Here is a 60,969-nt window from a genome sequence, read left to right on the forward strand (position 1 = left end):
CAAGTCTGTAAACTGCACAGACCAGGCTCGGTATTAACTTCCATAAAATACAAAGAACATTTGTGTTTCCCGAAAGAAGTGCACATAGAATATTATTCTGCTGAAAAAACAGTTCAGAAATACTAAGAGCTAGATGCAGTCCAGATTGGATTTGGATTGATGTGTCTTAATGGGGAAACTCTGGGACAAGGACCACAGTGGAGAGGAGAGGAGAGGAGGTTCATCTGGACACAGGTTTGGTGACCCCAAGCTCGGCTGTTAAAAGCTTACAGACTGAGGGAGGTCTGGGGTGCCACAGTCTGGAGTTCCTAGGAAAGAAGTAATTAGAGCCAGGCTGTTCAGGAGTGAAATCAGGAAGCACTTATATTCACATAAAGGGTAGTAGAAATCTGGAGTCCTCCCCCCACAAAAGCCTGTGGATGCTGGGGGCCAAGGCTGAGATCAATAGATTTTTGTTAAGTAAGGGAATCGAGGGATAATGAGCAACAGCAGGTAAATGGAATTCAGATACAGATTAGCCAACATCTAATTAAACGATGGAACAGGATCCAGGGGCTGAATGGCCTCCTCCTATTCCTATAAGGAGATGTGATGAGTTTTGATTTCAATGCAATGAGGGTATAGGAGGAGGAAGAGCGTAGAATAATGTATCTGGAGTTTAGGAAGAAAATACAAGCCCAAAAACCAACCAGGTAATTCTGTAGTTCACTTCCTGACCTGTAATACACAGGGCTGTTGATCGAGGTGGAAATCAGAGGACAATTTACAGTCTGTCCAGATAATAGAATGTGTGGTTTACAAGGATAAATTAAATAAACAGACATATTACTGCTTGTGATACAGGGGTGAGTGGACAGGGTTTAGAGCCAATGCAAAAGGATTGGGGAATTTTAAGCGTTAGTGAGTTACGCCCAGAACCACTGACGCTCTGCGATCTTTACTGGTTCAAGATTCAATTTGCCCAAATCTGGCCTCGGGTGGTTAATTTCGCGATTCTGCCGATCGCGCGGGTTCGGGAAAGCTCTTTAAATCGCGCTCATTTTCTTAGGCACGCAGGCACCAGTCGGCATGTTTTAAAGGTTTTTCAGATCAAAAACGAATTTACTAAGAAACTGACTGCGCGCCAAGGAAACTATTAAATTGCTCAATTATAGTTTTTTTTAAAGTAATTTTCAGTGATTTTTAAATCCGGTTATTCACAGGTGGAGGACTGGGCACTCAATAAAAATGCTTATTTTGGTGATAACCCCATTTTCAACGGTATTAATAAAAGGGCCCCAGGTTACCACTCAAACACATCAAGGATTACTTTCTAACAGAAGAAGAGAGAAAGGATTTGGGGTTCATTACGTTGCCCGATTGCGCTGGATCATAGAAGATTTTACATTTGTGATTATGCAAAGAAATGTTAGTGGAAACTTGAAGCCGAACCTTCCCAGCGCTATTTCAAGTCCAATTTCCCGACTCTGCCCAAAGCGGAGACTCGACCCCATGACCTCCCCCACCCACCCCTCCAGGACTCAGTTAACAATCTAAGCTAGGTTGGCAATGTTCACAGTTCCTCTTTCCTGTTTTAAAGCGGCAGATCCCGAGAGCGAGGCGAGGCTCAGTCTGCTGAGTAACGTCAGTCGTTGGGATTGTGGTCTGGCTGTTTCCTTTTGGACAACTGGTTCCTCATCCACATAGCGGCAATCGCAGCAAGACCCGTGCTGATTGCCAGCACGATGCCAATGATCAGACCCACCAGGCTCATGTGATTGTCCTTCCCGCTCTGGGCCGTGTCTGAGAAATGGCAACAAAAAGTCTTTAGTCACAAACGTAGAAATTAACAACAGGTTAATTCTTTAAATCGCGCTCATTTTCTTAGGCACACAGACACCAGTCGCCGTGTTTTAAAAGCTTTTCATATCAAAAACGATTTAATTTACTAAGAAACTGACTAGTAGATGGGAGATCCACAGAGCTGCATCTACTGGCTCAGATTAAAGACACCAGGGTAGATGCTGACAGGCTGTTTCCCCTGGCTGGAGTGTCTAGAAGTAGTCTCAGGATAAGGGGTGGCCATTTCAGACTGAGATGATGAGGAATTCACTCAGAGGGTTGTGAATCTGGAATTCTCTGCCCCAGGGGGCTGTGACTGCTGAGTCTTTGAGTATATTCAAGGCTGAGATCGATAGATTTTTGGACTCTAGGGGAATCAAGGGATATGGAGATAGTGCGGGAAAGTGGAATTGAAGTCGATGATCAGCCGTGATCTTATTGAATCTGGTGGACTAACCACCACCTAATCCGCTCTGTCATCTCCATCAATGTAGCCCCAAAACAGCGGCGGCAACAGAAACAATGCCGCAGGAAAATCAACGCTGGAACACTCAAAGACCCCGCTAAGAAGGCCCTATTCAGCCTGCGCCTCACAAAAGGTGATGCAGAGACACAGAGTGCCCACAGCGTCTGGTCTGCACTCAAGGCCTCCATAATCAGCACCTGTGAAGAGACGCTCGGTCACTCGACCAGGAAACACCAAGACTGGTTCGACGAGAATGACCAGGAGATCCAGGAGCTAATAATCCGCAAGCGCAAGGCATTCCTGATCTGGAAACAGCAACAGAACTCGAGAGCAAGAAAGCAGCTCTACAGACGCCTGAAGGCCGAGGTCCAACAAAAAACTCGCGACCTAAAGAACAGATGGTGGGTGGAGAAAGTGCAGGAGATCCAGCAGCTAGCCGACAACCACAACGTGCATGGATTCTTTAGCGCAGTCAAGACCATCTACGGCCCAAGCACCCAAGGCCCTACCCCACTGCAGGCCAAGAACGGAGAGGTACTCATCAAGGACAGAGAGGCAGTCAGTGCCCGCTGGAAGGAGCACTTCGAAGATCTTCTTAACCGTGACTCTGTCTTCGACACGAGTGTCCTCAACTCCATCCCACAGCATGCTACCCGCCACCATCTCAGCACAACCCCAGCCCGGCACGAGGTTGAAAAGGCCATCCGACAACTGAAGAACAACAAGGCCCCAGGAGCAGATGGAATCCCCGCCGAGGCACTAAAGCATAGCGGAGAAGCACTACTGGCGCGAATTCATGAACTCATTTCTCTTATCTGGAAGGAGGAGAGCATGCCAGGGGATCTCAGAGATGCCGTAATTGTGACCATCTTCAAGAAAGGTGACAAGTCCGATTGCGGTAATTACAGAGGAGTTTCCCTGCTGTCTGCCACAGGGAAAGTCATCGCAAGAATCCTCCTCAATCGCCTTCTCCCAGTGGCTGAAGAGCTTCTCCCAGAGTCGCAATGCGGATTCCGTCTTCTAAGGGGCACAGTGGACATGATCTTCACTGCGCGCCAATTACAAGAGAAATGCAGGGAAGAGCACCGACCGCTGTACATGGCCGCCTTTGACCTCACAAAGGCCTTCGACACTGTCAACCATGAGGGATTATGGAGTGTCCTCCTCAAATTCGGCTGCCCTCAAAAGTTTGTCACCATCCTCTGCCTGCTTCACGACGACATACAAGCCGTGATCCTGACCAACGGTTCCACCATAGACCCAATTCACGTACGAACTGGGGTCAAGCAAGGCTGTGTCATCGCACCAACGCTCTTCTCGATCTTGCTGCAATGCTCCATCTCACCCTCAGTAAGCTCCCCGCTGGAGTGGAGCTAAATTACAGAACAAACGGGAAACTATTCAACCTCCCTCGCCTCCAGTCCAGATCCAAGGTCGTCCCATCCTCTGTCATCGAATTACAGTATGCAAACAATGCTTGCGTCTGCGCACACTCGAAGGTCGAACTCCAAACCATCGTCCACACCTTCACCGAAGCGTACGAGAGCATAGGCTTTACACTAAACATCTGTAAGACAAAGGTCCTCTACCAACCTGCCCCCGCCACACAGTACTGCCCCCCGATTATCAAAATCCACGACAAGGCCTTGGACAACATGGACTACTTTCCATACCTTGGGAGCCTTCTGTCAACAAGGGTAGACGTCGATGATGAAGTCCAACACCACCTTCAATGTGCCAGTGCAGCCTTCGGTCGCCTGAGGAAGAGAGTGTTTGAAGACCAGGACCTCAAACCCGGCACTAAGCTCATGGTCTACAAAGCAGCAGTGATACCCGCCCTGCTGTATGCCTCCGAGATATGGACCATGGACAGCAGGCACCTCAAAGCACTGGAGAGGTACCACCAACGCTGCCTCCACAAGATCCTGCAAATCCATTGGCAGGATAGGCGCACCAATGTCAGTGTTCTTTCTCAGGCCAACATCCCCAGCATTGAAGCTTTGGCCACACTCGATCAGCTCCGATGGACGGGACACATCGTCCGCATGCCCGATACAAGACTCCCAAAACAAGCGCTCTACTCGGAGCTCTGACACAGCGAGAGAGCCCCAGGTGGGCAGAGGAAACACTTCAAGGACAGCCTCAAAGCCTCTTTGAAAAAGTGCAACATCCCCACCGACTCCTGGGAATCCCTGGCCCAAAACCGCACAAAGTGGAGAAGAAACATCCGGGAAGGCGCTGAACACCTCGAGTCTCTTCACCGGGAGGAAGCGGAAGGAGCACACGTCAACCCAAGCACCCCACCCACCCGCCCCTTCAACCACCGTCTGCCCCACCTGTGACAGAGACTGTAGGTCCCGCATTGAATTCATCAGTCACCTGAGAACTCATTTTTAATGTGGAAGCAAGTCATCCTCGGTTCCGATGAACTGCCTTAGAAGAAAAGTATTGAATGGCAGAGCAGGCTCGAGGGGCCATATGGCCTACTCTTGCTCTTATTTCTCATGTTCTTACACCACTCTACTGACACCAGGGGTGGTTCAATTTGTAGCGTTGCTCAAAATGGGAGTGTTAATGGGAGGGAGCTGGATTAACACAAACAGCTGAAATGCTATGATTGTTGACGTTAATAACTTTCTCTCTCCATTTAATGTTAGAGAAAAATGCATCTGAGTATATAGTAAGGAACAGGGTTAACAGAGGAAAATGTACCTGTATCTCTACTGATGTTAATCCAGCTCCCTCACATTGCCACTCAGTAACCCCTCTCCCCAGCGCCCTGTGTTACTGACTGTATCTCTATTGATGTTAATCCAGCTCCCTCACACTGTCACTCAGTAACCCCTCTCCCCCAGCGCCCTGTGTTACTGACTGTATCTCTACTGATGTTAATCCAGCTCTCTCTCACTGTCACTCAGTAACCCCTCTCCCCTAGCGCCCTGTGTTACTGACTGTATCTCTACTGATGTTAATCCAGTTCCCCCTCACGGTCACTCAGTAACCCCTCTCCCCCAGCGCTCTGTGTTACTGACTGTATCTCTATTGATGTTAATCCAGCTCCCTCTCACTGTCACTCCATAACCCCTCTCCCCAGCGCCCTGTGTTACTGACTGTATCTCTATTGATGTTAATCCAGCTCCCTCACACTGTCACTCAGTAACCCCTCTCCCCCAGCACCCTGTGTTACTGACTGTATCTCTATTGATGTTAATCCAGCTCCCTCACACTGTCACTCAGTAACCCCTCTCCCCTAGCGCCCTGTGTTACTGACTGTATCTCTACTGATGTTAATCCAGCTCCCTCACACTGTCACTCAGTAACCCCTCTCCCCCAGTGCCCTGTGTTACTGACTGTATCTCTACTGATGTTAATCCAGCTCCCTCACACTGTCACTCAGTAACCCCTCTCCCCCAGCACCCTGTGTTACTGACTGTATCTCTACTGATGTTAATCCAGCTCCCTCACACTGTCACTCAGTAACCCAACACCCTGTGTTACTGACTGTATCTCTATTGATGTTAATCCAGCTCCCTCACACTGTCACTCGGTAGCCCAACACCCTGCTCAGAGTCCGACCCGGGTACAAGAACAACATTAACACCCGTCTACTATCAGCACAAAACAAGTCGGGTAAACTGCACAGACCCGGCCCAGTATTAACTTCCGTAAAATACAAAGAACATTTGTGCTTTTTTTTAAAAAGGCAAATAGAATATTATTTTGATTAAAACTTAAATAGATAATACCCAGGTAGTTCCCAAATTCGCAGCCTCCATCACCAAGATGGACAAGGGCAACAGGCGCATGGGAACACCACCACCTCCAAGTTCCCCTCCAAGTCGCACACCATCCTGACTTGGAAATATATCGGCTGTTCCTTCATCGTCGCTGGGTCAAAATCCTGGAACTCCCTCCCTAACAGCACTGTGGGAGTACCTTCACCACACGGACTGCAGCGGTTCAAGAAGGTGGTTCACCACCACCTTCTCAAGGGGCAACTAGGGATGGGCAATAAATGCTGGCATTGCCAGCAACGCCCACATCCAGAGAATGAATTTAAAAAATGGGTGAGTGCTTGATCCCATCCTGAATCGAATCTGGGTCAATGTGGGTTTTTTTATTGTGAAACTCTGGTCAACAGCCGAGTGCAGAGAACTGGGGGAGGAGGGAGAGCGTGTAGGACAGAGTATCGGAGTTTAGGGGAGAGTGTGGGACAGAGTATCAGAGTTTAGGGGAGAGTGGGACAGAGTATCGGAGTTTAGGGGAGAGTGGGACAGAGTATCGGAGTTTAGGGGAGAGTGGGACAGAGTATCGGAGTTTAGGGGAGAGTGGGACAGAGTATCGGAGTTTAGGGAGAGAGTGGGACAGAGTATCGGAGTTTAGGGGAGAGTGGGACAGAGTATCGGAGTTTAGGGGAGAGTGGGACAGAGTATCGGAGTTTAGGGGAGAGTGTGGGACAGAGTATCGGAGTTTAGGGGAGAGTGGGACAGAGTATCGGAGTTTAGGGGAGAGTGGGACAGAGTATCGGAGTTTAGGGAGAGAGTGGGACAGAGTATCGGAGTTTAGGGGAGAGAGTGGGACAGAGTATCGGAGTTTAGGGGAGAGTGGGACAGAGTATCGGAGTTTAGGGAGACAGTGGGCCAGAGTATCGGAGTTTAGGGAGAGAGTGGGACAGAGTATCGGAGTTTAGGGGAGAGTGGGACAGAGTATCGGAGTGTAGGGGAGAGTGTGGGACAGAGTATCGGAGTTTAGGGGAGAGTGGGACAGAGTATCGGAGTTTAGGGGAGAGTGGGACAGAGTATCGGAGTTTAGGGAGAGAGTGGGGCAGAGTATCGGAGTTTAGGGGAGAGTGGGACAGAGTATCGGAGTTTAGGGGAGAGAGTGGGACAGAGTATCGGAGTTTAGGGGAGAGAGTGGGCCAGAGTATCGGAGTTTAGGGAGAGAGTGGGACAGAGTATCGGAGTTTAGGGGAGAGTGGGACAGAGTATCGGAGTTTAGGGGAGAGTGGGACAGAGTATCGGAGTTTAGGGGAGAGTGGGACAGAGTATCGGAGTTTAGGGGAGAGAGTGGGACAGAGTATCGGAGTTTAGGGGAGAGTGGGACAGAGTATCGGAGTTTAGGGGAGAGAGTGGGACAGAGTATCGGAGTTTAGGGGAGAGTGGGACAGAGTATCGGAGTTTAGGGGAGAGAGTGGGACAGAGTATCGGAGTTTAGGGGAGAGTGGGACAGAGTATCGGAGTTTAGGGGAGAGTGGGACCGAGTATCGGAGTTTAGGGGAGAGAGTGGGACAGAGTATCGGAGTTTAGGGGAGAGAGTGGGACAGAGTATCGGAGTTTAGGGGAGAGTGGGACAGAGTATCGGAGTTTAGGGAGACAGTGGGACAGAGTATCGGAGTTTAGGGAGAGAGTGGGACAGAGTATCGGAGTTTAGGGGAGAGTGGGACAGAGTATCGGAGTTTAGGGGAGAGTGGGACAGAGTATCGGAGTTTAGGGGAGAGTGGGACAGAGTATCGGAGTTTAGGGGAGAGTGGGACAGAGTATCGGAGTTTAGGGGAGAGAGTGGGACAGAGTATCGGAGTTTAGGGGAGAGAGTGGGACAGAGTATCGGAGTTTAGGGGAGAGAGTGGGACAGAGTATCGGAGTTTAGGGGAGAGAGTGGGACAGAGTATCGGAGTTTAGGGGAGAGTGGGACAGAGTATCGGAGTTTAGGGGAGAGAGTGGGACAGAGTATCGGAGTTTAGGGGAGAGAGTGGGACAGAGTATCGGAGTTTAGGGGAGAGAGTGGGACAGAGTATCGGAGTTTAGGGGAGAGAGTGGGACAGAGTATCGGAGTTTAGGGGAGAGTGGGACAGAGTATCGGAGTTTAGGGGAGAGAGTGGGACAGAGTATCAGAGTTTAGGGGAGAGTGGTGTGGTGTATGTAACCTGTTCCACCTTAAGAGAACTTAAGCCTGTTCCACCTTAAGAGATGTACTACTTTCTCTGGCTGCTGTATACGTAATACCGGTGGTGACCACCGGTATATAAGCACTGTGTAGTAAGATTGTATTTAGTATAGTCCTGATCTCCAACCAGTAAAGACCTGTTGAACTTTAATCTTGTAGTCTGTGTGTTATTAATTACAACTAGAACACACAGACTTTACAGTGGCGACGAGTCAGATTCTTACCCTGCGGCAGTTATATCCACGGCGGCTTCGTCCACAGAACGGACGTCGAAGAGAGGCTTCCACCCTCATCACCCTGCTGGAAGACACGTCGCGTGGCAGACATCGAGAAACCAGAGTGCAGAAGACATCCTGAACTCGAAGCCTTCATCAGCGGCTGTCAGCTATCTTCTTTCTACCTCGGTAGTGGGTAAGCCGGGCAGCGACGCGACCAGAAAGTCGGCCGCGTTGGCTGTACAGACGGGGAGGGAAGACGGAAGAATAAGGGCCGGGCCGCATTCGGGCCGAAAGGCGCAGCGCGGGGACATCGATCGCGGCTGGTGATAAGGGCCGGGCCGCATTCGGGCTAAAAAGGCGCAGCGTCTGGGGGCAACTGAAGGCGCGAGAGCCGCGGTGAAGCGGAGACAGCGTCGGGGGACGGGTGAAGACCGCCAAGCGCGGGAAAACCGCCATTTTGTAGGCGGAGGACGAAGACAAGAGCGCGGAAGCCGCCATCTTGGATAAAAATTAAAATAAATTAAATTGCAACGATGCCTAAACATGGGAACATTAATACCTTTGATAGCGACATCGAAGATTGGGCTATGTATGTAGAACGCATACAAAATTATTGTAAAGCAAATAAAATCCCAGATGAAGAGAAAGCACTAACATTATTAAACTTAATGGGTGCGAAGACATACGGGCAATTGAAACACCTTTTATCACCAGATGAACCGGCGGATAAGACGTTCGAGGAGATTGTTACTGTCCTGAAAAATCACCTAAACCCCACGCCGCTGATGCTAGCGGAACGATTTAAATTTTACAGCAGAAGGCAGCTGAAGGATGAAAGCAATGCTGAATATTTAATGGAATTGCGTAAGCTAGCAAAGTACTGTCAATTTGGAACGAGACTGACAGAGGCGCTACGAGATAAATTTGTGTGTGGTTTATTAAAAGAAGATACACAAAAGCGATTGCTCGAGGAGAATGAGCTGACGCTTGAAAAAGCAGTCACTATGGCAGCAGCACACGAAGCCGCAGCGAGAGGCACGGCAGTAATGCAGCTACGGTCACCGGAACTCAGTACAAATAAATTGGGTTTGAGTACTGTAAAATGTTATCGTTGCGGAAAGACAACGCACGATCAGAACCAGTGTTGGTTTAAAAACCAAGAATGCAGAACGTGTGGCAGGCTTGGCCACATAGCTAAAGTATGCCGGTCAGGAAAGAAGACCAGCAACAAAAAGTCACCGCAAGGAAAATACATAAAGGTACACAAGGTGACAAAGAACAGTTCGACTGAACAGAAGTCAGATTCAGACGCTAGCAGTAATGAACTGGGTAGCTTAAGAGTACACAACGTTGGTAAGGATGCAGATCTCCAGACAATTTGGGTCACCCTTCAGATAGCAGCAGTCCAAGTAAAGATGGAATTGGACACTGGATCGGCATTGACGGTCATGAATAAGAAAGATTACAAAAGGTTATTCCAACATATTCCCCTACGGGATACGGAGATTATATTGAAAACATACACGGGGCAAAGAGTGTACCCCATCGGAACGATAGAGGTAAAGGTGGTCCACAAGGGCGAAGAAAGCCAAGTAATGGACTTATATGTGCTACCTGAAGGAGGTCCACCACTACTGGGACGGGAGTGGATTAGGAAAATGAATATGGACTGGCACTCCTTGAAGGCACTAACGGTAGATTCCGGGGAAACAGATGCCAAACCTAAACGATTGTCCAGAATATTGGATGATGCTAAAGAGGTGTTCCAGCCGGGACTGGGAACACTGAGAGGAATTACGGCAAACATCAAGATTGATGAACATGCACACCCAAAAAATTTTAAAGCCAGACCGGTACCCTATGCAATACGACCTACTGTAGAAGCGGAACTGGAAGCGCTAGAATGTTCAGGTGTACTGTCTAAGGTAGATTGGAGTGAGTGGGCTACGCCCATTGTTCCCATTATGAAACGTCCTTCGAGCAACAAGCCAGGAGAACCAGGGAAGGTTCGCATCTGTGGAGATTTCAAAATCACCGTTAATCCGGTGCTTCACACGGTGCAGTATCCGCTTCCACGGATTGAGGATATTTTTGCTTCATTGTCTGGCGGGAAACACTTCACCAAGATAGACCTGGCGCAGGCGTACTTGCAGATGGAGGTTGAAGAAGAGTCACGCCAATACCTCACGATCAACACGCATCGAGGTTTGTACCGGTACAATAGGCTGGTTTTTGGAGTGGCATCGGCTCCAGCAATTTGGCAGAGGGCCATGGAGCAGGTATTACAGGGAATTCCAGGCACACAATGTTACCTGGATGATATTCTGATTACAGGTGATGGTGATGAAGAACACCTCGCAAACTTGGAACTGGTGCTCAACAGACTGAAAAAGTATGGACTTAGAGTTAATCGGCAGAAATGTGAGTTCTTCCAGAAGCGGATCTCGTACTGTGGTCATGTCATTGACCGGGAGGGGCTTCATAAGTCTCCTGACAAGATAGAGGCAGTTGTAAAGGCTCCCGCTCCGGATAATGTCTCTCAGTTGAGGTCGTTTCTAGGATTGATTAACTATTACCATAAATTTCTACCAAATCTATCCACGGTACTGCACCCACTAAACGCTCTTTTACAGAAGGGGGTACCATGGGAATGGAGCGACAACTGTAAGAAGGCATTTCGCAAAAGCAAAGAATTGATCACCTCCGAGGAAGTGTTGGCTCACTTCAACCCGACACTGCCTATTCGGTTGGCTTGTGATGCTTCTCCATATGGTATTGGGGCAGTACTCTCACACAAGTTGCCAAATGGCACGGAAAGGCCAGTCGCGTTTGCATCCAGATCATTGACCTCCGCTGAGCGCAACTATGTGCAGATCGATAGGGAGGCTCTCAGCCTTGTATGGGCCAAAAATTCACACTTCTGACAGACCATCAGCCGTTGGTATCCATTTTTAACCCTAAGAAGGGTGTTTCAGTGATGACAGCACAGCGTCTCCAGAGATGGTCCCTTTTCCTAGGGGCACATCAATATCAAATAGAATTCAAAGGTACGAAGCAGCATGGCAATGCTGATGGGCTGTCGCGCCTGCCACTACCTGAAGAAGAAGAAACGACGAAAGTTGACCCTGTTGAGTTATTTCATTCGACCATCATCGAGTGTTTACCAGTCACCAATGCAAGTATTGAAAGAGAAACCAGGAACGACCCGACACTGTCCAGAGTCTACGAGGTGACAGTGAAAGGATGGCCAACACGTGGTGATCCTCTGTTACCGGCATTCTCGGCAAGGCGAGACCAGCTGTCCGTCTGCCATGGTACTTTGATGTACGGGACAAGAGTGATTATTCCTCCCAAGTTAAGGGAAAGAGTTCTAAAAGAACTGCATGAAGGTCATCTGGGGGGAGTTAAGATGAAAAGTCTTGCTAGGGCTTATGTATGGTGGCCGGGTATTGACCAACAGATAGAGGAGTTGACGAAAAGCTGCGCTGGGTGCCAAAAAAGTGCAAAATGCACCTCCGATCGCACCACTACACCCATGGGAATGGCCTTCAGCCCCATGGCAACGCGTACATATTGACTTTGCTGGTCCATTCATGGACTCCATGTTCCTAATTGCGGTGGACGCACATTCCAAATGGCCAGAAGTGATCAAGATGAATACCACTACTTCAGAAAAGACAATTGCGGTGTTAAGAACAATATTCGCAAGGAACGGATTGCCAGAACAGATCTGTTCGGACAACGGGCCACAGTTCGTGTCGGAAGAATTCCAAAAATTCTTAAAGAAGAATGGGGTGAAACATTATACCTCTGCCCCATATCATCCGGCGACAAACAGGTTGGCCGAGAGATTTGTCCAAACATTCAAAAAGGCAATAAAGGCCATGAACGATGATCAGATTCCGCTACAGCACAAGGTGGACAATTTCCTAATGGCATATCGAAACGCCGCTCATGCAGTGACTAACCAAAGTCCTGCCTTGATGTTTTATAACAGGAGGTTGCGGTCCAGGTTGGACTTGTTAAAACCAAATGTGCGGAGGGAAGTGGAAAACAAACAGTTCCGGCATATTAATAACAAATCCACTCGAAGTTTCGAAGTAGGACAACCAGTGTTGGCAAGGGGCTATGGAAACGAAAAATGGCAGTCCGGAACAATTCGGGCCAGACAAGGACCTCTGATGTACACAGTAGATATTGGTAACAATGTGATAAGGCGTCATGCGGATCAATTGGTAGAATCAAGAGCAAGGGTCGAACCCATGGTTGCGACAGAGACAACTGTGGAAGACGTTAATGAACCTGAAGCATCTACCTCGGCAGGGACTGTACCTGATGATGACGTCCAATACATAGGAAACCAACAAGAAGAGTCACCTCAGCAACAAGAATCAGAGACCACTGAAAGGCGTTATCCAGACCGAATCAGAAGGCCTCCTGAGAGACTGAACCTTTGAACTGTTTATACCTGAAGTTATATATGTATATATGTTATGATGTTATGTTAAATGGGGATATGACAATTAAGCTAAAAAGGGAGGATTGTGGTGTATGTAACCTGTTCCACCTTAAGAGAACTTAAGCCTGTTCCACCTTAAGAGATGTACTACTTTCTCTGGCTGCTGTATACGTAATACCGGTGGTGACCACCGGTATATAAGCACTGTGTAGTAAGATTGTATTTAGTATAGTCCTGACCTCCAACCAGTAAAGAACTGTTGAACTTTAATCTTGTAGTCTGTGTGTTATTAATTACAACTAGAACACACAGACTTTACAAGTGGGGACAGAGTATCGGAGTTTAGGGAGAGTGGGACAGAGTATCGGAGTTTAGGGGAGAGAGTGGGACAGAGTATCGGAGTTTAGGGGAGAGTGGGACAGAGTATCGGAGTTTAGGGGAGAGTGGGACAGAGTATCGGAGTTTAGGGGAGAGAGTGGGACAGAGTATCAGAGTTTAGGGGAGAGTGGGACAGAGTATCGGAGTTTAGGGGAGAGTGGGACAGAGTATTGGAGTTTAGGGGAGAGTGGGACAGAGTATCGGAGTTTAGGGGAGAGTGGGACAGAGTATCGGAGTTTAGGGGAGAGAGTGGGACAGAGTATCGGAGTTTAGGGGAGAGTGGGACAGAGTATCGGAGTTTAGGGGAGAGTGGGACAGAGTATCGGAGTTTCGGGGAGAGTGGGACAGAGTATCGGAGTTTAGGGGAGAGTGGGACAGAGTATCGGAGTTTCGGGGAGAGTGGGACAGAGTATCGGAGTTTAGGGGAGAGTGGGACAGAGTATCGGAGTTTAGGGGAGAGTGGGACAGAGTATCGGAGTTTAGGGAGAGAGTGGGACAGAGTATCGGAGTTTAGGGGAGAGAGTGGGACAGAGTATCGGAGTTTAGGAGGAAGAAGAGAAGGAGGTTGAGAGAAGCAGTAACTTTGATAAAATAGAGACATGAGAAAGGTTGCAATGGAGAGAGTTCGGAGGGCAGAGTTCAGAGAGGGGTCACAGACTGCTTGTATCGAGGTGTTTCAAGCTCCCCAGCAATGGGAGCCAATGGAAGAAACACTGAAAAACTAGAGAAATCTCCCTGTCCCAAGGGCCATTTTACTAATTCTCGGCTCAGGATAGTTTGTGCAGTAAATTTTCTGCCACTTACCACTCCAAGGTGCTGGCGATCCTGAGGCCACGTACTCTGGGGCAAAGAGAAATGAACATTTCAGTGAGGAGAAATGGTGCAAATGAGTTGCCGAATCTAATCCACATCTTCAAGACTTTTCAGACTGAATTTCAGCCAGAAATTGTGGTATGTTAACTGGAACCAATTCTGGGGTATCAGAAATGGTGTATACAGGAAACTTTGATTTATCCGCAGGTTGTATGTCCGGAATACTCGATCTAACGGCAAAAATCAGGAGCCGTTTTCTATAAGTTTTTTTAGTTCTCGTTCTTTTTTTCCCCAGTCAGGCACTGCAAGGTCTGTAGCTATAGCAACAGCTTCAGCTAGAGATGCTTGCAGCTGCAGCCGACTCTTTAGAAGCTGTTGCTAAGCAACAGTGTTTGTTGTCAGATATGGAGATGAAAACCTCCGCATGCTTCAACATTAACTTTGTATGTCCGGCAGTTTTGATAGATCGGCAACACGCCGGTCTCGTCGGTGCCGGATATCACAAAGTTTCCTGTATTTGCTTCCTTTTTGAAACATTTCTCCATCTTTCCTTCCTCTCTCCTGAAAGTGTTGGCTCCTTGCTGGGATATAATTCCACGTTTGTCAGTCATCCTCTGCCACTTCAAGCTTGAGCCGTGGTGAGTGGCCGTAAGCTATTAAACCGTGAGGGCATTGCAGTGAGTCCGACCCTGGCCCTCAGCCAATGTCCACATCTTCCGGCAAGGGTGACTGGAGAGTGATCAGCAGTGGGAACTCTGGGGAGTCTTCCCATGCTTAGCCCCAGTGACGCTGAGGTCAATAGCACCCCTTCTGATCCCACAGCTCGCTTGACATAAGCCAGGGATCGAACCTCAGCCATGGCTGGTGTCTAACACATAGAAACATAGAAGATAGGAGCAGGAGTAGGCCATTCGGCCCCTCGAGCCTGCTCCGCCATTCAATGCGATCATGGCTGATCATCCAAATTCAGTACCCAGTCCCTGCTTTCTCCCCATACCCCTTGATCCCTTTAGCCTTAAGAAATATATCCAACTCCTTCTTGAATATATTTAATGTATTGGCTTCTACTGCCTTCTGTGGTAGAGAATTCCACAGGTTCACCACTCTCTGGTTGAAGAAATTCCTCCTCATCTCTGTCCTAAATGGCTTACCCCTTATCCTTAGATTGTGACCCCTGGTTCTGGACTCCCCGACCATCGGGAACATCCTTCCAGCATCTAGTCTGTCCAGTCCTGTCAGAATTTTATAAGTTTCAATGAGATGTTAACTGGAACACTCAGCAGATCACCAGGTGATCCATTTATCCACTGAGCCTCTGAGGGAGCAACAGCCACATATTTCAAAGAGTTTTAAAGCTCCAAGCTCAGAAACTGCTCACGAAACAAATGTAAATTAATGAATCCCGTTCAGTCGGGGCCACTGTAACCAAATTCGCTCATAATTCTTAACAGAAGACTTGGGAGGCCAGAGAGCCATGGAATGAGGAATAGCTGAGAATTCCATATATTAAAAATCTTACACAGGATCTGCACTTCATGTCTGTGAGTGTTACTTCCTGTTGTCACAGCTTCCGGTACATTTTGCTTTCACTGTTTCCCATTGTAAATTACTATGTCAACATTTCACATTCAATTTTGTTTCTCAACTGTCATGATGCAGTTGCAGGTTCTGGCCACCTGTTTTGTCTGATAACGCTCCTGTGAAGCGCCTTGGGACGTTTAACTGCATTAAAGAGGCTATATAAATGCAAGTTGTTGTTGTTGATTACCTGGAGCTGAATAAGATGAATCCCAGCACCCATTGACCGCTCTAACCTCCAGGCACCATCTCTGAACCAGACTAGTTGGCCAATACCCTGGAGAACTTTGGTATTGAGTTACCGATGGTGGTCTCTCAGCACCAGGCATGTTATCTTGAAGCCAACTAGACCCAAAGAGACTCGAGTTATCTCCTGCTCCAAGGATGATGGAAGTAAATGGAGAAAGCTGGGCAATATAACGGGCAACGGGACCTCGCTCAGCCTCGGGTTTTCATTAAAGGGATTGAAAATGACTCTCACACAACTGGAGAGGAACCAATCCCAGACCCTCCTCACCCCCAAGGGCACCCTCTTGTTGGGTCAGTCAAGGAGCAGCATTAGTGGAAACTGTAAAGATGGTAAGTCGAGCCAGCTCTGCTCTCCTTTGGGAAGAGTTGTATTTCCCAAAGTAAAGAATCTACAATAAGGAAGTAGTGATCCAGTGTTGCTGACTGCATTTACCTTCTTCCCTGGTGTAAATGGGTCCGGAGGAGACGGTGAAGGTTTCTGTTGTCACTCTCTCGGTGGGGAAAGCTTCTCGTCTTGGCCTCTTCCTCCCATCGCTGGAGCAGCCCTGTGCGGTTTACAAGGACAGAGTATGTCTAAAGAATCATCGAATCATTCAGCACAGAAGGTGCCTGTTTTGGCTCTATGAAAGAGCTCTCCAATTAGTCCCCCTCTGCTACTCCTCCACAGCCATGCAAATTTTTCCTCTTCAAGTATTTATCCAATTCTCTTTTGAAAGTTACTATTGAATCTGCTTCCACCGCCCTTTCCGGCAGCGCATTCCAGATCACAACAACTCGCTCCATAAAAAAAAATCTCCTCCTGTTGCCGCTGGTTCTTTTGCCAATCACCTTAAATCTGTGTCCTCTGGTTTCTGACCCTTCTGCTACTGGAAACAGTTTCTCCTTATTTACTCTTTCAAAACCCCAACACTCAGACCGCCAGCAGTTATTAACGTGAACAGTAATTACTGTGGTCTCAGGAAACCCGAGGGACATGGGATCGCACAAGGACCACTGTGCAGGGAAATTCCTAAGCGGGACACAGCGCTTTCCTTCGGGAGGAGGAGGGAAAGTGGAGGTGATTCCTCTCCAGGCTGTTGCTCCATTTTGGATTGGGCCTGGTCCTGAGAGAGGCCGAGAGCGAGACCAAGTCAGAAACTCATCTCAACTTCCCAAACAGGGGATGTTCAGACCAGCAACTGGAAATAACGTTAGTAACGGCAGGGAATGGGCCAGGGATTAGAGAACATCTCCAGCACCAGATGGTGCACGGAGCCCTGTAATAAGTGAGCTCCATTACAGAGTGATTAGAACACACCCCAACCCGTGTAACACGCCTCAACCCGTGTAGCACGCCCCAACCCGTGTAACACGCCCCAGCCCGTGAAACACGCCCCAACCCGTGTAACACGCCCCAGCCCGTGAAACACGCCCTAACCCGTGAAACACGTCCAACACAACACGTCCCAACCCGTGTAACACGCCTCAACCCATGTAACACGCCCCAACCTGTGTAACAGCTCAACCCAGGTAACACGCCCCAACCCGTGACACACGCCCCAACCCAAACTGTATAACACGCCCCAACCCATGTAACACACCCCAACCCAACCCGTGTAACACGCCCCAACCCATGTAACACGCCCCAACCCAACCCATGTAACACACCCCAGCCCAACACGCCCCAACCTGTGTAACACACCCCAACCCAACCCATGTAACACACCCCAACCCAACATGCCCCAACCCATGTAACACACCCCAGCCCAACACGCCCCAACCCATGTAACACACCCCAACGCAACACGCCCCAACCCGTGTAACACTCTCCAGCCTGCGTGTATTTATAAATCAGCCAGGTGGAAATCTGCCGATAGACACTCACCTTTAGCAATGTGCGGCAAGTTTTGGCTGCACACAGTCTGCTGATGCAGTGTACGTAGATTGTGGAGAGCTTCCTGTCTCTGTGCTCAGTAAACCGGAATGCATCAAAAACAAATCGCGATTTCTTGCTGACTCCATTTGTGATAATATTTGTGCGCGGGGTGACATTGCACCTGAAGTTAAAGATGGAGAACGGTCGTTAGCAATCGAGCAACCAATCGGCAGCATCCAGATCTTTATTTTAATTTAAAAATAAAACTCTGTCTCACACTGTGTCTGAGTAGATACTGACCCGGTAAAGAAGCTGTACCCAGTGTTGAGCGCAGAGACTTTGAATGGTGACGGTGTGGCGAAACAGTGATCCAGCAGAACATTAAAACTGAAAATCAAACAGATGATCCATTAGTCACACTGCCTCACGCACCAATTCTTCCCCCAATTTACCCCCTCCCACCCTCTCCTCTCCTGAAGGTGCTGCATTCTTGCTGGGGGGCGGGTTCCAGGGGCACTGAGGTCCCTCGGGCGCTTTACCCAAGTGGCCATTCACTGTGTGCTAGCCCGGACAAGATAGTCGATTGGGGGATGGAGTCACCATAGCCAAACCTCTACAACATTCCTCACAGCTAATAACCCTGGGTTGTCTGCCCCTCCCTAGCTCAGGGCGCTCTGCTCAATTGTAGTGCCCTCATCAAGATCAGCTAACTGTGCACAAACTGCAAATTAAACCCGTGCTGCTCCCCTACTTTAACACACTGTCTAAAATGTTAAAAGGTTTCTATAGGATAGATACGGAGAAACGATTTCCTCTGGTGGGGAATGAAGAACAAGGGGACATAATCTTAAAATTAGAGCTCGGCCGTTCAAGAGCAAAATCAGGAAGCACTTTTTCACACAAAGGGTAGGAGAAATCTAGAACTCTCTCCCCAAAAGGCTGTGGATTCTGGGAGACAATTGGTGCTTTCAAGACCGAGATTGATAGATTTTTGTTGAGTAAGGGCATCAAGGGATATGGAGCAAAGGCGGGTAAGGAGTTGAGGTGCAGATCAGCCATGATCTACAGTGCCAGCCGTGGCTCAGTGGGCACCTCTCTCACCTGAGTCAGAAGGTTGTGGGTTCAAGTCCCACTCCAGAGACTCAAGCACAAAATCCAGGCTGACACTCCAGTGCAGTACTGAGGGAGTGCTGCACTGTCAGAGGTGCTGTCGTTCAGATGAGACATTAAACCGAGGCCCCGTCTGCCCTCTCAGGTGGACATAAAAGATCCCATGGCCAATATTTCGAAGAAGAGCAGGTGTGCTCGCCAATATTTATCAACATCACTTAAACAGATTATCTGGTCGTTATCACATTACTGTTTATGGGAGCTTAAATTGGCTGCTGCGTTTCCTACATTACAACAGTGACTACACTTACTGCATTGGCTGTAAAGTGCTTTGGGGGGTCCGTTGGTTGTGAAAGACGCTATCAAAATGCAAGTTTTTCTTCTATGAATGGTGGAACAGGCCCGAGGGCTGAATGGCCTCTTCCTGTTCCTATGTTTCGATGTACACTTACTTTGCAGTTAGATTACTGACGCTGACTTCAACATAAACCTTGTATCTGAGTGGAAGACCGGCGTCCGGGACAATCAGTGGTGACGTGTAGTTCTGATCCTGTTCAGAATGAAGCAAATAGAAGTTATAAAGAAATTGTGAAACTCTTGGTACCTAACCGCTACCTGGGGAATGGGGGGTGGGACAGTGGCAAGGAATCCCGCGTGCTGTCTGATCCCTAGAGTCAGTGCCAGAGTCAATGTCTTAAATCCACCCTATTGTATCTCTGATTTTATTTGGATCATCCCGATTATCTTTCCCTGGCTTCAAACCTCCGAAGTTGGCGTGGGCTCTGTGTCGCTGTGTTGAGGGACTGGGAGGCACAGTGGATTATATTCAGGCCTTTCAGATCAGGGACTTGTGTTTGTTTCTAGCCCAGACAGACGGGTGAAAGGTTCTCTGATGGGTGGCTCGCAAACAGCAAATCCTGGGGCTCTGTGAATGGCCAATCTTAACCAATCATTCAAAAAATGTTGGTGTTAAAATTAATAATTATGGGGCCCTTGTTTATGCTCCGAAAGGGGCGGACTTTAGCGGCTTTCTAAACTCAAAATGAAGGGTTTACAATGATTGACATGGATTGCAACCAATCCATTGGGAGCACAGCCTCTGAAAGACAACATTTCCCAGGGATTTCCAACATAATTTAGGCAACTGTCTGAGCTTTGAGAAAAGGGAGTGATTTAATTGCTCAGTTTCCTGCTGCTTGTACATTGATAACTACCACCAGAATCAAACGTCATTCACAGTTCATTAAATCAGTTACGATAGCAAAATACTGCGGATGCTGGAAATCTGAAATAACAACAGAAAACGCTGGAAAAACTCAGCAGGCCAGACAGCATCTGTGGAAAGAGAAACAGAGTTAACGGGGTTGATTTTCCTGGAGCCGTCAGGCGGGGTTTCAGGCGTGTGGGGGGGGGGGGGGAATCCCGATTTCGGGGGTCCCGACACCATCCCGCCCAAAACCCGCCTCCCCGTAAATTTCAGGGGAGACGGGTACCCGCCCTGCACTGGGACCCGCCGACCCGAGGCGGGAAGGGATTAGTGCCAATTAACTGCTTGTTAACAGATAGTTAACAGGCAGTTTTTAGCCTAATCCCTATTTTGAGGGGTGTCGTGTGGGATTCCCGACGGCTCCAAACCACGCCAGGTTAGAGCAGGCGGGCCGTTGGGTTGAAGGACTTGGAGGGGTTGCGATGTCGGTGTTCAGGTGAGTGATGGGTGCATGAGTGCAAAGGTAAGTGTGTTTGGTGTGTCTAAAGTGTGTAAAGAAGTTTAAATTACCTGTACTTACCTTAACAGCCTTTCTTCCTCTAGGTTTCGGGAGTCCATCACTCAGCCAGCACTGAAAGCAAAATGGCTGCGAGCTGTCAAAAGTGACAGCCTTCAGCTTTCATTGCCGGTGAGGCTTCTAACTGAGTCTGCGTAGAAGGACTCAGGTTAGAAGTCAGACTGTCAGTGTTTGACAGCTTCAAACAGCTGTGAAACACTGATATTTCATCTGTCAAAACCTCTTGACAGATTAGATTTCAGTCTGTGATGTCACCTGTTGCCGGGTGGCCCTTAATTGGCCTGCTGAGCCCGCTGGCCAAGGTCAATCAAGGGAAAATTGCGTGGATTGGCCGAACGTCGATGTAGGCGGGACTAAAACCCGAAAGTTGTAGTCCCGCCTCTTTCCCGACAGCCTTATGAAAATCGACCCTAACGTTTCAGGTCGAAGACCCTTCGTCATTAAATCAGTGAGTTGATTGTTAACAAGAGCTAACCATTCATTTCAGGCAACCACTAATTGTTGCTGTGTGGACAGGTAGTGCAGTGAGATGTCACACAGTCAGGTGTGATGGGACCGATGCTGGAAGCCAAGCCTTTGTGCCCCAAACCAGCCAATCACATTGAATATTTACTCCTTTCCCAACACACTGCCATAACTGAGGCGGTCCCATCCCATCTCTCCACCTCTTGTGAATTTCTTTTCATAAACTGTCGTATGAATTCTCGGAATCAAAAGGTTCCAGATTCGAACCCCACTCCGGAGCCCCGGCTCAGAGCCCAGCGGGACCCTCGCGTCCGGTGGGTGTGGGCACCCCTCATCCCATAAACCCTCCCGGCGTATCGGACTGACCCCGCTATCAGCTGAGAGAAGGATGATCGCGGCGTATGGAAGGAGTGTTCACGTTGCGGCCTGTCAGACGGGGGGGGGGGCTAAGAGATGGGGGTCAGTGATGGGGGGGTCAGTGATGGGGGGTCAGTGATGGGGGGGTCAGTGATTGGGGGGGGTCAGTGATGGGGGGGTCAGTGATGGGGGGTCAGTGATGGGGGGTCAGTGATGGGGGTCAGTGATGGGGAGGTCAGTGATGGGGGGGTCAGTGATGGGGGGGTCAGTGATGGGGGGTCAGGGATGGGGGGTCAGGGATGGGGGGTAAGGGATGGAGGGCTAAGGGATGGAGGGCTAAGGGATGGGGGGGTAAGGGATGGGGGTAAGGGATGGGGGGGTAAGGGGTGGGGTAAAGGATGGGGGTAAAGGATGGAGGTATGAAGGATGGGGGTATGAAGGATGGGGTGGTGAAGGATGGGGTAAGGGATGGGGTGTAAAGGATGGGGGTAAAGGATGGGGTAAGGGGTGGGGGTAAGGGGTGGGGGTGAAGGATGGGGTATGGGATGGGGTAAGGGGTGGGGGGGTGTAAGGGATGGGGGGTAAAGGATGGGGTGGTAAGGGGTGGGGGGTAAGGGGATGGGGGGTAAGGGGATGGGGGTAAAGGATGGGGGTAAGGGGTGGGGGGTAAGGGGTGGGGGGGGTAAGGGATGGGGGTTAAGGGATGGGGGGGGGGAGATCTCCTGTAAGCAGACCTCAGATGGTGAGGCCGCTGTTTACACTATTATAGACTCAAAGACTTACGTTGTAGAGCTGCAGAGTGAGAGTGCTGCTGAAACTACCGTTACTCGTGGCCACGGCAATAGAAACTGAAGACCTGAATGAAAGAAAGACAAAGACTGTGAGCTGAGAAAACGGCTGTCAATGGAAACGCATTACTCATGCTGTCACTGGGCTCTGTTCCAGAAACAGCTTGCACTGTGCTGGCTATTCTGGGATCTGGTTACACTTTGGCGTGGCCACAGATCTGGGACCTGGATCTACAGACCACAGGCTCTCCGTTACCTCACCCAACTGACCATTGTCCCGGTGTTAGCCCAGGCCAGATATTCCATCTCTGACAGTTGACCCTGGTCTGATGTCCGTGCACCAACAGTTTCCCCCTCACTGGATAACAAACAGGCACCCTAATTATTCCCCCCCCGCCAAAGTTACACCAAGGACCTTTCCGATCTGTGTGCCTGAGTCACCCTGAGCAGTGAGCTTAGTCACACCATGCACCCATCCTAAACATTCACTCTTTAGCTTTGATGGGCTCTATTGTACCAGTGAGGCTGGTAGTCCAGCCTGGGGTCCAGGTGTGCCTGTCTCTTCTCTACACTTACTGCTTTATGTAGAAAAGACAGACTTGCATTTCTATAGCGCCTATTCACAACATCAGGACGACCCAAAGTGCTTCACAGCCAATGAAGTACTTTTGAAGTGTAGTCGCTGTTATAATGTAGCAGCCAATTTGCGCACAGCAAGCTCCCACAAACAACAACGTGATAATGAGCAGTTCATCTATTTTAGTGATGTTGGTTGAGGGATAAATATTGGCGCCAGGACACCGGAGAGAACTCCCCTGCTCTTCTTCCAATAGTGCCTTGGGATCTTTTACATCACCTGAGAGAACAGACGGGGCCTTGGTTTAAACGAGCATTCGAAAGACAGCGCCTCTGACAGTGCGGCACTCCCTTAGTATCAGCCTGGATTTTGTGCTCAAGTCCCTGGAGTGGGACTTGAACCCACAACCTTCTGACACAGAAGTGAGACTGCTGCCCACTGAGCCACGGCTGACACCGATTGCCACTGTTTGAAAGGGGAGCTCGGGAGCTCTCCCCATGTCCTGGCCAATATTTATTCCTCAACTAACACCACTGAAACAGTGTTGTTCACATTGCTGTTTGTGGGATCTTGCTGTGCGCAAATTGGCTGCCGCGTTTCCTACATTATAGCAGTGACTACACTTCAAAAGTACTTCATTGGCTGTAAAGAGCTTTTGAACGTTCTAAGGTTGTGAAAGGCGCTATAGAAATACAATCTTTCTTTATACCCCTGAGAAAATGGCCCCGGTTTTTATGTTCTCTGAGCAACTGCCAGGAGTCCAGTTCATGAAACGTTGATGCTGGTTCCATTTTCATCTGAGAGATACTGTCCTTCAGATAAAGCCCCATCTAACAGTTCAGCTTGATGTTAAAGATCCCTGGGCACAATTTGAAGAGCAGGGATTTCTCTTGGTTAACAATTCTCCCTGAACCAGCATCACCCAAAACAGATTCACTGGTCATTCAGCACATCGATGGTTTTGGAACCTTGCTGTGTGCAAATTGGTGCCACACTTGGTTACATAACAATTGTGGCTTCAAATGAAAGAATTGAATGTGATGCTTGGGACTTGCTGAGAGATACAGCTGTAGAAATGAAAGCTCGCTCTTTGTGTTAAGCCGCTTGCTACCGGAAAGATGGCTTACGTTATGATCCTGGTGTTGTTGAGGATATATTCGAGAGGGTACTTGCAGGAGAATTTGTAGTACAGTTCAGGGCTGTAACTGATCACTGAGCTCTGATTGTTCGGGGGAGCTATGAAACCAGAGATGACAACAGATTGGAGATTGGAAAACTGGGCCAAGGCTCCCATTCCCGGCCCCTCATCAAGAATCTGAAACACAAACAGAAACTACTAAACAACAACAACAATTAACTCGCTGTGCGTCTCACCATCACGATACAAGACTTTAAACCCCACTCATAACATTTCTGTCCCTACACCCATTCTTCTGTATCTCCTTCATGATTCCACTCCCTCTCCACACCTTTCCAAACTCGGTCCGTGTCTCTCTCCTACCCCCTCTCTCTGGCTTTGTCTCTATATTCTTTTCCCCTCTGATCTTCTGTTCCCTCTTGAAGATGCCAGGGCTCAGCTTTGCCGTCCCGCCAGTACTATGCTCAAGTCACCATGCTTCACTCCAGATAGTTTGCATCAGCAAGCTATTCGGCCATAGAGGAAGGAGGCTCACAGTTAAGCCTGATCCTGATCTCAGCCGCTGACCACACATACTCACTCTCTCGGAGAGGTTACTGAATACTGAGGGTTCCTGGCTGATTCCTCCTCTCTCTGGCCCAGGGGCATGAACACAAATTACAATCTTGCAGATTTCCATTGCCCAGTGTCCAATGGGCAATGTCTTTTCCACTGGGAGCACCCAGAATCTATCCCTCTCCACTCCTCTATCTTTACCCCATCCTTATATGAAACCCTCCCCCCAGTTCCTGTCCCACTTAATGCTACACAAAACCCACAAAGCACTTACTCGGAAGCTGCTGCCACAGTTGTTGAGGCCGGTGTCACTGACAAGGAATGAATAACGAATCACAGGGGGTCTGAGGGAGGCGTCCACTGTCCCATCACACTTTCGGTCATTATGTCGGCTGTTCAGAGCAAGGGCCAAAGGATCGAAGCCAGCAAAGAGCGGAGGGCACAGATTAATGGATACATTGATCAATTGAGCACCACAGTCAATGGAAATATCTTGGTTCTCTGAAATGGGAAAGAAATCGTCCCAGCAAAATTTAAAATCAAAACAACATTTAAACATGACAGCAATTTCTCAATACAAAATACCCCATCTAGAATCCCCAGATCCATACTATATCACTCTGATATAACCCACACCCCTCACTGTAACACTCTGATATACCCCACACCCCTCACTGTAACAGCCGATATACCCCACACCCCTCACTGTAATACTCTGATATACCCCTTCACCCCTCACTGTAACACCCTGATATACCCCACTCCCCTCACTGTAACACCCTGATATACCCCACACCCCTCACTGTAACACTCTGATATACCCCACTCCCCTCACTGTAACACCCGATATACCCCACACCCCTCACTGTAACACTCTGATATACCCCACTCCCCTCACTGTAACACCTGATATACCCCACTCCCCTCACTGTAACACTCCGATATACCCCACACCCCTCACTGTAACACTCTGATATACCCCACACCCCTCACTGTAACACTCTGATATACCCCACTCCCCTCACTGTAACACTCTGATATACCCCACTCCCCTCACTGTAACACTCTGATATACCCCACACCCCTCACTGTAACACTCTGCTATACCCCACACCCCTCACTGTAACACTCTGATATACCCCACTCCCCTCACTGTAACACTCTGATATACCCCACACCCCTCACTGTAATACTCTGATATACCCCACTCCCCTCACTGTAACACCCGATATACCCCACACCCCTCACTGTAACACTCTGATATACCCCACTCCCCTCACTGTAACACTCTGACATACCCCACACCCCTCACTGTAACACTCTGATATACCCCACACCCCTCACTGTAACACTCTGATATACCCCACTCCCCTCACTGTAACACTCTGATATACCCCACACCCCTCACTGTAATACTCTGATATACCCCACTCCCCTCACTGTAACACCCGATATACCCCACACCCCTCACTGTAACACTCTGATATACCCCACACCCCTCACTGTAACACTCTGATATACCCCACTCCCCTCACTGTAACACTCTGACATACCCCACACCCCTCACTGTAACACTCTGATATACCCCACTCCCCTCACTGTAACACCCGATATACCCCACACCCCTCACTGTAATACTCTGATATACCCCACTCCCCTCACTGTAACACCCGATATACCCCTTCACCCCTCACTGTAATACTCTGATATACCCCACTCCCCTCACTGTAACACTCTGATATAACCCACACCCTTCACTGTAACACCCTGATATACCCCACTCCCCTCACTGTAACACTCTGATATACCCCACTCCCTTCACTGTAACACTCTGATATACCCCACACCCCTCACTGTAACACTCTGATATAACCCACACCCTTCACTGTAACACCCTGATATACCCCACACCCCTCACTGTAACACTCTGATATACCCCACTCCCCTCACTGTAATACTCTGATATACCCCACACCCCTCACTGTAACACTCTGATATACCCCACACCCCTCACTGTAACACTGATATACCCCACACCCCTCACTGTAACACCCGATATACCCCACACCCCTCACTGTAACACTCTGATATAACCCACACCCCTCACTGTAACACTCTGATATACCCCACTTCCCTCACTGTAACACCCGATATACCCCACACCCCTCACTGTAACACTCTGATATACCCCACACCCCTCACTGTAACACTCTGATATACCCCACACCCCTCACTGTAACACTCTGATATACCCCACACCCCTCACTGTAACACGCTGATATACCCGACACCCCTCATTGTAACACCCTGATATAATCCCACACCCTTCACTGTAACACCCTGATATACCCCCACACCCTTCACTGTAACACCCTGATATACCCCACACCCCTCACTGTGACACTCTGATATACCCCACACCCTTCACTGTAACACCCTGATATACCCCACATCCCTCACTGTAAAACCCTGATATACCCCACACCCCTCACTGTAACACCCTGATATACCCCACACCCCTCATTGTAACACCCTGATATACCCCACACCCTTCACTGTAACACCCTGATATAACCCCACACCCTTCACTGTAACACCCTGATATACCCACACACCCTTCACTGTAACACCCTGATATACCCCACACCCCTCACTGTGACACTCTGATATACCCCACACCCTTCACTGTAACACTCTGATATACCCCACACCCCTCACTGTAATACTCTGATATACCCCACTCCCCTCACTGTAACACCCGATATACCCCACACCCCTCACTGTAACACTCTGATATACCCCACACCCCTCACTGTAACACTCTGATATACCCCACTCCCCTCACTGTAACACTCTGACATACCCCACACCCCTCACTGTAACACTCTGATATACCCCACTCCCCTCACTGTAACACCCGATATACCCCACACCCCTCACTGTAATACTCTGATATACCCCACTCCCCTCACTGTAACACCCGATATACCCCTTCACCCCTCACTGTAATACTCTGATATACCCCACTCCCCTCACTGTAACACTCTGATATAACCCACACCCTTCACTGTAACACCCTGATATACCCCACTCCCCTCACTGTAACACTCTGATATACCCCACTCCCTTCACTGTAACACTCTGATATACCCCACACCCCTCACTGTAACACTCTGATATAACCCACACCCTTCACTGTAACACCCTGATATACCCCACACCCCTCACTGTAACACTCTGATATACCCCACTCCCCTCACTGTAATACTCTGATATACCCCACACCCCTCACTGTAACACTCTGATATACCCCACACCCCTCACTGTAATACTGATATACCCCACACCCCTCACTGTAACACCCGATATACCCCACACCCCTCACTGTAACACTCTGATATAACCCACACCCCTCACTGTAACACTCTGATATACCCCACTTCCCTCACTGTAACACCCGATATACCCCACACCCCTCACTGTAACACTCTGATATACCCCACACCCCTCACTGTAACACTCTGATATACCCCACACCCCTCACTGTAACACTCTGATATACCCCACACCCCTCACTGTAACACGCTGATATACCCGACACCCCTCATTGTAACACCCTGATATAATCCCACACCCTTCACTGTAACACCCTGATATACCCCCACACCCTTCACTGTAACACCCTGATATACCCCACACCCCTCACTGTGACACTCTGATATACCCCACACCCTTCACTGTAACACCCTGATATACCCCACATCCCTCACTGTAAAACCCTGATATACCCCACACCCCTCACTGTAACACCCTGATATACCCCACACCCCTCATTGTAACACCCTGATATACCCCACACCCTTCACTGTAACACCCTGATATAACCCCACACCCTTCACTGTAACACCCTGATATACCCCCACACCCTTCACTGTAACACCCTGATATACCCCACACCCCTCACTGTGACACTCTGATATACCCCACACCCTTCACTGTAACACCCTGATATACCCCACATCCCTCACTGTAAAACCCTGATATACCCCACACCCCTCACTGTAACACCCTGATATACCCCACACCCCTCATTGTAACACCCTGATATACCCCACACCCTTCACTGTAACACCCTGCTATAACCCCACACCCTTCACTGTAACACCCTGATATACCCCACACCCCTCACTGTGACACTCTGATATACCCCACACCCTTCACTGTAACACCCTGATATACCCCACATCCCTCACTGTAAAACCCTGATATACCCCACACCCCTCACTGTAACACCCTGATATACCCCACACCCCTCATTGTAACACCCTGATATACCCCACACCCTTCACTGTAACACCCTGGTATACCCCCACACCCTTCACTGTAACACCCTGATATACCCCACACCCTTCACTGTAACACCCTGGTATACCCCCACACCCTTCATTGTAACACCCTGATATACCCCACACCCTTCACTGTAACACCCTGGTATACCCCCACACCCCTCATTGTAACACCCTGATATACCCCACACCCTTCACTGTAACACCCTGGTATACCCCCACACCCCTCACTGTAACACTCTGATATACCCCACACCCCTCATTGTAACACCCTGATATACCCCACACCCTTCACTGTAACACCCTGGTATACCCCCACACCCTTCACTGTAACACCCTGATATACCCCTACACCCTTCACTGTAACACCCTGATATACCCCCACACCCTTCACTGTAACACCCTGATATACCCCACACCCCTCACTGTGACACTCTGATATACCCCACACCCTTCACTGTAACACCCTGATATACCCCACACCCAGTAAGTTCGCAGATGACACGAAAATTGGTGGGGTGGTAAATTGCGAGGAGGAAAGCCTCAGGCTACAGGACGATATAAACGGGTTGGTCAGATGGGCGGAAAAGTGGCAAATGGAATTTAACCCTGAAAAGTGCGAGGTGATGCATTTTGGACGGACAAATAAGGCAAGGGAATACACAATGAGTGGTAGGACCCTAGGAAGTACAGAGGGTCAGAGGGACCTTGGTGTACATGTACATAGATCTCTGAAGGCAGCAGAACAGGTAGATAAGGTGGTTAAAAAGGCATATGGGATACTTGCCTTCATTAGCCGAGGCATAGAATATAAGAGCAGGGAGGTTATGATGGAGCTGTACAAAACGCTGGTGAGGCCACAGCTGGAGTACTGTGTGCAGTTCTGGTCGCCTCACTATAGGAAGGATGTGATTGCTTTGGAGAGGGTGCAGAGAAGATTCACCAGGATGTTACCTGGGATGGAGTGCCTCAGCTATGAAGAAAGACTAAACAGGCTGGGGTTGTTTTCCTTGGAGCAAAGAAGGCTGAGGAGGGACCTGATTGAGGTGTACAAAATGATGAGGGGCATAGATAGGGTAGATAAAGAGGAACTTTTCCCCTTAGTAGGGGGGTCAATAACAAGGGGGCATAGATTCAGGGTAAGGGGCAGGAGATTTAGAGGGGATTTGAGGAGGAACTTTTTCACCCAGAGGGTGGTTGGAATCTGGAACTCACTGCCTGAAAGGGTGGTAGAGGCAGGAACCCTCACAACATTCAAGAAGCATTTGGATGAGCACTTGAAATGTCATTGCATACAAGGCTATGGACCAAATGCTGGAAAATGGGATTAGACAGGACAGGGATGGATGGGCGGCGCGGACACGATGGGCCGAATGGGCTCTTTCTGTGCTGTAAAACTCTATGACTCTATGACTATGACCCCACATCCCTCACTGTAAAACCCTGATATACCCGACACCCCTTACTGTAACACCCTGATATACCCCACACCCCTCATTGTAACACCCTGATATACCCCACACCCTTCATTGTAACACCCTGGTATACCCCCACACCCTTCACTGTAACACTCTGATATACCCCACACCCTTCACTGTAACACCCTGATATACCCCACATCCCTCACTGTAACACTCTGATATACCCCACACCCCTCACTGTAACACTGATAAAGCCCTCACCCCTCATTATAACACTCTGATATAACCCACACCCCTCACTGTAACACTCTGATATACATAAGAACATAAGAAATAGGAGCAGGAATAGGCCACTTGGCCCCTCGAGCCCGCTCCGCCATTCAATAAGATCATGGCTCTTGGGCTCAAACCCACTTCCCTGCCCGCTCCCCATAACCCTTCACTCCCTTATCTTGCAAAAATGTGTCTATCTCCACCTTAAATGTATTTAATGACCCAGCCTCCACAGCTCTCTGGGGCAGAGAATTCCACAGGTTTACGACCCTCTGAGAGAAGAAATTCCTCCTCATCTCAGTTCTAAAAGGGCGACCCTTTATTCTGAGACTGTGTCCCCGAGTTCTAGATTTCCCCACGAGGGGAAACATCCTCTCTGCATCTACCTTGTCGAGCCCCCTCAGTATCTTATATGTTTCAATAAGATCACCTCTCATTCTTCTAAATTCCAATGAGTATAGGCCCAGCCTGCTCAACCTTTCCTCATAAGTCAACCCCCTCATCTCTGGAATTAACCTAGTGAATTGTCTCTGAACTGCTTCCAATGCAAATATATCCTTAAGGAGACCAAAACTGTACGCAGTACTCCAGGTGTGTTCTCACCAATACCCTGTACAGTTGTAGCAGGACTTCCCTGCTTTTATACTCCAACCCCCTTCAAATAAAGGCCAACATTCCATTTGCCTTTTTGATTACTTGCTGTACCTGCATGCTAACTTTTTGTGTTTCATGCACAAGGACTCCCAGGTCCCTCTGAACTGTAGCATTTTGTAATCTCTCTCCATTTAAATAATAATTTGCTTTTTTATTTTTCCTGCCAAAGTGGATAACCTCGCACTTTCCCACATTATACTCCATCTGCCAAATGTTTGCCCACTCACGTAACCTGTCTATATTCCTTTGCAGATTCTTTGAGTCCTCTGAACAACTTGCTTTCCCACCCATCTTTGTATCATCTGCAAACTTGACTACATTACACTCAGTCCCTTCATCCAAGTCATTAATGTGGATTGTAAATAGTTGAGGCCCCAGCACCGATCCCTATGGCACCCCACTAGTTACCGCTTACCGACCGGAAAATGACCCATTTATCCCGACTCTCTGCTTTCTGTTAGTTTGCCAATTCTCTATCCATGCTAATATATTACCCCCAACTCCGTGAGCTCTTATCTTATGCAGTAACCTTTTATGTGACACCTTATCGAATGCCTTCTGGAAATCCAAATACACCACATCCACTGGCTCACCTTTGTCCACCCTGCTCGTTACATCCTCAAAGAACTCCAGCAAATTTGTTAAACATGATTTCCCTTTCATAAAACCATGCTGACTCTGCTTGACTGCATTATGATTTTCCAAATGCCCTGCTACTGCTTCCTTAATGAAGGACTTCAACAACAGATGTTAGGCTAACTGGTCTATAGTTTCCTGCTTTCTGTCTCCCTCCTTTCTTAAATAGGGGTGTTACATTTGCAGTTTTCCAATCCGCTGGGACCTCTCCCGAGTCTAGGGAATTTTGGTTTATTGCAACCAATGCATCCACTATCTCTGCAGCCACTTCTTTTAAGACCCTGGGATGCAGGCCATCTGGTCCAGGGGACTTGTCGTCTTTTAGTCCCATTATTTTACCAAGTACTATTTCCTTAGTGATGGTGATTGTCTTTAGTTCCCCCCTCCCTATGGCCCCTTGATTATCCATTATTGGGATGTTGTTAGTGTCTTCTACCGTGAAGACAGATACAAAATATTTGTTCAGAGTCTCTGCCATTTCCCCGTTCCCCATTATTAATTCCCCAGTCTCATCCTCTAAAGGACCAACGTTTACTTTAGCAACCCTCTTCCTTTTTATATACCTGTAGAAGCTCTTACTATCTGTTTTAATATTTCCGGCCAGTTTACTCTCATAATTCATCTTCTCTCTCTTTATTATTTTTTTAGTCATCCTTTGCTGGTTTTTAAAAATTTCCCAATCCTCTGGTCTCCGACCAATCTTGGCAACATTGTATGCCTTCGTTTTCAATTTGATACCATCCTTTACTTCCTTAGTTAGCCACGGATGGTGCTCCCTTCTCTTAAAATTTTTCTTCCTCACTGGAATATATTTTTGTTGAGAGTTATGAAATATCTCCTTAAATGTCCGCCACTGCATTTCAACTGTCTTACCCTTTAATTTATTTTTCCAGTCCACTTTAGCCAGTTCTGCCCTCATGCCATTATAATTGCCTTTGTTTAAGATCAGGACACTGGTTTGAGATACAACTTTCTCACCCTCCAACTGAATTTGAAATTCAACCATGCTATGATCACTCTTTCCTAGAGGATCCTTTACTATGAGATCATTTATTAATTCTGTCTCATTACACATTACCAGATCTAATATAACCTGCTCCCTGGTTGGTTCCATTACATACTGTTCTAGGAAACCATCCCGGATGCACTCTATGAACTCCTCCTCCAGGCTACCATGGCCAATTTGATTTGTCCAATCAATATGGTGATTAAAATCACCCATAATTATTACCGTACCTTTTTTACAGGCCTGCATTATTTGTTGATTTACACTCTGTCCAACAGTATTGCTACTGTTCGGGGGCCTGTAGACTATGCCCACCAGAAACTTTTTCCCTTTATTATTTTTTATCTCCACCCAAACCGATTCTACATCTTGATCTTCTGAGCCAATATCACTTCTCACCACTGCACTGATCCCATCCTTTACCAACAAAGCCACCCCACCTCCCTTTCCTTTCTGTCTATCCTTCCGAATTGTCAAATACCCTGGAATATTCAGTTCCCAGCCCTGATCACCTTGCAACCACGTCTCTGTAATGGCAATCAGATCATACCCATTTGTATCTATTTGTGCCGTCAACTCATCTATCTTGTTACGAATGCTGCGTGCATTCAGATAAAGAGCTTTTAACTTTGTCTTTTTACCATTTCTTCTTGTTTTGGCCCCGTTTTCTGTTGCACTCTTATTTTTATACATTCCGTCCCTTCCTGTCACACTCTGGTTATTATTTCCCCCATCTCTATCCTGCTCAATTGCTTTCTCATTTCTCATTGAATTTTTATTTTTCCGCTCACCTGGACCCTCCCCCCCCCCCCCCACTCTTTAGTTTGAAGCCCTCTCTACAGCCCTAGTTATTCGGTTCGCCAGGACTCTAGCCCCAGCATGGTTCAAGTGAAGCCCGTCCAAACGGAACAGCTCCCTCTTATCCCAGTACTGGTGCCAGTGCCCCACAATCAAAACTCATTTCTCCCACACCAGTCTTTGAGCCAGCCTTCATTTCCCTGATCTTATTTACCCTATGCAAATTCACTCGTGGCTCAGGTAGTAATCCAGAGATTATTACCTTTGTGGTTCTGCTTTTTAATTTAGCCCCTAGCTGCTCATACTCCCTCAGCAGAACCTCTTTCTTTGTCCTACCCATTCCATTGGTACCTACATGGCCCATGACAACTGGATCTTCCCCCTCCCACTCCAAGTTCCTCTCCAGCCCAGAGGAGATGTCCTTAACCCTGGCACTGGGCAGGCAACACGGCCTTTGGGACTCACGCTCTCGGCTGCAGAGAACAGTATCTATTCCCCGAACGATACTGTCCCCCATCACTACAATATTTCTTTTTACTCCCACACCCCTCACTGTAACACTCTGATATACCCCACACCCCTCACTGTAACACTCTGATATACCCACATCCCTCACTGTAACACTCTGATATACCAACACCCCTCACTGTAACACTCTGATATACCCCACACCCCTCACTGTAACACTCTGATATACCCCACACCCCTCACTATAACAATCTGATATACCCCACACCCCTCACTGTAACACTGATATACCGCACACCCCTCACTATAACAATCTGATATACCCCACACCCCTCACTGTAACACTGATATACCCCACACCCCTCACTATAACAATCTGATATACCCCACACCCCTCACTGTAACACTCTGATATACCCCACACCCCTCACTGTAACACTCTGATATACCCCACACCCCTCACTGTAACAATCTGATATACCCCACACCCCTCACTGTAACACTCTGATATACCCCACACCCCTCACTGTAACACACTGATATACCCCACACCCCTCACTGTAACACTCTGATATACCCCACACCCTCACTGTAACACTGATATACCCCACACCCCTCACTGTAACACTCTGATATACCCCACACCCCTCACTGTAACACTCTGATATACCCCACACCCCTCACTGTAACACTGATATACCCCACTCCCCTCACTGTAACACTGATATACCCCACACCCCTCACTGTAACACTGATATACCCCACACCCCTCACTGTAACACTCTGATATACCCCACACCCCTCACTGTAACACTCTGATATACCCCTCACCCCTCACTGTAACACTCTGATATACCCCACACCTCTCACTGTAACACTCTGATATACCCCACACCCCTCACTGTAACACTCTGATATACCCCTCACCCCTCACTGTAACACTCTGATATACCCCACACCCCTCACTGTAACACTCTGATATACCCCACACCCCTCACTGTAACACTGATATACCCCACACCCCTCACTGTAACACTCTGATATACCCCACACCCCTCACTGTAACACTCTGATATACCCCACTCCCCTCACTGTAACACTGATATACCCCACACCCCTCGCTGTAACACTGATATATCCCACACCCCTCACTGTAACACTCTGATATACCCCTCACCCCTCACTGTAACACTCTGATATACCCCACACCCCTCACTGTAACACTCTGATATACCCCACACCCCTCACTGTAACACTGATATACCCCACACCCCTCACTGTAACACTCTGATATACCCCACACCCCTCACTGTAACACTGATATACCCCACTCCCCTCACTGTAACATTGATATACCCCACACCCCTCGCTGTAACACTGATATATCCCACACCCCTCACTGTAACACCCTGATATACCCCACACCCCTCACTGTAACACTCTGATATACCCCACACCCCTCACTGTAACACTCTGATATACCCCTCACCCCTCACTGTAACACTCTGATATACCCCACACCCCTCACTGTAACACTCTGATATACCCCACACCCCTCACTGTAACACTGATATACCCCACACCCCTCACTGTAACACTCTGATATACCCCACACCCCTCACTGTAACACTCTGATATACCCCACACCCCTCACTGTAACACTCTGATATACCCCACACCCCTCATTGTAACACTCTGATATACCTCACACCCCTCACTGTAACACTGATATACCCCACTCCCCTCACTGTAACACTGATATACCCCACACCCCTCACTGTAACACTGATATACCCCACACCCCTCACTGTAACACTCTGATATACCCCACACCCCTCACTGTAACACTCTGATATACCCGACACCCCTCACTGTAACACTCTGATATACCCCTCACCCCTCACTGTAACACTCTGATATACCCCACACCACTCACTGTAACACTCTGATATACCCCACACCCCTCACTGTAACACTCTGATATACCCCACACCCCTCACTGTAACACTGATATACCCCACACCCCTCACTGTAACACTCTGATATACCCCACACCCCTCACTGTAACACTCTGATATACCCCACACCCCTCACTGTAACACTCTGATATACCCCTCACCCCTCACTGTAACACTCTGATATACCCCACACCCCTCACTGTAACACTCTGATATACCCCACACCCCTCACTGTAACACTCTGATATACCCCACACCCCTCACTGTAACACTCTGATATACCCCACACCCCTCACTGTAACACTCTGATATACCCACACCCCTCACTGTAACACTCTGATATACCCCACACCCCTCACTATAACACTCTGATATACCCACACCCCTCACTGTAACACTCTGATATACCCCTCACCCCTCACTGTAACACTCTGATATACCCCACGCCCCTCACTATAACACTCTGATATACCCCACACCCCTCACTGTAACACTCTGATATACCCCACACCCCTCACTGTAACACTCTGATATACCCCACACCCCTCACTGTAACACTCTGATATACCCCACGCCCCTCACTATAACACTCTGATATACCCCACACCCCTCACTGTAACACCCTGATATACCCCACACCCCTCACTGTAACACTCTGATATACCCCACACCCCTCACTGTAACACTCTGATATACCACACATCCCTCACTGTAACACTCTGATATACCCGACACCCCTCACTGTAACACTGATATACCCCACACCCCTCACTGTAACACTCTGATATACCCCACACCCCTCACTGTAACACTCTGATATACCCCACACCCCTCACTGTAACACTCTGATATACCCCACACCCCTCACTGTAACACTCTGATATACCCCACACCCCTCACTGTAACACTCTGATATACCCCACACCCCTCACTGTAACACTCTGATATACCCCACACCCCTCACTGTAACACTCTGATATACCCCACATCCCTCACTGTAACACTCTGATATACCCCACACCCCTCACTGTAACACTGATATACCCCACACCCCTCACTGTAACACTCTGATATACCCCACACCCCTCACTGTAACACTCTGATATACCCCACACCCCTCACTGTAACACTCTGATATACCCCACACCCCTCACTATAACACTCTGATATACCCCACACCCCTCACTGTAACACTCTGATATACCCCACATCCCTCACTGTAACACTCTGATATACCCCACACCCCTCACTGTAACACTGATATACCCCACACCCCTCACTGTAACACTCTGATATACCCCACACCCCTCACTGTAACACTCTGATATACCCCACACCCCTCACTGTAACACTCTGATATACCCCACACCCCTCACTATAACACTCTGATATACCCCACACCCCTCACTGTAACACTCTGATATACCCCTCACCCCTCACTGTAACACTCTGATATACCCCACGCCCCTCACTATAACACTCTGATATACCCCACACCCCTCACTGTAACACTCTGATATACCCCACACCCCTCACTGTAACACTCTGATATACCCCACACCCCTCACTGTAACACTCTGATATACCCCACCCCTCACTATAACACTCTGATATACCCCACACCCCTCACTGTAACACTCTGATATACCCCACACCCCTCACTGTAACACTCTGATATACCCCACACCCCTCACTGTAACACTCTGATATACCCCACACCCCTCACTGTAACACTGATATACCCACACCCCTCACTGTAACACTCTGATATACCCCACACCCCTCACTGTAACACTCTGATATACCCCACATCCCTCACTGTAACACTCTGATATACCCCACATCCCTCACTGTAACACTCTGATATACCCCACGCCCCTCACTGTAACACTCTGATATACCCTACACCCCTCACTGTAACACTCTGATATACCCCACACCCCTCACTATAACACTCTGATATACCCCACACCCCTCACTGTAACACTCTGATATACCCCACGACCCTCACTGTAACACTCTGATATACCCCACACCCCTCACTGTAACACTGATATACCCCACACCCCTCACTGTAACACCCTGATATACCCCTCACCCCTCACTGTAACACTCTGATATACCCCACACCCCTCACTGTAACACTCTGATATACCCCACACCCCTCACTGTAACACTGATATACCCCACACCCCTCACTGTAACACTCTGATATAACCCACACCCCTCACTGTAACACTCTGATATACCCCACACCCCTCACTGTAACACTCTGATATACCCCACACCCCTCACTGTAACACTGATATACCCCACACCCCTCACTGTAACACTCTGATATACCCCACGCCCCTCACTGTAACACTCTGATATACCCCACACCCCTCACTGTAACACTCTGATATACCCCACACCCCTCACTGTAACACTCTGATATACCCCACACCCCTCACTGTAACACTCTGATATACCCCACACCCCTCACTGTAACACTCTGATATACCGCACACCCCTCACTGTAACACCCTGATATACCCCACACCCCTCACTGTAACACTCTGATATACCCCACACCCCTCACTGTAACACTCTGATATACCCCACACCCCTCACTGTAACACCCTGATATACCCCACACCCCTCACTATAACACTCTGATATACCCCACACCCCTCACTGTAACACGCTGATATACCCCACACCCCTCACTGTAACACTCTGATATACCCCACACCCCTCACTGTAACACTCTGATATACCCCACACCCCTCACTGTAACACTCTGATATACCCCACATCCCTCACTGTAACACTCTGATATACCCCACGCCCCTCACTGTAACACTCTGATATACCCCACACCCCTCACTGTAACACTCTGATATACCCCACACCCCTCACTGTAACACTCTGATATACCCCACATCCCTCACTGTAACACTCTGATATACCCCACGCCCCTCACTGTAACACTCTGATATACCCCACACCCCTCACTGTAACACTCTGATATACCCCACACCCCTCACTATAACACTCTGATATACCCCACACCCCTCACTGTAACACTCTGATATACCCCACGCCCCTCACTGTAACACTCTGATATACCCCACACCCCTCACTGTAATACTGATATACCCCACACCCCTCACTGTAACACTCTGATATACCCCACACCCTTCACTGTAACACCCTGATATACCCCACACCCTTCACTGTAACACTCTGATATACCCCACACCCCTCACTGTAACACGCTGATATACCCCACACCCCTCACTGTAACACTGATATACCCCACACCCCTCACTGTAACACTCTGATATACCCCACGCCCCTCACTGTAACACTCTGATATACCCCACACCCCTCACTGTAACACTCTGATATACCCCACACCCCTCACTGTAACACTCTGATATACACCACATCCCTCACTGTAACACCCTGATATACCCCACACCCCTCACTGTAACACTCTGATATACCCCACACCCCTCACTGTAACACCCTGATATACCCCACACCCCTCACTGTAACACTCTGATATACCCCACACCCCTCACTGTAACACTCTGATATACCCCACACCCCTCACTGTAACACCCTGATATACCCCACACCCCTCACTATAACACTCTGATATACCCCACACCCCTCACTGTAACACGCTGATATACCCCACACCCCTCACTGTAACACTCTGATATACCCCACACCCCTCACTGTAACACTCTGATATACCCCACACCCCTCACTATCACACTCTGATATACCCCACACCCTTCACTGTAACACCCTGATATACCCCACACCCTTCACTATAACACTCTGATATACCCCACACCCTTCACTGTAACACCCTGATATACCCCACACCCTTCACTGTAACACTCTGATATACCCCACACCCCTCACTGTAACACTCTGATATACCCCACACCCCTCACTGTAACACTCTGATATACCCCACACCCTTCACTAACACACAGGTGTACCTGGGGTTCTGTTGAACTGAGCATCACACTTGTAATCAGTTTGTACACATTGAATAAGAAATGGAAGGAGCGAGATTGATAAAAATAACATCCTCAGCGAGGCAGCCATATCTGTGAATAACAGGAAGAGAAATTATAAAACTGAACACAGTGCAACAAACACCTTTAAAATAAAGTGTTGTTCTAGCTCCCCTCTCCTCCCGACTGATTTCCAATTGTGCCATGGGACCTTTTACATCCACCAGAGAGGACGGAGGAGATCTCGGTTTAACGTCTCATCTGAAAGACGGCACCTCCGACAGTGCAGCGCTCCCTCAGTACTGCCCCTCCAACAGCGCAGCACTCCCTCAGTACTGCTCTTCCAACAGTGCAGCAATCCCTCAGTACTGCCCCTCTGACAGCGCAGCGTTCCTCAGTACTGTCCCTCCAACTTTGCAGCACTCCCTCAGTACTGAACCTCCGACAGTGCAGTGCTCCCTCAGTACTGCCCCTCCAACAGTGCAGCACTCCCTCAGTACCGTCCCTCCGACAGTGCGGCGCTCCTTCAGTACTGCCCCTCCAACAGTGCGGCACTCCCTCAGTACTGCCCCTCCGACAGTGTGGCACCCCCTCAGTACCGTCCCGACGACAGTGCGGCGCTCCCTCAGTACTGCCACTCTGACAGTGCTGTGCTCCCTCAGTACTGCCCCTCCGACAGTGCAGCGCTCCCTCAGTACTGACCCTCCGACACTGCGGCGCTCCCTCAGTACCGTCCCTCCGACAGTGCAGTGCTCCCTCAGTACTGCCCCTCCGACAGTGCAGCACTCCCTCAGTACTGACCCTCCGACACTGCGGCGCTCCCTCAGTACCGTCCCTCCGACAGTGCTGTGCTCCCTCAGTACTGCCCCTCCGACAGTGCAGCGCTCCCTCAGTACTGACCCTCCGACACTGCGGCGCTCCCTCAGTACCGTCCCTCCGACAGTGCTGTGCTCCCTCAGTACTGCCCCTCCGACAGTGCAGCGCTCCCTCAGTACTGACCCTCCGACATTGCGGCGCTCCCTCAGTACTGCACCGGGAGTGTCAGTCTGGATTTTGTGCTCAAGTCTCTGGAGTGGGACTTGAATCCACAACTTTCCGACTCAGAGCCGAGAGTGCTACCCACTGAGCCATGGCTGACAGTAAAGATCTAAACCTGGAAATTACTCTTTATGATTTTCATTTAAGTTAATATTTACCAAATTTTTAGCGCATCCCTCAGCTGCTTAACAGAAACATTATCCGCTGTAGCAGAGTTTAAACATTCACAAACTAATTTCACAACCTATCTGTGTCCTTGTTCTCTGCTCCCATCCCTTTGAATACAACACTCTAAACGTAAAGCATTTAAAAGCCATTTTCAAATTGCTCTGTTGCATTAATCAAGATTGTAAATATTACCGATCCTGTACCTATGGTGACACTGGCTCCCTCAGTGTCCCGCTGACTCTCCATCAGGAATTTATAATCTGTGTCAAAACAAACCGCTTCTACAGATCAGTGTCTTTGGGAATATTTGATATCTTAAAGACAAGGTGCTCTGAAAGACCATCCTCCATCTCCTCCTCCAACACGCCTTGCTCATGCCTTTCTTCTTAACCCTCTGCCTTCGGTTGTTTATTAATGTTTTCTCTCCCTCTGTAGGTGTCAACTTCCTGCTGACCTTCACTCCCCAGGTAACTCGAGCGAGGGCAATGCTTCACCTGTGACTTTCGACACCCACCGTCGGCAAACTGCTGACCACAGTGAATGGTCAGCACAGACAAACCTCATCCTGTTCTCATCTGATGACCACACACAATGTGGGGGGAGGTGGGGGGTCCCCTATCGGTTCATGGCTGTGTGGTCCGCACCCCTGGGGTCTCCCCGCTTTCTGCTAGACATTGAGCTGATTGATGTCAGCCTTGGGAATGGAATATTTACTCACTTCATGCGCCAAGTTCTCCCAGATCCACAATTGAGCAATAATTGGGAGACGTCCCTCAAAGAGACCATAACAGTGTGCCTCACAATGTGGAAGATTAATGTTCATCGCTGGGCAGTACTGAAGGATCTTTCTCTGTATCTAACCCGTGCTGTACCTGCCCTGGGAGTGTTTGCTGGGACAGTGTAGAGGGAGCTTTACTCTGTATCTAACCCGTGCTGTACCTGCCCTGGGAGTGTTTGATGGGACAGTGTAGAGGGAGCTTTACTCTGTATCTAACCCGTGCTGTGCCTGCCCTGGGAGTGTTTGATGGGACAGTGTAGAGGGAGCTTTACTCTGTATCTAACCCGTGCTGTACCTGCCCTGGGAGTGTTTGATGGGACAGTGTAGAGGGAGCTTTACTCTGTATCTAACCCGTGCTGTACCTGCCCTGGGAGTGTTTGATGGGACAGTGTAGAGGGAGCTTTACTCAGTATCTAACCCGTGCTGTACCTGCCCTGGGTGTTTGATGGGACAGTGTAGAGGGAGCTTTACTCTGTATCTAACCCGTGCTGTACCTGCCCTGGGAGTGTTTGATGGGACAGTGTAGAGGGAGCTTTACTCTGTCTCTAACCCATGCTGTACCTGCCCTGGGAGTGTTTGATGGGACAGTGTAGAGGGAGCTTTACTCTGTATCTAACCCGTGCTGTACCTGCCCTGGGAGTGTTTGATGGGACAGTGTACAGGGAGCTTTACTCTGTATCTAACCCGTGCTGTGCCTGCCCTGGGAGTGTTTGATGGGACAGTGTAGAGGGAGCTTTACTCTGTATCTAACCCGTGCTGTACCTGCCCTGGGAGTGTTTGATGGGACAGTGTAGAGGGAGCTTTACTCTGTATCTAACCCGTGCTGTGCCTGCCCTGGGAGTGTTTGATGGGACAGTGTAGAGGGAGCTTTACTCTGTATCTAACCCATGCTGTACCTGCCCTGGGAGTGTTTGATGGGACAGTGTAGAGGGAGCTTTATTCTGTATCTAACCCGTGCTGTACCTGCCCTGGGAGTGTTTGATGGGACAGTGTAGAGGGAGCTTTACTCTGTATCTAACCTATGCTGTGCCTGCCCTGGGAGTGTTTGATGGGACAGTGTAGAGGGAGCTTTACTCTGTATCTAACCCATGTTGTACCTGCCCTGGGAGTGTTTGATGGGACAGTGTAGAGGGAGCTTTACTCTGTATCTAACCCGTGCTGTACCTGCCCTGGGAGTGTTTGATCGGACAGTGTAGAGGGAGCTTTACTCTGTATCTAACCCGTGCTGTACCTGCCCTGGGAGTGTTTGATGGGACAGTGTAGAGGGAGCTTTACTCTGTATCTAACCCATGCTGTACCTGCCCTGGGAGTGTTTGATCGGACAGTGTAGAGGGAGCTTTACTCTGTATCTAACCCGTGCTGTACCTGCCCTGGGAGTGTTTGATGGGACAGTGTAGAGGGAGCTTTACTCTGTATCTAACCCCGTGCTGTACCTGCCCTGGGAGTGTTTGATGGGACAGTGTAGAGGGAGCTTTACTCTGTATCTAACCCGTGCTGTACCTGCCCTGGGAGTGTTTGATGGCACAGTGTAGAGGGAGCTTTACTCTGTATCTAACCCGTGCTGTACCTGCACTGGGAGTGCTTGATGGGACAGTGTAGAGGGAGCATTACTCTGTATCTAACCCATGCTGTGCCTGCCCTGGGAGTGGTGTACAGACTCTGTTTGAAGTTGGAAAATGTTTCACTCTCACTGATATCACAAAGCCTGAGAAACATAAAAAGGTAATGGGGCAGCCTAGAAAAGAAGATATTTCTGCATTTACGCTGTGAGAAAGCATGGTTTTAGGCAGAAGGGTTGGAGCTTGATTCTAAAAACAAACTTTAAGGATGTGAGGAAGCTGGGAGTTCTCTACTTCTCTCTAGCAGGACATAGTGATCTTGAAGTGAGGCAGCACAATGATGCTGCTATATTAGAACACAATTGGACAAACTCTTTAGAAAAGTTCAAACATCAATTCGGTACAAATTTGGCCTGGAATCTGTCATTGATTGTGTGACTAATCTTGATGGCAATCACCCAGCTCAGTGCACATTCCTTGAACATAAAACACTGAACTGGGAACAGAAGACTTGTCAAAGTAAAGTTGCTCTGACCTTTCAACCCTGGGACCTGGGGACAAAGCCATCCCAGACTGATGGGATCAAAGTCACTTCCCAACTCGGGGGTCCTCTTTGAAATAGGTTCTTAGTGGCAGTCTGCCCAAGATGGCCCAAGGTTTGCAGGGCTCTGGGGAAAGAGCCTGGGCATGGAACTAATTGGCGAGCTCCTTCAAAGAGCCGGCACAGGCATGATGGGCCGAATGGCATTCTTCTGTGCTGTAAGCTTACACGATTCTATGAATATCATGGACTTTAATCTTTGCAACAAGTCTCTTATATGGCACTTTATCAAATGCTCTTTGAAAGTACCAATATATCACTTTCATGCTGTATTATCTGTTGAGATAGTTTGTAACATGTCGAACGGATTCCAAACCTGCTAATCTTTTCTTCAGATTGCCTGGAAGTTGCTGCAACTGAGAGGGGGCATGAGCCAGTGCAGGAGTGGGGGGATGCCCATCTTTCAATGCCCCCCTCCCTCCCAGTACATGTGTAGCTGCTCCCCACAGCAACACGACCAAGATCAGCAACTCAGCGGCACAGGGTCAGGTGTTGAACTTTCTCCTGCAGTTACTCCATCGTACGGTATCGAGTCCCTTTATGAAGGGCGCCCTTAGAGTAACTTGTAAAGTAGAGCGGAGTAATCTTTGTTTTCCTTTTAATTTAAAGCCCACTGTATAAACAGCTGATATTTCACACCCTTCTGGAGAAAAGCTCACAATAATCCGGAGGATTCAGGCACACACCATCCTCTCAATCTGTGAAAGCAATGGGACAGCATTCTGAAGGGGTTTTGTTCGGAGATGTGAAAGGCTGATCGATGAAATCAGAACATGACACAAAAGGGGAACAAAAGCGGCTTCCCGTCATTGGAGGATACAAGCGGTGAAAGGAAAGTGGGTTATTAACAATGGAGCTGCAGATTGAAGCCGGGTCGCTTCCCACCCAGATAGATTTTCAGTAATTGTGAAGATTAAAACATCAGAACCAAACTAAATAAATAGTGCTATTTCTAACTGTCCCTTAATAAAAGTAAGATTTGCATTTTCTATAGCGTCTTTCACGACCTCAGAACGTCCCAATGCGCTTTACAGCCAGTTAAGTACTTTTGGATGTTGCAATGTAGGAAATGCGGCAGCCAATTTGTACACAGCAAGATCCCACAAACAGAATTGTGATAATGACCAGATCATCTATCTCCAGAGATGAAGGTTGAGGGATAAATATTGGCCCAGGCCATGGGGAGAACGCCCCTGCTCTTCCAATAGTGCAGTGGGATTTTTACGTCCACTTGAGGGGGCAGACAGGACCTTGGTTTAACGGCTCCTCCAAAACACTGCCCCTCCAACACTGCGGCACTCCCTCAGTACTGCCCCTCCGACAGTGCGGCGCTCCCTCAGTACTGCCCCTCCGACAGTGCAGCGCTCCCTCAGTACTGCCCCTCCGACAGTGCGGCGCTCCCTCAGTACTGCCCCTCCAACACTGCGGCACTCCCTCAGTACTGCCCCTCCGACAGTGCGGCGCTCCCTCAGTACTGCCCCTCCGACAGTGCAGCGCTCCCTCAGTACTGCCCCTCCGACAGTGCGGCGCTCCCTCAGTACTGCCCCTCTGACAGTGCGGCGCTCCCTCAGTACTGCACCTCCGACAGTGTGGCGCTCCATCAGTACTGCCCCTCCGACAGTGCGGCGCTCCCTCAGTACTGCCCCTCCGACAGTGCAGCGCTCCCTCAGTACTGCCCCTCCGACAGTGCGGCGCTCCCTCAGTACGGACCCTCTGACAGTGCGGCGCTCGCTCAGTACGGACCCTCTGACAGTGCGGTGCTCCCTCAGTACTGCCCCGCTGACAGTGCGGCAACAGTTACTGCAGTGGGAGTGTCAACCTAGGTTTTGGGCTTATTTCTCAAAGCCACCACCTTCTGAGTGAGGTGAGAGCTACTCACAGACACGGCTGACACCAGCACCCAACCTGGCCTGAACTTTGTTCATAAAATCAAAACTTGTTCTGAAAGCAGCATTTTTTCTTAGAGAGACACACACAGTAAGTGAGAGCCGGAGAGTGATCAATGAGTGATGGGGGGGGGGGGGGGGGCGGGGGAGTGGAAAGAGAGGGAGAAGAGAGCCAGGGAGATCAGGGTGCTCCCAAGCCTTTGAAACCAAGAAAGGCTCACAGGACAAAACATGGACAAAACATCTTTTCTCTGGAGAAGATTTTCTTTCTGGTTCTGCCAGTGCCGAGCATTCCACTGGCTCGACGAATCAGGCCACCCAATCCCATGAGGACATTAGACCTTAAGCCAGCAGATCGCTGCATTGCACTGATTACATGATAGTTCTCTGAGCAAACATTACATAGAAACATAGAAGATAGGAGCGGGAGTAGGCCATTCGGCCCCTCGAGCCTGTTCCACCATTTAATGGGTCATGGTTGATCATCCAAATTCAGTCCCCATATCCCTTTAGCCTTAAGAAATATATCCAACTCCTTCTTGAATATATTTAATGAATTAGCCTCAACTGCCTCTGTGGTAGAAAATTCCACAGGTTCACCACTCTCTGGGTGAAGAAATTCCTCCTCATCTCTGTCCTAAATAGCTTACCCCTTATCCTTAGACTGTGACCCCTGGTTCTGGACTCCCCCGCCATCGGGAACATCCTTCCTGCATCTAGTCTGTCTAGTCCTGTTAGAATTTTATAAGTTTCAATGAGATCCCCTCTCATTCTTCTAAACTAGTGAATATAAGCCCAATTTCTCTTCATATGTCATTCCTGCCATTCCAGGTATCAGTCTGGTGAATCTTCGCTGCACTCCCTCCATGGCAAGAACATTCTTCCTCAGATAAGGTGACCAAAACTGCACACAATACTCAAGGTGTGGTCTCACCAAGGCCCTGTATAACTGCAGCAGACATCCTTGTTCCTGTACTCGAATCCTCTCGCTATGAAGGCCAACATACCATTTGCCTTCTTAACTGCCTGCTGCACCTGTATGCTTACCTTCAGTGACTGGTGCACAAGGACACCCAGGTCTCGTTGCACTTCCCCTTTTCCCAATCTATTGGCATTCAGATAATAATCTGTCTTCCTGATTTTGCCACCAAAGTGAATAACTTCGCATTTATCCACATTATATTGCATTTGCCCAATCACCCAACTTGTCCAAATCATACTGGAGTTTCTCGGCATCCTCCTCACAGCACACACGCCCACCCAACTTTATGTCGTCTGCAAACTTGGAGATATTACATCTAGTTCCCACGTCTAGATCATTAATATATATTGTGAATAGCTGGGGTCCAAGGACCGATCCCTGCGGTACCCAACTCGTCACTGCCTGCCACTTGGAAAAAGACCCGTACATTGACATGTACTGGACACGTGTAGCTGCCCGGTCAGCATCAGGTGAGGCTACTGCATTGCTGCATCCAGGTGGCCACAGTTCAAAGGTGAACCTGGAAAATGAGTTTTAGCTGGCTATTCGACCATCGGGGGCATCACGAGCAAGCCTGAATGTGAATTTTCCACAACCGCCACTCAAACGCGGACTGATCGTTCCCTCCTTAAGCCAAGGACACGGGTCGGTTCAAGACTCCAAGTAGTTGTCCCCCAGGTCCTGGACAGCGATCAGGGCAGAGACCGGCGGCCAGTCTGGCCTTCCCTGGGTGCGAAGGAGACCTGGAATGTCCGTGTTGAAGCTCGGAGAGGGACAATTGGGAGAACCAGCTGGCGATCGAGGAACGGAGCTGGGATCCTCGCTCTGCTGATTTGTTGCTGCCCTTGATTCCTTGTGGCATTTACGACACGAACTGGACAGACAAGGGATGAATTGTTGGAGGAGTCTGTACTCGCCTGGTTCCATTCTTATCGAATCATAGCCAGAGAATCACCTGCAATGGCTTCTCTTCCTGCTCCTGCATCATTGCCGCTGGTGTCCCCCACAGATTATCCTTGGCCCCTGTGGTAAACCACTGTTTGTATTCCTGTTTGTCCTGTTTGTATTCCACTGTACATGCCTGGACATGCCTCGGCTGACTCCTCCCACAGGTCCTAGTATAAAGGTGACTGCTCCCCAGCCCTTTGTACCCTGGACCGGTCGACCACACGAGGCAGACCTCCATTCTGTTGTTAATAAAAGCCTTTCGTTACTCTTCTAACTCTGTCTTTTATGAGTAATTGATAGCGCATCAGCCCACTCCTATTTCTCATCTACATGTTGCCCCTTGGTGACATCATCCAAAAACACAGTCAGTTTCCACATGTACACTGACAACACCCAACTCTCCCCAACTCTCCACAGTCACTGCTTGTCCAACATCCAGTATGGGATGAGCAGAATTTTTCTCCAATTAAATATTGGGAAGACTGAAGCCATTGTTTGAGCCCCAGCACAAACTTCGTTCCCTAGCCATCGACTCCATCCCTCTCCCCAATATCTGTCTGAGGCTGAACCAGACTGTTCGCAACCTTAGCATCATTTGACCCCGAAAATGAGCTTCCAACTACATATCCGTGGCATAACTAAGACCGCCTACTTCCACCTCCCTAACATTGCCCATCTCCACCCTCCCTCAGCTCATCCCACTACGCCCCAGCTATCTACATTCCTCATTCTACCCACTTTATTATAAAATCACTCAACCATTGGTGGCTGTGCCTTCAGCTACCTGGGTCCCAAGCTCTGAAATCCCCGGCCTAAAAATTCTCTCCTTTAAGACGCTCCTTAAAACCTACCTTTTTGACCAAGCTTTTGGTCATCTACCCTAACTTGTGGCTCTGTCAATTTTCTGTCTTAACACTTAAAGCACCTTGGATAAAGGAGCTATAGAAATACAAATTGTTGTTTAGGTCAAACAATGAAGCCCCACAGACAACTGTTCTACCGCATCACAGTCTTGGCTCAGAGAGACCCCCAGAGGGATGTGGGTGTTGCTGGCAAGGCCAGCATTTATTGCCATCTTTAATTGCCCTTAAGGTGGTGGTGAGCTACCTTCTTGAACCACTGCAGTTGGTGAAGGTGCTCCCACAGCACTGTTAGGGAGGGAGTTCCAGGATTTTGACCCAGCAGTGATGAAGGAACAGCGGATATATTTCCAGTTCAGGATAGTGTGTGACTTGGAGGGGAACTTGGTGGCGGTGTTCCCCTGCGCCTGCTGCCCTTGCCCTTCTCGGTAGTAGAGGTCGCAGGTTTGCAAGTTGCTGCAGTGCATGTTGTAGATGGTACACACTACAGGCACTGTATGCTGGTGGTGGAGGGAGTGAATGTTTAAATTAATTATTTCTGTGCTGTTATTTTATGAACTGGAGTCTGATAATCTATACTTCTGTGCAGGGGCCCTACCCCAGGGGATCTACACAATTGGCCTCCTTTCCATGGGGTTCAGATACTGATGAGGCCAAGAAATGTGCAATATCCAACATTTCAAATTTCTAACCAAGAAAGATGCCAACACTCACCCAGTGTGATTGGTTACAGCCAGATATAGCTACAAAACAGAGAAATGACAAGAGTGAAATGCAACTCTCTTCCAGCAGCATGAAGCAGCCTGGCTAGAGCAGTCTGTCTGCCACACAAGAACTTAGTTACACAGGAACCATCATCCAGCACTGGTCAAGAAACTGCAGCACAAACTCAAGCATTGTTGCAAGTTTAAAAAAGTGGCTTTTTATTTAATAGACATTTTCAAACATTTCCATTCTAGCCTTTAAAATTGTTTAAATAGCAAGTTAAACACCCACCTTCATATATGAAACATGTTATAAATTTATAAATCTGATAAAATATTCAGTCCTTGGTGAGGAAGGTTACAAATAGAGAGTGCGCAAACATGTGCAGTTTGGAGCTTAAAATTCTGGGACATACTTATTTTTAATCCATCTCTTCACTGGGTCAGGACACATGGCAGACTAGTCAATGGATCATACTCATCTGGATTGCCAGAAAATTAGCTTCACAATAAAAGTTAACAAGTAAGAAAGGACAAGAGAGGCCAAGCTCAGATCATCGCTTGGTGTTCACCCAGTGATAGCGATCGACTAGAGGAACAGAGAATATGGTGGTGTATGTTTTGTAACCGTTCTGGGGCGGGTAGTAACCATTGTAATCTTCTGCAAGTGTCTTCTTGCGATTAAACCTGGGACAGGCTGCAGAGTGAAGGTAATTATTATTCTGCAAAAGAAAGTAGATTAAGTTTCAAATTTAAAACAGGGAGAGCCAATTTTAAAAATAAAGTTAGAATTACAACAAACAGGCCAGTTGGCCCAACTAGTCAGTTAGTGTTTATTTCGGCAACATCTAAATTTGGACCCACTTCCTCTAGCCGTGTCTGAATCTTTGTTCAGTGAACAGAAGTGGCCTTTGAGCTGAATCCCTGGGAGACAGTACAACCAATCCAATTCTTTCTTCTCCCCCCAATTCCATCCCTCTTCATCTTCTCCAATAGTCGTCTCCTGTGTGGTATCTTGTCAAAGGCTTTTTGAAAGTCCACATCCACTCCATTTCCCCCCCATCAATCCTATCTTTCACCTCAACGGATTAGGTTTGTCAAAGTTCCTTTCTGTAATCAGCGTTTGCCATTTCTAATTATTGCCTTCATACTCATTTATCAATTTCATCTTTAAGATTCCAAAATTTTCCCTATCACCAATTAAACTAATTAGCCTATTACCCAATCTACCTTTGTGAAAGTGGTATCAGCCACTACCCACTCAATCCGGAAATAGAAATTGGGGACTTCCACTATTTCATCACCCCATTTCCATCAGGATCCTCTAGTTTAACTCCTCCAATGCTTTACATCAGTCACATTTCTTCCAATATCCTCTTTTGTAAATTCAAAGTGAAATACTCAAATGTCCCTGCCATTTCAGTTCCGCTACACTCACTGCCCCCACCTCAACAAAATCTTTACTGGTAATTTGTATAACATTTATATTGCAATTTTCCACCATATTCCTTTTTGCTTTCTATATCCACCAGCCAGGCCATTTTTAATTTCTAATCTATTCATAGCATTCTGAAACAGTCTCCTTTTTAAATGATTCTTTGCAATTTAAACAAATATCCCATTTTTGACCAATAGTTCTGTGCACCAATTTCACTTCACTCATCTTTCTAAAAATGGGCCAGATTCCAATCTCTGCACAGATTGAACATCTTCCCAGCCCTGGAACTGCTGCCTGGAATCTGTGCCAGTTACAGGTTCTCGAGTTTCCTCTCCCATGAAGATCAGCTGCCCTCTGGTATCTCACCAAGTGCCCATAATTCACACCGGACCCTAGTCAGCAGACTATTTTGGTCAGGAGCTGCAGGTGAGCTTTCCCCCAGTGCCTACACAAGGACTCTCTGCCTGAAGAGAATGTTGGAGGCCACGCCCAGGGAGAGGAGGCCACGCCCAGGGAGAGGAGGCCACGCCCAGGGAGAGGAGGCCACGCCCAGGGAGAGGAGGCCACGCCCAGGGAGAGGAGGCCACGCCCAGGGAGAGGAGGCCACGCCCAGGGAGAGGAGGCCACGCCCAGGGAGAGGAGGCCACGCCCAGGGAGAGGAGGCCACGCCCAGGGAGAGGAGGCCACGCCCAGGGAGAGGAGGCCACGCCCAGGGAGAGGAGGCCACGCCCAGGGAGAGGAGGCCACGCCCAGGGAGAGGAGGCCACGCCCAGGGAGAGGAGGCCACGCCCAGGGAGAGGAGGCCACGCCCAGGGAGAGGAGGCCACGCCCAGGGAGAGGAGGCCACGCCCAGGGAGAGGAGGCCACGCCCAGGGAGAGGAGGCCACGCCCAGGGAGAGGAGGCCACGCCCAGGGAGAGGAGGCCACGCCCAGGGAGAGGAGGCCACGCCCAGGGAGAGGAGGCCACGCCCAGGGAGAGGAGGCCACGCCCAGGGAGAGGAGGCCACGCCCAGGGAGAGGAGGCCACGCCCAGGGAGAGGAGGCCACGCCCAGGGAGAGGAGGCCACGCCCAGGGAGAGGAGGCCACGCCCAGGGAGAGGAGGCCACGCCCAGGGAGAGGAGGCCACGCCCAGGGAGAGGAGGCCACGCCCAGGGAGAGGAGGCCACGCCCAGGGAGAGGAGGCCACGCCTTGAAGGAAACAGGGTTTGCACCTGAAGCAGAACTGTATCCAGTTCCAGACTCCACAGCAGGATGTTATCGCTAAGTACAGTTATTCCCATCACAGGTGCTCCATTTACAATACAGAATCTCAGGAATACATCCTAATGTACTGGAACTGGCAACATGTGCTAACCAGTCACTGCTCTAGAATCTAGAGCCAGAGATCTAAACTCAAACAGTTAGAAGTAGAAATACCCCAAGGGCCACAAGCTTTGGATCCTTCCTCATTGAAGCGAGGGGCAAATGAGCAGTCATTAGTTCCACCAGCGACTGCACTATTGCTCCAATTACATGTTCAGGAGGACATTTTGACCAATTTCTTAGCTAGAGTTTGAAATGAGGAATGAAGATTAGCAGAAAGCAAGTCAATGAGGTGACTAAAAAATGAGCATTTAATACTCAAGGTTTAAAAAAGTGCAAGTTTATAGACACGAGGCGACTTTGACATCTATAGATTTCTGCAGCAGGAATTGAATTTCCTGAACCCCCCCCCCCCCAATATGGTGATTGGCTGCCAGAAACTGCTGTACCTGGTAGATGCTCTTTGGATTAATCACAGTCGGGATGGTTTTGGGCTCCTCGCCAGAAATGCCTCCGCCCCTGAAGTGCTCCAGCTGGTAAATACTGTTGGGGTTGACGACAATCGGTATGGCCTTGGCTGTAAAGGCTGTCCTGAAGGCTCCCTCCTCCCCAGCCTGGTGGACACCATTTGCGCTGCTTACAACGGAGCTCGTACTTGGCTTCTTGCTGCAGCCCTCCTCGTCCGAGGATGTACCAGAGTAGTAATCAGAAGTAGCTCGTTCCGCAGCACTGCTAATGTGCTTGAAGATTTCAGAGTTTGTTTTATGTTCCTCTAACCTGGTCACAATGAAGGGCTGATTCTTCTCTCCACACCTGAAGCATTAAATGCAGAGTTTAGTGCAAAGTCAGTCAGACTGGGGAGAGGCAATTAGCAGAGGGCCAGCAACAAGACTGAAGTCATTTTATTGCCAGTCCGGATCGGTTTCCAAGAGCAGACCACAGCCCTCGACTCCTTGTCTGCCCAGCATCTTGCTAAAATTGAATGTCAATTCTGGTCAATTCTCGGTTACTGTAGTCGAACCTTCGAGAAGTCACTGCTTTTTTGTGCAGAGCAGGAAGGTCACTGTGCCAAACTAGATGGGAGAAACCTCCCTGCCCCAAATACATAGTCACCCACACTATAGGGATGAGGAAAGAAAGTTGCTGAAACCACTGAGGTGCCAAACGGGAATTGGAATGTTTTTCCATCTAGACATTTTATTAACTGGAGTTTGTACACAGCGTTACAGCACAAACAGGCCATTCGGCCCAACTGGTCGGTGCCGGTGTTTATGCTCCACAAGCCTCCTCCCACCCCCTTCATCTCACCCTCCCTCGTGTTTATCTAGCCTCCCCTTAAATGCATCTGTGCTGTTCGCCTCAATCACTCTGTGGTAGCGAGTTCCACATTCTCACCACTCTCTGGGTGAAGGGATTTCTCCTGAATTCCCGATTGGATTTATTAGTGACTGTCTTATATTGATGGCCCCTAGTTCTGGTCTTACCCACAAGTGGAAGCATCTCTACGTCTACCATTTCATAATCTTAAAGACCTCCATCAGGTCACCCCTCAGCCTTCTCTCTAAAGAGCCCCAGCCCGTTCAATCTTTCTCGATCGGTGTACCCTCAGTTCTGGTATCAGCTGTTAAACCATCAATTAAGGGAAGACTGAAGGAACGTAACTGGTTCGAATCCCTCAATGATTGCATCCAATTGTCAATCATCCTATTTGAATCTGCAACTAATTCATGAAAGCCACATTAGATTTGTACGCCGCTATTTCATCTCTGACGGACTCAGGTCCCGTCAAACACCAATCATTAACCAATGGAAAGTTCCCAGAGATTCACACTCTGGGCTTTGCTTCAAGCACCAACTGCTTCCATCAAGGACCAATCATGAAGCAAGTCTGGGCAGCAACTTGTGACGATTTTAACAATTGATCAACAGTTAACCTGGGCACAGTCCGTCACCTCGCCTGGACTGGTCTCAATCACCCGAGGGGAATTTCAGATCCCACCGCCTCCCCTTATTGGACGCCGAGTTTTGTCTGAGGAGATGAGGCGAGGCTGGGCTGGGCGGCAAGGGGATGCGTGTCGTCAATGCTCCAGGAATTCCCATGTGGGGCAGGCGTGATGGACCAGCTGGTCTTTGCCTGCTTGACATTTATACAATGCGAACCATTGCTACTAAAACATTCCCAGCCTCACCAACATGTGCCAGTGGAGTGTAGGATGGAAACCAGGACAATCCTAGGGACAGCAAGCCAGACCATTTAAGAAATTAAATGAACCCTTACCTACACCACACTTCATACGGATCCACCCAGATGGTGAGTTCTTTTGGCAGGTCTAGACAGGAGTACTCAATATCGCTTTCTACACAGGCCTGCAGAAGGACAGGATCCAGAGGCTGACTCTTGTTCACTCTAATGCACCTTGGAAGGGAAAAAGATCATTTCATCAGGAGAACTCAACACGATAGCATCTCTTAACTCGGCCAATGGTCAGCACCAAGTTACCATCGTCCTCAATGTAGCTTCAGAGAGAGAAGGTGGCAAAACGTCATGGCTACAACACTGATCACCCCACTACACCAAGGCTCTGGCTTCAAACCACAAGCTTTCCATTTTAGAGGGTCTATTGATTTCAATCTCCAGATCAAGACCAATTAAAAATCTATTTTCACCCATCTCTTTTGCAACACTTAACTTATTAGGAAAGAAAAGTTGAACTACAACCAAATAGTTCACATTCTGATCCATCTACAGATGGGTTCCATTAGATGTTTGAACCATGGTCATCACCTCCATTTCGCATGTTAAAATTTTTGCTGGAAGTTGCAACATTGGTAGTTTTCTGGTCCATTATCTTCATCCAATACAACTCCTCAGATCAACAAGAGCTAAAATCAGAAACTGGTGCACATCAGCTGTTGGCACACAGATCCCCTGCAAAGAAATGCCAACATCAACTGATGCAGCCTCCTTGCCCCCACAAGTCTGAGAATAGCAAGTGCCTCACGACTCAGCACCATTTTCTAAAAGGCACAAACCCAGTCAGGAGTCCATTGCTTCAAGTTCAGATTCATTGTTGATCACCCCCCACCACCGCCAGTCATTGGGTCCTGGGAGCTTAAGTTGTTTTCTATCAATTACAAGTCTTCAGAAATAATGACTCCAAACTTGCCCAGTCAGGATGGGGGATCAGTCCCTACCTGTAGGCTTGTCCCTTGACTGGGTTTCCCCAGTACCAGTGATTCTTGTATTTTTCAAACAATAACTTTGTCAGTTTGCTGCCAAATCTCTCCATCTTCTGTTTGCTAAGTTTCTCATTTTTCTTCACCAGTCGAATGATGAAAACCACCGTGGCAGCAATTTCCTCCTTCATTGTTTTAAACTCAGCAGCACCTGGAAAGTTAGCCAGTGTTAGATGCCATTTAACAGTTAGATCCCCAGAGCTTCAACATTGTTGAACCCACCGACCTCACCACTCCCTCCTATATAGAGCAGGGAGACCACAGAATCCAGTTCACCGAGGTTATCAAATTAAGACAGCAGATAGTAGCTAGTTACTCCACTAGTTTAAAGAAAGTTATTCAAGTATCATTTAAAAAGGACACCAGTCACTCAGTTTGAGCTGCTTTGTTTCAATTGGCCATTTCAGCTCAGTCAGGCTAGCTAGGGCAGAAATAATCTCACTTATTTGCCAGAGTTTTACTTTTTAAAAAGTTGCAAAACCTATAAATTACTTCTGCTAATTGCCTTTTTGCTTTAAATTCAAATGGAGCAATAAAAGACTTGCATTTCCATAGCACCTTTCACAGCCACCAGACAGCCCAAAGCACTTTACAGCCAATGAAGTACTTTTTGAAGTGGAGTCACTGTTGGAATGTCAGGAACACAGCAGCCAATTTGTGCACAGCAAGCTCCCACAAACAGCAATGTGATAATGACCAGATAATGTGTTTGTGATGTTGATTGAGATAAATATTGGCCAGAACACCAGGGATAACGCCCCTGCTCTTCTTCAAAACAGTGCAATGGGATCTTTTACATCCACCAGAGATCAGACGGGGCCTCAGTTTAACATCTCATCCGAAAGATGCACCTCTGACAGTGTAGCACTCGCTCAGTACTGCCCCTCCGACAGTGCAGCACTTCCGCAATACATGTATTTAGTGTCAGCCTACATGATGTGCAAGGCCTGGAGTGGGACTTGAACCCATAATCTTAATCAGGCAAGTGCATACCATCACTGAGCCAAACTGTCATTTAACACAGCAAAGTAGGAACTGAATGCTATGAATTTTAATTGAATAAATAGTACAATCAGGCCAGGAGTCTTAAACCTAACAAACGAGAGCACTTCACTCAGTGTAGATACACAATAAGCAGTTCCTTTAACTTGAAGCTGCAGCAATCAGGGTATTAAAAAAGGGGAGGAGCTACACGACCAGTAAATGAGCCACAACAATCAGATCAAATCCAATTATAGCCAATCAGCTCAGCCTCACTCCCTAGGACACCCTTCCAATCTCCCACATTGTGGGTAATTCTACACTATTCCCAACATACACATTTATCACTGAAGTTATAACACCAGTCACTTACATTAGAGATCACAGCAGGAGGTAAATAGTCTCTCCCCCAAAAAGTTTCACCTAAATGAGCAGGTGTTCAAGTTCTTCCGCCTCCCTATTTAGAAATTGGAGCAGTCCCAGTACCAGTAGCAGTGCTGCAATCGATCAGTGAGCTGGAGGTTTAATCACAGTGCAATAATTGAGCTCCGAGCTCCCCCTACTGTCTAATCACTGAAGCACAGGCCACAAGTTTAAAAAGGTTTCCCTTTCACCCCACATTGTCACTCCTGCCAACTCCCAAAGACACTGTCCACCTCCCACAGGTAGCAAGTACTTCACCCAACAGGTCATTCTTCATTCATTTGCCTAAACAATGTGTCAGTAGACTATCATACCATGGGGTGCATCACAACAAAGGCCAATTCCATCCTCACTCAGACACTTCCCATCCCAGCAGCTCCTGGACAGTCAGGACAACCAACTCACTGCTCCAATTCAAGGACAGAGGCCAACTGGAGCACTCCCACCACCAATCTGGCCAAGATCAACTAACAGTCAAACCTGGCTCCCTTCCTACATTAGCTGAAACATCAAGACCCAGGAAAGGGGCAGGGTAGCAAGACCTGAAGCTTGATTAACAGCCAGCTTTAGAAAGCACTAGTACGATAGCAAAATACTGCAGGCCTCCGATCTACTTTTCTTTCTAGTTTTGAAGAAGGGTTCGACCAGAAACATCAACTCAAATTTCTCTCCACGGATGTTGCCTGACTGCTGAGTTTTTCCAACATTTTCTGTTATTTTAGAAAGCACTACAGTGTCTGGGGGAAGTGGCAGTGGGAGGGTGGCTGCAGGGGTGGAATAGGAGGACACAGAAGGAGAGTAGGGCAGGTACTTTAAACGAAGGAGGAAACTGGTTGAAGCTTGTGTTTCTACGTGAACAGAAATTAACAAACCCCCCCAGCTCCAAAATACACCCAACACCCTGGAACCATCTGACCTCAAAGGAACACAGAAAACCAAACTCATTTAACAAAACGACAAACTAGTTCTCACTGGGAGCTTTGCGCCTCTCCACCTACCAACAACACTCAGTCCTCCATTATCCAAATCCCATGGGGAGGGACCTTTATAGGGGAGGGAGGATCATGGGACGGCCACCAATTCCACAATTTCTCAAAGAGACAGAAATTGGCAGAAGCCCCAAACCTCACTGATATACAACCGGTCATTTTGTGGTATTTTTATCTTGTTTCCCTGAATTGGTTAGGCAGTGTCCTGGGCAAATATTTATCCCTCAACCAATATCACTGAAAAACCCCCAGATTATCTGGTCATTATCACATTGCTGTTTGTGGGATCTTGCTATGCGCAAAATGGCGGCCGCGTTTCTTACATTACAACAGTGAGAGGGCGTGATAATAAAATCATTTAAAAACTGGGGGAGGAAAACATAAGTGATGGTCATTAGCAGGTGAGTCACTGACAGCCCGTGTAGCAGGAGGAGTCCCGACTGTTTGTTCCAGGTTAATATCACAGTGCTGCAGTGCTGCGATGTCGCCACCGGAGGGCGACACGAGGTGGTCTCTGGATGGCGAAGCTCCAACAAAACTGCAAAATTGTTCTTTGTAAACAGATTTAGGATTTCATCACCTAACCCACAGGTTCCCCCGCAGCCTGGAAATTTAATCTAAATGCTTTTGTTCCCCGGTTTTCTCTCATTACTCCCCTCCTCCCCTGAAGGTGGGACTCTTGTTGGGATATGAGAGAAAGGCTTGCATTTCTATAGCGCCTTTCACGACCTCAGCACCTCCCAAAACGGTTTACAGCCAATGAAGTACTTTTGAAGTGTGGTCACTGTTGTAATGTAGGAAACGTGGCATCCAGTTTCCGCACAGCATGATCCCACAAACAGGATTGAGATAAATGACCAGATTACTGATGTTGGTTGAAGGATAAATATTAGCCAGGACAATGGGGAGAACTCCCCTGCTCTTCTTCAAAGCAGTGCCATGGGATCTTTTACATCCACTTGAAAAGGCAGACAGGGTCCTGGTTTAACATCTCATGCGAAAGACAGCACCTCCAAGAGTGCAGCACCCCCACAGTACTGCCCCTCCGACAGTGCGGTGCTCCCTCAGTACTGCCCCTCCGACAGTGCGGTGCTCCCTCAGTACTGCCCCTCCAAGAGTGCAGCACCCCCACAGTACGGCCCTCCAACAGTGCAGCGCTCCCTCAGTACTGCCCCTCCGACAGTGCGGTGCTCCCTCAGTACTGCCCCTCCGACAGTGCGGCGCTCCCTCAATACTGACCCTCCAACAGTGCAGCACCCCCACAGTACAGCCCCCCGACAGTGCAGCGCTCCCTCAGTACTGCCCCTCCGACAGTGCGGTGCTCCCTCAGTACTGCCCCTCCGACAGTGCGGCGCTCCCTCAGTACTGACCCTCCAAAAGTGCAGCATCCCCACAGTACGGCCCTCCGACAGTGCAGCGCTCCCTCAGTACTGCCCCTCCGACAGTGCGGTGCTCCCTCAGTACTGCCCCTCCAACAGTGCAGCACCCCCACAGTACGGCCCCCTGACAGTGCAGCGCTCCCTCAGTACCGCCCCTCCAAGAGTGCAGCACCCCCTCAGTACTACCCCTCTGACAGTGCAGTGTTCCCTCAGTACTGCCCCTCCGACAGTGCGGCACTCCCTCAGTACTGCCCCTCTGACAGTGCGGCACTCCCTCAGTATTGCCCCTCCGACAGTGCGGCATTCCCTCAGTACTGCTCCTCCGGCAGTGCAGCACTACCTCAGTACGGCCCCTCCGACAGTGCAGCGCTCCCTCAGTACTGCCCCTCTGACAGTGCAGTGTTGCCTCAGTACTGCCCCTCCAACAGTGCCATGCTCCCTCAGTACTGCACTTCTGACAGTGCAGCATTCCCTCAGTACTGCCCCTTGAGAGTGCAGCACTCCCTCAGTACTGCCCCATCGACAGTGCAGCACTCCCTCCGTTCTGCCCCTCCAACAGTGCAGTGGTCTCTCAGTACTGACCCTCCGACAGTGCAGTGCTCCCTCAGTACTGCCCCTCCGACAGTGCAGCGCTCCTTCAGTACTGCCCCTCCAACAGTGCAGCACTCCCTCAGTACTGCCCCTCCTACAATGCAGCACTCCCTCAGTACTGCCCCTCTGACAGTGCAGTGCTCCCTCAGTACTGCCCCTCCGACAGTGCAGTGCTCCCTCAGTACTGCCCCTCTGACAGTGCAGCGCTCCCTCAGTACTGCCCCTCCAACAGTGCGGCGCTCCCTCAGTACTGCCCCTCCGACAGTGCGGCACTCCCTCAGTACAACCCCTCCGACAGTGCGGCGCTCTCTCAGCACTGCCCCTCCGACAGTGCGGCGCTCCCTCAGTATTGCCCCTCCGACAGTGCGGCACTGCCTCAGTACTGCCCCTCCGACAGTGCGGCGCTCCCTCAGTATTGCCCCTCCGACAGTGCGGCGCTCCCTCAGTATTGCCCCTCCAACAGTGCGGCACTGCCTCAGTACCGCCCCTCCGACAGTGCGGCGCTCCCTCAGTACTGCCCCTCCGACAGTGCGGCACTGCCTCAGTACTGCCCCTCCGACAGTGCGGCGCTCCCTCAGTACTGCCCCTCCAACAGTGCGGCGCTCCCTCAGTACTGCCCCTCCGACAGTGCTGCGCTCCCTCAGTATTGCCCCTCCGACAGTGCGGCGCTCCCTCAGTATTGCCCCTCCGACAGTGCGGCGCTCCCTCAGTACTGCCCCTCCGACAGTGCGGCGCTCCCTCAGTATTGCCCCTCCGACAGTGCGGCGCTCCCTCAGTATTGCCCCTCCGACAGTGCGGCGCTCCCTCAGTATTGCCCCTCCGACAGTGCGGCGCTCCCTCATCACTGCCCCTCCGACAGTGCGGCACTGCCTCAGTACTGCCCCTCCGACAGTGCGGCGCTCCCTCAGTATTGCCCCTCCGACAGTGCGGCGCTCCCTCAGTACTGCCCCTCCGACAGTGCGGCACTCCCT

The 60,969-nt window shown here is 49.0% G+C and overlaps 2 protein-coding genes across 3 annotated transcripts; both read right to left on the reverse strand.

Moving 5' to 3' along the window:
* Nucleotides 1-1,624: 1,624 nt before the first annotated feature.
* LOC147100205 (zona pellucida-like domain-containing protein 1) lies at nt 1,625-25,113 on the reverse strand. Its single transcript, XM_085968218.1, has 8 exons — nt 24,829-25,113; nt 23,989-24,176; nt 22,280-22,352; nt 19,343-19,440; nt 17,790-17,961; nt 16,359-16,470; nt 14,090-14,125; nt 1,625-1,782 (listed from the first exon to the last, which is right to left on the reverse strand). Exons 1-8 carry the CDS (start codon nt 25,111-25,113, stop codon nt 1,625-1,627), a joined length of 1,122 nt encoding a protein of 373 aa, XP_085824344.1.
* A 24,746-nt stretch (nt 25,114-49,859) lies between these two features.
* On the reverse strand, nt 49,860-58,100 carry btg4 (B-cell translocation gene 4). 2 transcript variants are annotated; one of them, XM_085967647.1, is made up of 5 exons: nt 58,038-58,100; nt 55,594-55,786; nt 54,677-54,814; nt 52,848-53,211; nt 49,860-50,379 (listed from the first exon to the last, which is right to left on the reverse strand). In XM_085967647.1, the coding sequence occupies exons 2-5, from the start codon at nt 55,764-55,766 to the stop codon at nt 50,212-50,214; spliced, it is 843 nt and encodes a 280-aa protein (XP_085823773.1). In that variant the 5' UTR covers nt 55,767-55,786; nt 58,038-58,100; the 3' UTR covers nt 49,860-50,211. The 2 variants fall into 2 exon arrangements, with proteins under 2 accessions (XP_085823773.1, XP_085823772.1); XM_085967646.1 differs by lacking the exon at nt 58,038-58,100 and adding an exon at nt 56,990-57,891.
* Between the last annotated feature and the right edge of the window lie 2,869 nt (nt 58,101-60,969).

Source organism: Somniosus microcephalus, chromosome 26 (genome assembly GCF_052327205.1).
Source record: "Somniosus microcephalus isolate GS21.2 chromosome 26, FLI_Smic_1.0, whole genome shotgun sequence".
Classification (NCBI taxonomy): domain Eukaryota; kingdom Metazoa; phylum Chordata; class Chondrichthyes; order Squaliformes; family Somniosidae; genus Somniosus; species Somniosus microcephalus.

Excerpts from the sequence above, each read along its gene's own strand:
- LOC147100205 (XM_085968218.1), bottom strand. The coding sequence starts at position 25,113 with ATGTTTAAATGTTGTTTTGATTTTAAATTTTGCTGGGACGATTTCTTT. Across the intron at positions 16,471-17,789 it reads CTTGCCGCACATTGCTAAAG|GGCTGCTCCAGCGATGGGAG; the intron begins GTGAGTGTCTAT and ends TAAACCGCACAG. Across the intron at positions 1,783-14,089 it reads ATCGCCAGCACCTTGGAGTG|ACACGGCCCAGAGCGGGAAG; the intron begins GTAAGTGGCAGA and ends GCCATTTCTCAG.
- btg4 (XM_085967647.1), bottom strand. The coding sequence starts at position 55,766 with ATGAAGGAGGAAATTGCTGCCACGGTGGTTTTCATCATTCGACTGGTG. Across the intron at positions 54,815-55,593 it reads GTCAAGGGACAAGCCTACAG|GTGCATTAGAGTGAACAAGA; the intron begins GTAGGGACTGAT and ends TTCCCTTCCAAG. Across the intron at positions 50,380-52,847 it reads ATCCAAAGAGCATCTACCAG|AATAATAATTACCTTCACTC; the intron begins GTACAGCAGTTT and ends TTTCTTTTGCAG.